The 71,178-nt window shown below is 48.8% G+C and overlaps 1 protein-coding gene across 4 annotated transcripts; it reads left to right on the top strand.

Annotated features, from left to right (window-relative positions):
• Positions 1-45,285: 45,285 nt before the first annotated feature.
• ZBTB21 (zinc finger and BTB domain containing 21) lies at positions 45,286-64,582 on the top strand. Of its 4 annotated transcripts, none has more exons than XM_033087967.1 (3): positions 45,286-45,440; positions 51,271-51,338; positions 57,313-64,582. In XM_033087967.1, the coding sequence occupies exon 3, from the start codon at positions 57,326-57,328 to the stop codon at positions 60,485-60,487; it is 3,162 nt and encodes a 1,053-aa protein (XP_032943858.1). In that variant the 5' UTR covers positions 45,286-45,440; positions 51,271-51,338; positions 57,313-57,325; the 3' UTR covers positions 60,488-64,582. The 4 variants fall into 4 exon arrangements, with proteins under 4 accessions (XP_032943858.1, XP_032943857.1, XP_032943865.1 ...); XM_033087974.1 differs by lacking the exon at positions 51,271-51,338 and having other exon boundaries at positions 45,287-45,440; positions 57,313-58,901; positions 59,496-64,582; XM_033087969.1 differs by lacking the exon at positions 45,286-45,440 and adding an exon at positions 47,421-47,473.
• Positions 64,583-71,178: the final 6,596 nt, after the last annotated feature.

Genomic DNA, 71,178 nt, shown 5'->3' with positions numbered 1-71,178 from the left:
GGGAGCCGCCTTCCCCTCTCAGGGGCGGCCCATGGGGGTGATTTCCAGGGAACACTTGCTGTGATGGAAGGACGCGAGGAAGAGCCAGCAGGAGCTTAATAAAGTGTAAAAATTGGGATCTGGGGGACACTGTAAGTAATCCAGTCCAGCTTCCCACAGTCGACTGGCAAAAACGCTCCAGAAAATCCACCAAAAGAGCGGTTTATTCGGGAAAAGAAAAAAGAAACAAAAATCACCACCGCAGTGGTTCCAACTGGCCACCCACGTGAAGAAGAATAGCCCCAGTTCCGAGATGGCTATTCTATCTATCCGCATCCCTCCCCCGGTAATTACAGGAAGTCCAACAGGAAGCCAGGGCCAGAGAGGCAACAAGGGGCCCGGCTCCACCCATAGTCTCCCAGCTCTATGGTTAAGCATCTTAAGATGCCAGTTCACTTTTATCATTCCCCCCTCTTGGTCAAGGTCTTGTCTCTAAAGATCATTGATCAACAGTCAGGTCTTCTAGTCTGTTTTCCAGTGTCCAGCTTTTTGTCCCTCAAGGTCTGTTCAGCTCTAATCCCTCAGTGTCAGAAAAGACTCTGCTGGGTGTCACCTCTTACATTAAGGGGAGAGTGCATGGATCGGGAAACAGCTGGCGTCCAGTGTCAACTGGCATCAGAAGCAGAGCTTCAATAGATCCAAGTGAAAGGCAGAATTAAAACAACATAGCAACCTAGCTTATGTGGCAGGGGCTAAATGCATAGCATGTCCTGTAATTATCTCAAAAGGTGAGAGCTCATGAGTCCCAAAAGGAGTAGATCTGAGATTTAAAAGGACTGATGGCAATGCTTTTGGCCAAGGTATTTGAAGAGTTTCTGTAAACTTTGCCAATTGAGTCTTAATAATGCCATTAGTGCGTTCAACCAATCCTGAAGACTGGGGATGGTGAGCACAGTGAAAATGTTGTAGGGCCGGCCAAGCACACACTTGCTTCAGCACCTGCCCGCTGAAATGGGGTCCTCGGTCACTGTGGAGTTCAAGAGGAGTTCCCCAAGTAGGAATAATCCTTTCTCACAGGACTTTAGCCACCGCAGACGCATTAGCTTGTCTGCAAGGGAAAGCTTCAGTCCAGTGAGAAAACATACATATCATGACTAAAACATACTTGTTGTATCCATGAGATGGGGGAAGCTGTATGAAGTCTAGCTGCCAGACTTCAAATGGAGGTAAGGAAACCACGTTCCCATAGCATTCCAAAGTCATGGGCCACCCCAAAGGCATATCCGCTGTCAGTATAAACGTTGACAGCTTTATCCCTTGTTAAAATGCAAGCTCGAGTGAGGGCATATCATTCAGCCTGTTGTGCGGAAGTGGCCAGGGGCAACGGTGCTGCCTCGATGACTTCCGACGGAGTTACCACAGCGTAACCAGCACAGTACTCACCATTGTCGTTTTTTAAGCATGAGCGGTCGGTAGACCATGAGAAATCAGCTTTATCCAGAGGAGTCTCCTGCAAATCGTCACGAGGAGTCAGGAGGTGATCTGTTAATGTCAGGCAGTCATGAGGGCTTCCTCAGTCTCAGAGGGAAGAATCCAGCACGCTGCTTCTCTCAGAAGTCTCTGCCTAATAAATGGGTAGGGGCAGAAGAAGTAAGGAGAAGACAATGCTAAAGTTCATCTCTTAAGGGACCTAGACAAAAAGGGACTCGGTTTCAGATACGTAAACCTGTTTCTCCAAGATGATTAGGGGGAAAGACTGGGAACAACCCGTCATTTCTCAGAGCCCCATCACTGGGAATCAGGGAGGCCTGAAAGAAATTTGTTAGTTGGCAGAGAACGTCTTGTACGCTTCAACTTATGGCAGTCCCTTTTCCAATGTATTGCTCCTTGCAGTACTGGCAAAACGTTGTAGTTCTTTGATTTCCCACAGGGTCTCCCATTCGCCATGGCTGAAAGTCAGATGTCTTGGTGAGCTTGTTTTCAGGCGGCTCCTCTAGGGTACTAGCAAGGTCATTAGCAAAATTTACCACGTCTACGGTAGGCATAGTTCCCCTTCCCATCCTGGATCTCCTAACCAGGAGGGAAAGGTTTTATTTAGCCCATTGAGAAACAAAGAATTAAAAGTTACAAATGTGGAGTCAATATTTGTAAAAAAAGACCATAATTTTCTTAAAAATCACCTGAACCCGATTATAATAGTCATGAACAGTTTCGTCAAGCCTTTGTGAGCAAATGTGAATTTTGCTCCAATTGTTAGACCTTGGAAAAGCCTCGGGAATTGTTCAATGTAGCTTTCGAGCAAGTTCTCTGGCTTCCTCCCAATCATTGGAGGTTTGCTTTTCTAAATCTCTTTCTGGATGCTCCCATCCAGCAATCCTCATCCACTGTCTAGCTTGGCCTTCACCAACCAACATGTGAATTAGCTGGTACAAATCAGAAAACCCAGGCTGATATGCCTGAATCGAATATCAAATTCCTTAGCAAACTTATTAGAATCCTTAGTTACCTTAGGAAATTCCTTTACAATGACTCATAGCTCAGCTTCTGTCCAGGGGATGGAGGAAATGTGGGGTTTATTAGGATCTCCAGAGGGTTTAGTCTTAAATGGAAAAGTACTGATAAGTTCTGAGGAAGAACAGAGAGGAGAAGATTGGAGAGAAGGTGTGGCTGGGGGTTGAGTTGAAGTGGGGGTGGAGATGAAGGAGGAGCGGGGGAAGGCAAAGAGCGCGGGGTTTCAGCCGCCGTTCTATCTCTTTTAGAATTTTAACAGTCTTCGTTCATTTTGAGACTTTACTGTGTAAACGACAACTTTAGATTTGCAGTCCTGTTTGGCAGCCTCCATCCACCACTCCAAACAGACATTCCATTCCTCTTTCTCAGTGACAGCGCTGTTACTATCCGAGTTAGTTTTAAGAAAATCAAGTTTGGGAATCTCAAAAGTTCCCCAAAGTGGTCACTGATTTTTAATATTACTGTTAGTCAGATCTGTCCATTTAGTTAAATACATGCACGAAAATTCCCTGCGAGTTTTAAACATATACTTGGCTGGTATCTCTGGAGGAGGGACAGTTTTAGAAGGCTTAGACATCAGAGATTGCATTTTAAACACTGGGCCCAAAACAATTCACAGCTCCATAAACTGCAGGTTCTTCAGCTCCCTCGCCCTGGAACAGCCTGATGGCTGCAAACCAGGCTGAGAGCTGAAAGCCAGGTCCAGGCAAATAACCAGCTCTTAGGGAGTTAAGTTCCAGGCTGAGCTGGATGGTACTCTTCCCATTTCCTCAATGACATGGCGCTGTCTAGTACTGGCCCAGACTGACCAATTTCAGTAGAAATAATCTTTCATCCCCAAAGGGGCATTAGGCGAAGGCCAGTCTTTGTCTCAAAGTACAGCTTGTTTTTCCAGAGAATTCAAGCTGATGCACCACAACGAGTGCCTAGACAACACAGACAATAGGCCTTTAATGCATTCACACACACACACCACACACACACCACACACACCACACACACACACACACACCACACACACCACACACACCACACACACCAACAAACCAACACATACACAAAAATTTTTTAAACAATTCCCGAATAAACCCTGGGGAGCACCAGATGCAAAAACCCGTCGGCTCAGATCCGGGAGAGAACTTACCCTGCAGCCCCTAAGCCGAGGAGCAAAGCATTGGAGCTACAAATGGCTCAGTAGGCGCCCATTTGGTTTGCTCACCAGCTACTAAATGGCCACCAGAGTTCTGTTCTTCTCTGGATCCCGGATGAGCCCCCAAAATGTCGACTGGCAAAAATAACTCTCCAGAAAATTCACCAAAAGAATGGTTTATTCGGGGAAAAAAAAAAGAAACAAAAATCACTACTGCAGTGTGGGAATGTACACCTCCAACCTGGGGCTCCAACTGGCCGCCCAGGTGACGAAGAATAGCCCCCCTTCCAACATGGCTTTTCTATTTATTAGCATCCCTCCCCCAGGAGTTACCACAAAGTCCAACAGGAAGCCAGGGCCAGAGAGCCAACAAGGGGCCCGGCTCCACCCATAGTCTCCCAGCTCCATGGTTAAGCATCATAAGATGCCAGTTCACTTTTATCACCACCCAATCCAGGCTGCTGTCCAGCAGCTATGGGTAATGAAAATAGTGTTTCCCAAGGTGTGAGGACCACTGCAGTGGAATTGTCAAGAGGGCGCTTATTGGAAATGCAGGTACTTTCCCAGGGGCAGCTCTGTGCCTCTCTGTGCCTCAGTTTCCCAATCTATAGCACGGGAATAACTGTACCTTCCCATGTAGTAGAGTGTTAATGCCTCCCAGTTTTGTGAGAACCAAATAAAACAGTGTGGAAAAGCCATCTAGAACTGTAGGGCACTTTTTAGGCATCCATCTTCTATTGCCATTAAATGTAGAAAAGGTATTATTGGGGAAATTTAATTAAAAACAAAGTCTGCTCCCACCTCAGAAAACCTCTCACAAATGTAGCAGAGAAAGCTCTTTTATTATTAAATAACCATCAAACCAGAATGCAATGCCCGCCACAGGCAACCTGCCAAGAGATGACAGAGACAGACTGGAAACTTCACCTTTTCTATAACCAGGCAACACAGCCCGTGACATCCAGGTTCTCAAAACAAATGATAACCAGTCCCCAAGTAAGAGGACTTGCCAGCACCATCTGTCACACTGGGTTCACCCTACACTCACCGCGTAATTGAGGTGACCATCGTGTTAGCTAGTTGGCTTTACCAGAGGAAAAATAAACGTCTCACGTCTTTAGGACAGGAGGTTGTTTTGCAAATTAGAGCAATTTGCCCAGCCAAGCCAGGCTCCCGCTCTCCCAGAGATGGAAGTGGGGCCATCTCCCAACTTTTGCATCAAAAAGAGGTGCTCCCAGGGCCTTGAGAACGACATCTAGGTCATAAAACCACAAAATGCCAATCTGGTCTTCAAAAGGACGTATATACATTTCAAAGAGGAGAAAGTTCTTCACTTACACGTTTCCTAAGGTATATCCTCAAAGAGAAAGGAGAGGAGAGAAATCTATCCCCTTATTTTCCTGAGGAGGATTAGGCCTCTTGTTTTCAATTTGTATTTGTCCTTACAGTGTGAAGGGCAGCAGTCCCACCGTGGCCGGGGGCCTAGGACCCCGTGCCAGGGAAGACCAGGCAGGGTGCCTTCCCACTGCCTGCTTCCCTTCTGAGCACTGCAGATGGGTTTTAGAATCTTTTAATCAGAGCACAAATACTATGAGCAGGAATGACATTGGTCCTAATGCTGCAATGAAGAATTAATGGTTCTTGTAGAAATTAATGCAAATGCAGAAACAAAAATTCACCCAAATAAGGGTCCTGGGACCTGGCAGTGGGGCGCAGGGGTGCTGCTAGGCTGAGACAGGATGTCATGGGCCCCAGACTGGACCCCGGCTGTGTGTGGGAGTTGGGGCCATCCTCCGTCCTCTTCAGGGCTTCAGGCTCTTGACTCCATACAGTGGGAAGATGACAAGCTGGGTCCCTCATCAGCACCAACATATCATGACGGCATCGTCTCTCTCAGGACAGGTAGTAGGAACAGCACTTCTAGAACTATCAGGACTGCTCAATAATGGATACCATCATGTGGGTTGGAAATAATGAACAAGGTCCATATCATGAGAACCAAATCAAGAATAACAAGAGCGAGTCTACAGCATGACATCGTAGAGATCTTCCTGCTGAAGGATTCCACATAAGTTATGCTTAAAGCTGAGGGGGTCACCCCAGGCCTGTCCCCATGCCAGCATCAGTCACATTAACGCAGTGCTCCCGGAAAACACCACTATCCTACAGCAGAGGCCCACCCACTATGTGTCGGGGTTGGAGCTAAAAGCAGATCCTAAAGGTATTTACCACTAATCTGAGTCAGCCTTTCCTTTTTAAGAGAAAAAGAGAAAACATCTGCAGCCTGTCCCCACCAAGGATGTTAGAAATTAAGATTATGAAAGAATTGATTCAATAAATACAATAAATATTTTTTTAAATTCTCAGACACACACTATATTCGTAAGGGTTCCCGAGAGAAACAGAACCAATAAGAGATAGATAGATGATAGATAGATAGATAGATAGATAGATAGATAGATAGATAGAGAAATAGATAGATAGAAAAACAGATTTTTCTACTCCAAAGGCCTGCAGGCTCCAGACCCAGGAAGATTTAGTGCTTCAGTTCAAGTCCAATGACAAGGAAAAGCCGATGTCCCAGCCTACAGGCAGTCAAGCAAGAACAATTCTCTCTCAGGGAGGGTCAGTCAGCCTTTGTTCCTTTCAAGCCTTCACCTGATGGGGTGAGACCCACCCCCCATGGAGGAGGGCAATCTGCTTTAGGTCAGTCTACAGATTCAAATGTTAATCTTATCCGAAACACCTCCCCAGACACACCCGGAATAAGGTTTGACCAACTATGGAGCGCCCCGTGTCCCAGTCAAGTGAGATAAACAATTCACCATCCCAAGTACCCATTTGCATTTCCTAATCTTAGCTCTGAGTGGCCAGTAGACACGTTTCAGAAAGACACGTGCTGACGACTAAATGAAATGAAAGCCTACCTGAGCTTTGCTCATGGTTCTTTTTCCGAACCAAGAATCATCCAAGAATAATTGATAAGCAGAAAGGTCATCCGAAGGACAGTAGAAATAGATGTTGAAAATCTAGAATGCCCTGAGCAGTCTGCTCCTGCATGGAGGAGGGCCAGAGGTCCCACCTCCACTCACGCCCACCAGCTTCTCTCCTTAGCTGGCTCCTCACCCTTGAGCTGCTCACCCTGGTGGAGAGAAGCACGGGATCATAATCCCATCGATAAATCTGGTTCTCCACGTAGAATTAACCTTCTCAGTGACCCAGGCTCTGAAACTAGAGAATGGAGAATAGAAAGTCTCTTTTTGTTGATATGGCCACAAACATGATTTTCAATGGGCTCTATGTGTCAGCAATTTTGTGAGAGTTGTTTCCTCTCCCAGCAGAGATGCTCGGTTTGGAATGTAGTGTCCAATAGGGAAGAAACCGGGAGGAAGATGAGTCATCCAAGGTCTGGCTTGAAGGAGGTCTCTCCCCACTCCCTGCTCCCACACCTGGACATGTGTACAACCCAGGAAAGGCAGGGAGAGGCGGGGAGAGCAGTCACACCCTCTCCGTACAATGGGAAGCAAACGATCCGCAGAACAAGGACCCTGAATCGAGTCAGCGCTCCTCACAGTGCCGCCTTCCCGAGGACCCTCACGCCCCAGGGAGAGGCTGCCTGACGTAGCTATGGTGCCGAGGGTCACCTGGGGGCAGCGGCGCGCACCGCCCCCTGTCACACAGCGGCCCCATCCCGAGCAGCGCCAGGCTTCATTGCCCTGTGACAACCTTCCAGAGGGTTCCTATTCACAGCCTGTCTCTGTGGCAGCCGCTTCCCCTTTCTTTGACCCTCCCCCCAAACCCCGGGGCTCGGCACTGGGGAGAGGGGTCCAGAAACTGCTCTCCAGCCAGCGTGAGTGAGCTCATCACTGTACTCAGCTGGACATGCTGTGGCCGACAGCGCCCCTGGCCGTGCTCTCCAGATGCTCAGTGAGGAGTGGTCTAAGACACCTCAGACCCCACTCAGGGTAGGGAGCGCAGAAGAAGGGGCCCAGGACTCGGGGAGACAGGGCGGCCTGGGGGCAGGTGTTCGTGCCCCGTGGTACGTTCTGCTCCACGCCAGGCTGCATCTGAGACGACATCGGCTGTAATTATAGCACTGGTGGCAGGTTGTGCCCACACCCTCAACTAGGAACAAAGCCACCCCTAGGGGCAGAGGGAATGAGCAAACAAGTAGCAAGTGGGGTGATGTTTCTGGTGGCTCCCTAAGTGTCCCCTTCCCCAGAGTCTCCGAGGCAGAGGAGCGCCCATGGGGTGGGGCGTTATTCCAGTGGCTTTTGCTCCGCCGGCCCTGAGGATAGAGCGGTCAACTGTCCAGCTTTGCCCAGACTAAGGCTTTACTCAGAATGTGGGGGATTTCACTGCAAACACCAGGAAAGTCCCATGAAAACCAAGATGAGTGTAGTGACTACTGGAAGCTCTTTAGAAATACTAGTGTCCACCCCAACCCAGGAAAGGCACTTAGCATCCGTGGGGGAGGAACGAAGTCCCCTTTCTTTCATACATCTGGGGGAATTTCCAGGGCAGCAAGACCAACGTCCCCTGACCCTGTCCAGACCCCTGGCAGTTTGCCAGTGAGGAAATGGAAGTGAGGTGCCCTCCGCCAAGGTCACCCTGTATGTTGGGTTGAATGGTGGCCCCCAGAAAAGATACGCCCACGTCGTAACCCTGTGAATATGACCTTGTTTTAGAAGTCGAGTCTTTGCACATGTGATTAACCTCCATGTCTTTGGATGAGATCTCCCTGGATTGGAGTGGGGTCCTAATTCTGATGACTAGTGTCCTTACAAGAGAAGGGAGAGGAGAACTGGAGACACCCGGGGGGAGGCCATGGGAAGACAAAGGCAGAGACTGGAGTGACGTGTCTACAAGCCGAGGACACTGAGGGCTGGAGGCAATACCCGAAACTGGAAGAGGCAGGAGCGTTCTCCCTGAGCCTCCAGAGGGACCCAGCCCTGCCGACATCTTGGTTTCAGAACTTCCAGCCTCCAGACTGTGAGAGAACAAATTTCAGTTGTTTAAGCTGCCCCAGGACCTTCATACACCCCCATGGCTCAGAGGCAGACACACTCACCTTCCACTGGACCCCAGCTGGCACCCCTCCCATCCCCTCTGCTCTCTGCCCCATGTCCCTGCCTCTCCACCTTCACAAGCTCCCTCCCCAGTTTCAGCAGTTTACTAGGGGTGAACAGTGAAAGCACTCGGCATATGCAGGATCTGTGGGCAGACACGGACCTTAGTCCACTAAGACAGTGTACCATCAACCTGGAACAACATGGGGTGGCCACGCCTTCCAGCCTTGGGGAGTTCCTGCTGCGGGCAGAGTCCCAGGAAAGCCTTCCAGAACCATCTCCCATGGTGATTGATAAGTCAGATCCCTTGGCAGTTCCCTTATTGGCCCCGCCCCCTTCTTTCTCTGCCCACTGCCCTAGGAAGTCCCTCCCTTTGATCTAAGGGTCCATAAGGCTTTCATCCCACTAAAACTGGGCCTTTCCATCCTCCGTGGTCCCCTGGCAGGAGGCAGTTGTGCTGGGGGGGTGGCTACGTCATCTGCGCCTCGACCGGGCGGCCACCCTGTGGCCCACTGGCCAGCCCTGCACAGCCCTGCCTGCATTCCTCGCAAACATCCTCCCACTTTCACCTGGAAATTCTCTCCCATTCTCTGTTTCTTCTACTGTCTACAGTGAGTGGTTTCTAGAGAGCGCTGTTCTTGTCCTGAGTCCTTTGCCATGCCAGAACCGAGGGGAAAGTGCCAGAACACCCAGCACCGGGGCGTCCAGAGCCCCAACCCTCCCTCTGAGCCACATGGCCTCAACTAGTTGTTCACACAGCATTTCTCTTTGCGCTTCATGTAGGAAATGGAGATTTGTCCTGAAAAAGGACTAGTGTGTGTCTTCTGGAGTGAATGTTTGCATCCCCTCAAAATTCATAGGTTGAAGCCCTAAGTCCCAGTGTAGTTATATTAGGGGTAAGGAAATTATGAAGGTGAAATGAGGTCCTGAGGGTGGGCATTGAGCTGATAGGATTAGTGGTCTTATAAGAGGAGACACCAGAGCCCTCCCCTCTCCCTCTCTCTCCCTCTCTGCCTCCCTCAGTCTCTCTCTCCCCCTCTCCATTTCTCTCCCTGTCTCCCTCTCTTCCTCCCTTACTCTCCTTTCCCAACCTCTGCTCCTTCTCTCTCTTCCACATGAAGACTCAGCAAGAAGGTGGCTGTCTGCAACATAAGAGGTGTGTAGGAAAAGGAGCCATGACAAGCTCAGGAGACTGAAAATAACCACATATGATGGCGTGAGCACACACACAAAAATTTTTTTTAACTAAGTGGGCCATGGTGGGAAGTCACATCTTTAGCCAAAGCTTCTTTCATAAGGTTAATCTGTGCCATTAAGTGGGCCCGTCTGATGTCTTTTTGCACCTAAGATAACATCCTTGGAAATGTCAGTATCCTTTTTCCGGACCAAGAGCTGGAAACTGCAAAATCCCTCATTATTATGCTTGTCTCCTGATTACCACCTCTATGTGCTGTAAAAAGCGAACTGTTAACTGTCCTGCACCCACCTATGTAAACGAAGTACCTGTCTCTCCAACTTACTTTTCATCCAATCCCAGAGATTCTCCCTCCCTTTGCTTTCTCTCACCTCCTTATATCCATCACTCATGGATTTCATGTAACCTTCCTCCTTTGATGTTATGTATAAAATAAGCTGCAAACCGCCATTTTGGGGAGCATTTTCTCAATCTGTTGAGACTTTGCTTCCCGGCAATTGCCGACAGCGTGGCTCAAATGAACTCTTATGAGGTTTTTTTAGGCTGAATGATTTTTCGTCGACAGAGGAATCCTCACCAGAACCCGACCATTCCAACAACTTTGATCTTAGACATGCTTGAGCTGTGAGGAATGTGTTTCTACTGTGGCATTTTGCTATGGTGGCCCCAGCTGACTGAGACAGTGTCATTCAAGGAGCTAAAGAGGACGCTGGTGGTAGTACCTCCCAGCACCATCAGTCTTGCCGGCTTTCTGAGATGGTCAGAGGTGAGCTCAGGGCCTCTTGCCTAGAGGAGAAAGCGCCCAAGATCAAAGCCAGAGTGGGCCTCCCAAGGTGCCTGTGTAGGATTTTGCCCTGCAGGCAAATGGAAATAAAACTAGTGCCTGAGAAGAGGGCTGCCTGGCCTCTGAGGACCCAGGCAGATCTGCTTCGCACCCACACAGCTCTCCCTGAGAGCAGTTTTCACGGGCCCATCCAGGATGACACAGGAGGCTGCTGGGGACGAGTGTGGGGTCAGGGCCCAGGAGAAAGCCCTGTCACTGCTTCTTATCTGGGAAGAAGCATGTCTTCGCTCGTGGGGCAGGTCCAGCCCCGATGGTTTCAACTTTTGAAACAGCTCAGATGACAGACAGGAAACAGGAAGTGAGAATGGAGGAGGGTGGGGAAGCGGGGGAGATGGTTATAAAGAGGACTCACATGAGAGAAGAATCACAACAGACAAGAAGAAGAGGAAAAGAGAGGAGAAAGCGTCAGCACAGATCAGACATCTCTGGGATGTTCGCTCTTTTCATTTACAATCTGTTTGCAGGTCCGCTCTCGGCTGCTCGTTCATGTCATTCCACAGACACTCACGCCTGCCTTCAGGGGCCTTTGCAGGTGTAACTTAGTCAAGATGAGGTTATCCTGGCCTAAAATCTGATATAGGCCGGGCCCTTAGAAGAGGGAAATTTGGACACAGACAGAGAGACAGAGACACGGCCACGTGACGGGGTAGAGACTGGAGTGATAATGGCTGCCAGCCCAGGATGCCAAGGAGCCAGGGCCACCAGAAGGGAGAGCCACCCTCCGACACTGGGAACTGAGGTTCCCGGCCTGCAGAGCTGTGAGGGGACGGATTTCTGCTGCTTTAAGGCCCCCAGTGTGGGTACTTTTTCACGGCAGCCCTAGGAAACCCACACAGTGTGCAGTGGATAAGACTGACAGTAAACCCACTTCTCCAGCTGGCTTTGTCATGACAGTAGGGTCCATGGACAAAAGCTGAGACCTGAAGGAAGCGGGCACAGCTTGCAAAGGATCTGGGCCAGGAGCTTGGTTTTTCCGAGGACCTGGTAGAGGGGAGGGTTCCTGCGGCTCAGACGAGGCCCACCCTGTCACATCACTCCATCCTTCCAGCCACACCCCAGCACAGCCTGGCATCCGCAGGCCGTGCCTCTCTTGAAGTGGTCATGGAGGCAGAGTGCCACTGAAAGTGGGTCCCGGTCACCTCTCCTACTTGCGCACAAGGTGCTGACCCCCAGGGGTATGTGACAGGCCCTCACTCAGGACCGGGTCCACAGACGTCGACTTCAATTGCAGCAAGAGGTATCTGGGTCAGATAATGAGGGCTGTTAAGGGCTGGAATGCCTTATCTGAGCGCTGTGACCTGGAGAAGCTGGCATTGGGTGAGCCTGCCGGTGGGGGGTGAGCCTCCCCCACCGGCAGCCCCTCCCCCGCAAGCAGGGTCCCACCCACGGATCCCCACCTCCACCCTCAGCCCTTGTGTCTGAGATTACAGCTTCAGAGCAAGGAGCCCTTCAGGAGAGGGTGGCTTTAGCTGAGGGCGAACGGGCCACTGAGCTCCCAGGAGCAGGATGCAGAGCGGGAGGGACACACTGGCCACCCGGGAGGAAAAGGAGGAAGAACCTTCCACGGGCTCAGGCTCTTGCTCCCTCCCCACCTCACCGCTCACCCTCTGAGCAGCCTTGGAAGGCACTTGCTCTGTGCTCACAGGTGGCCCTAAGGTCTGGCTCACTCAAAGACCATAGCACACGATCAGTGCTTCATCAAGGTCTCTGTCCTTGCTTCCTCCTTATGAAAATCAAGCACAAAAGTGACCGTGAGATGACCCTGTGTGCTGGAAACGGCTGTGCAATGTCAACTACAGTCACTGGCCATGCGCGGGACCCACTGGCCAAACTGACTCCTTGCCGCCAGTCACCTGGGGATAGGCAGGCAAGCAGTGAGGACCTGGCCTAGAAGTGCACCCACATGGGGCCCAAATGAGAGCTGGCCAGGGCTGGGGGAGCTGTCCCCACTAGTGGTCCAGGTAAGGGACACTCAGCCTGGACCAGGTCAGGCCTCCCAAGGGGGTCCAGCAGTAGCCAGTCAGGGTTGAAGCAAGCAGGTGACAATGTGGCAGCCAGGACAGCATAGACATTGAGCACATGAGTGTCACAGGTGGAAACTAGGGCAGAGGTCAGGTGGCCGGCTTCAGGGAGGTCTGCCCGGGGTGGCAGGGCTGGCCCTGGGCCCAGAAACTACAGACCCTAGAAAGGACATGACAAACCATCATATGCAGAGTGGGCCCCTGGGCAGATCGTAGCAGCTAGAACACAAACCGAGGCAGAGGCGAGTGGAGGAGCTAGGTCCAGGGTCCAGGCCGGCCTGGGGTCGGAGGCCAAGGCAGGTATCACAACTGGGCTTAGGAAGGACACGAGGGCCATCTGGTCAGGGCTGGACCAACGGAAGCAAATCCTGGTCTGATCGGCACCAGCTCAAACTCTAATTTCTCCCTGTACCTTCCTGCCCTTGCCAGGCCCACCCCTCAGCCTTCTGACATCTTTGGCCCCTTTGGCCTTTACATCCATGAGCAAAGGGCCCCGCCCCCTGATAGACAGTGGGCAGCACACGGGAGGAATCATGGCGGAGACCACCTTCCCCTGGACCCCAGCCAGGCTCTGGCATACAGTAGGTGCTCAATCAGTGCTTGTTGACCGAATGGCCTGGCAGCAGCCCGCATGCACGTCAGGGGATCACCAAGACAGGCACATGGAGGCGGGGTCCCCGTAGCCAGCCTCCCCTCCCTCTGCCCCAGGAAGGGCACCTTATTTTTGGGTCAACAGCCCAACAGAACCACAGTCCTGCTTCCCAGAATAAACACAAATCATCCGGAAAATGCTTCATTCTGGTGCTGCAGATTCAGGCTGGTTGCGTTGTCCCCTTTCCATGGAGACTGCACCTGGGGAAGGCGACTTTTCTCGGCAGCCTTCTTCACCAACTTCCTGGCGAGAGAATCCAAGAGTGAGAGGAAGTCACCCCAGATGAGAAACTGAGCCCAGGGGCACACTTGGTCTTAGAAATATATTCACGTTTAATATTGTATATTTAAAATTCTCCAAGGGGCCACAGTTCCCTCGAAATTGGACCACTTTCCTAATCACTGACCAAGAAAAGACTTAGCATTGCATCACCAGACAGTGGGGGATGGCTCGGAAGCAGCCTTTCCCCTCCATCACTCTGCCTGGTTTGACTTTCCAGGCGTGCCAATGGGCCTGCATTGAGAGAAACCTGGTGCCGGGCAGGCACTACACAGGGGTTGTTTCTGGGGAGCAAGGGGACCCCTGGAGAATCGTGGCCCGACACTCAGACCTGACAGAAGCACAGTATAATGCAGGGGTCTCTGCTGGCAACCTGCTGCCTTCCTGGGGCTGGAAGGCAAAGCTACCACATCGCCCCAAAGGGGGGTGGTAATGGGTTCTTAAAACTGGGAGCTTCTGCCCAGATGAGTAAGTTCTCTATTTTCCGAAGGTTAGGAGGTTTGTGCTAAGAAATGCATTGGAAGTGATGTTAGGAAAAACATACCCTTTCCAAAACGTTCAAGAGCGTGAGGGAAGTCCACCAGTGTTCCAGCACTTTCCTGAGACTTCTGGGGAAGGGAGGGCCTGCGACTCCCATCCCAGCATTGGCACACTAAATGAATGTGTGTTTACCCAGCGCAGTTCGGTGGTTTGGGGCTTATGTAAATAAAAGATAGACAGATGAGAAAGCACACATGGAAAGACCGGCTTGGAATGTCTCACTGGCCGGTGGAGCCGCTGAGAACATTCTTCCATCCCAGAAGGAAAAAGACAGTGCAGCGTTTCCAGCTCCACTTCGGAGATCTGCTATATGAGTTAGGGAGAAATGTCTGGGCCACTGCCTCGTGTAAGTGTCTCAACAGTGTTAGAAGAGGGAAAGAACCAGTCAGGACCACCCTGAGAAGGAAGAGACACAAGCAAGGACTGTAGTTGTAGTAGGTGGGCTAGTATCTCCCCCAGAACCTCAGTGTGACTTGATTTGGAAATAGGGCCTTTGCAGAAGGCATTAAGGGAAGGTTGGAGATGAGATCCCCCTGGGTCAGCATGGGCCCCGGATGCACAGGAGGAGGCAGACACTGCAGCGAGGTTGCAGCTACAAGCCAAGGATGCCGGCACCACCAAAAGCCCAAGCAGCCAGGAAGGACTCTCCGCTGGAGCCCTTGGAGGGAGCTCGGCCCCGGGACACCGGGATCTCAGACTCTGGCCTCCACAACTGCAAGAGAATACATATCTCTTGTTTTAAGCCACAGAGTTTGTGGTCATTTGTTGTGGCAGCCACGGGACACGATTACAAATGGAACGGGCAGAAAGGGTGACGGGGACTCAGGCAGGGTCCATGCCAAGTCTTTGCTTGTCCTTCGTCTGCAGCCGTCTGAACGCGGATGCTGGTTTAATGCTCCCTCAGAGGCGACCCACAGATGGAATTATTCTCCCGCTGAGAGCCGTTTGCTCGCTACAGGTGCTAGAACTGGTACCAATTCTTAAGTGATTTCCCAAACTATTTGGAGAAACTGCGGTGAGGAAACTGTTGGGCAGAGCAGCGGTGGTCGCCGAGGTGGGGGAGGCATTCTGGAATCGAGCCCTGACTCGTTTTCCACGCTGAGGCGTCTCCTCTTCCCTAGTCTGTGAGCCAAACGGGAGAGCAACACTTGTCAGCAAGTGGCCGGAGAGACACAGTGTGGCCAGCAGACAGGACCAGGCTGGGCCGGGCTGGCTGTGCCACAGCCCGAAAGGGCTTAAACCAGAGACAACCACGCAGCGACCTCCATGTCCACCTGTCCACCGGCGACTCGGCCACACCCTCCAGGGCCTTCCAGAGCCCAAAGCCAGAGATGCGCCATCATTTCAAATTCTCCTTTTCTCAATTTCTATAAAATGGCCTTTGTCTTCCGCGTTATCCTCCTGGAAATACTCTTTCTTAGAAGAATGGAAGGAAAGAAGGGAGGGAGGGAAGGAAAGAGGGCGGAATACCGAGGGATATATTGCCTCAAGGTCAGGGCCACCTCGTCCCGCTGCCCTCCCCACCCCCACCCCCCCATCAGTGAGCCCAGCTCTGGCCTCGGGATGCAGCAGTCTCACAGCGCAGGATGCCTGTGACTTCGCCCTCAGGCCTTATCTCTGTCCATAGGAGGAACCTGAACCCTCCCACCACCTGTGACCTGAGACGCCAGAGACAGAGAGGCAGGAGGGCAAGACCCTCTCTGGGCTGCAGCTGCCCCCTCACCCTGCGTTCCCCATATATGGGAAGTCACGAGTGGTGGGCCTTCCTGCTCCAGTGGCTCTGGGCTGTTCCACCCTGTGTCCATGGGCAGTCCAGGATGGTTCCGGAACACCCCGGGCATGGCTCTAAGGCAGGCACTGGAGTCTCATTGTACCTTTTCTTTGGGGTCCTACCCCCCCCCCGATTCTGAGCCCTCTGGCAACCTCCGGCCAGTCCAGGCTCACAACCCACTTGCCTCTCACCATTCATTCTACCCCCAGGAAGCCAGATCTGCCCTCAAGTGGACGTGATGTGGGATGAGGGGTGCAGCTCTGCTTGTCACACCACCCCCCACTCCACTCTGTGCCCCACTCCACCCTGGACCCAACTCCACTCTGGACCCCACTCCACCCTGGACCCCACTCCACCCTGGACCCCACTCTACCCTGGACCCCACTCCGCCCTGGACCCCACTCCACTCTGGACCCCACTCCACTCTGTGCCCCACTCCACTCTGGACCCCACTCCATTCTGGACCCCACTCCACTCTGGACCCCACTCCACCCTGGACCCCACTCCACTCTGGACCCCACTCCACTCTGGACCCCACTCCACCCTGGACCCCACTCCGCTCTGGACCCCACTCCACTCTGGACCCCAATCCACTCTGGACCCCACTCTATCCTGGACCCCACTCCGCCTTGGACCCCACTCTGCCCTGGACCCCACTCCACCCTGGACTCCACTCTATCCTGGACCCCACTCTGCCTTGGACCCCACTCTGCCCTGGACCCCACTCCGCCCTGGACCCCACTCCGTCCTGGACCCCACTCCACCCTGGACCCCACTCCACTCTGGACCCCACTCTACTCTGTGCCCCACTCCACTCTGGACCCCACTCTATCCTGGACCCCACTCCACTCTGGACCCCACTCCGTCCTTGACCCCAATCCACTCTGGCTAACACCAGCTAGAACTCGCATGCTCCTGGATAGGAGCCTCCCCACTAGTTAATTGACATCTATAAAGGAAGAGGAAATATTAATGGAACGTGGACACATTCGGGAGGGGGCTGGGAGCAGGCAGAGCAAGGCTGGTGCCCCCATTTGGGACGAGCCCCCTTGAGAAAGCTGAAGGCAGGCATGATGGCCGACAGCAAGTGTTTGGAGGTCTGGCACTAAGAAGCACAAACTTATTTGGTAGAAAGGTGAAAATTAGATCAAGGGACAATACCCAGATAGGTTTCAGCTAACTACAGAAAGAGGTTCTTACAGCTGGGCTGCCTCATGTGGTAATGAGCTCCCTGACACTGGGAGGATTCAAGCAGAACTAAGGTCCATGTAAGGTCCTGTGAGCTGGAGCACTGTGAAGTCCTGTGTGGTCGGGACAAGCTGAGGCCTCTCTCGGGCATCAGGGGTGGCCTGGTCCATGGGAAAGTCCCTGAAGAGAAAAGTGAGTTTGTCCACAGAGTGAAAGCTTTGGGGACAGAACAATAATCTGAACTTGGACCACTTCAGAGCATTCAGAGGCCAAAGACGTCCTCCCTCGGCCATTCTTGTTTTCAGAGAGAAAAGGGCCAGGGCCTGGGAAAGAGCTGGCCTGTTGGGCATCACGCACCTCCACTTCTGCTGGATCAGGGGGCCTGCTGGGCTGAGACGTCCCAGATGTCCCCAGAGCTCCGTCAGATCCGGAAGCCTTGAGGGCCAGAATGAGAGAGGGGCCAGGGGGCCAGCGGGGCCCGAGTGAACACAGCATGAGCGCTCCACTCGAGCCCACGTCCTCCACACAGCAGCCATGCGGGCCTTCTGCCTGGCCGTCCACTCACCACGGTCACGAGTGGTTCTGGGCACCTCTCCTCCACACTTCTGAAGGACCCCACCGCTCTGCCGAGAGGTTTTTCTGAGGGCTGAGGGACAGAAAAAGGTGGAGTTCTCTATAAAAGCCCCCGGCTCCCGGCGCTTCAATGCCAAAGTATCAGAAGAGCAGCCAGTGGAAGCCACGTGGTCCCGCAGGAGAAGCCAGGCTCTGGATCATTTGGGCTCAAGCCTGCACTTGGCTGCTGAGCACCTCCGTTTCCTTCCATATCAAGTGGAGAATTAACAGAATTCTGCCCAGCACGCTAGCTTGGTGGGTCTCCTCTGGAAAGAAGTGAGCCAGGGACACTCATTCACACCAAGATGAGAACACCTGGTCCCGGGCCCTTTCCTGGAAACAGTGGGAGAGATGGCAACCATAACCTACAAGCAGAGAAGAAACAGCTAGGGGATCTCGGCCACAGGAAGGATAAAGTTTAGAATCTACACCATTATGCCAAACTGACTCCTGGATTTGCATACATGTTAACAGGCCTTCAGAGAAGGATGGAGACAAAACAGAAGATGACGGTGGGGTTTTGAAATGTATTGAAGTGGCTGACATTTAAAAAGACAACACAGAATGCTGACGAGGACATGCAGCTCACAAACATTGTTGGCGGAAGTGTGAAATTGTGCAGCCACTTAGGAAATCGTCTGGAAGACACTTATAAAAGGGCGCACACACCTTCTGTAGACCCAACAATTCCAATCCTAGACGTTTACCCCGCATAGACGAAAATGTGTGTCCACAAAAAGATGTGTTCTTGAATGTGAGTAGCAGGTGTATTCGTAAGAGCCCCATACTGAAACAACCCAAGAGACCATGAACAGGGGGTGGATAAACAAATCGTACCGTGTTCTTACAATGGGACACCACCCAGTAATAAAAACACATGATTTGTCGCTCAATCACAAACAACACGGATGCATCGCAAAAACAGTTTGCTGAATGGAAGAAGCCAGCACAACTGAGCACACACTCTATGATTCCATTCTTAGAACGTTCTAGAATGGGCTAAGCAAATCTGTGATGGACAAAACTCAGAGCATGGTTGATTCTGAAGGGTGAGCATGGGTTCTGCTTGGGAAGGAGCGTGAGGGAACTTTCTGGAGTTCTGGTGGCCTTCTGTTCCTCGATGGAGGTTTACACATTTCTCAGAACTCAGTGAATGTACACTTAACTTTTGTGCATTTCATTGTATCTAAATTTCACCTCAAACAAAAAAACCCCACAAAGGACTGTAAAGAATGTTGAATTCTGAGTCGCGTTATGTGTGGTGAAGTAGTTAGGGTGAAACCCACCATTGTCTGCAGTTGGCTTCGATACGTACCACAAACCAGAGAGCACGGGTTGAGAGCAAGGGAAACAGATGGGTGCACATGTGATTAAATGAGTCTAAAGAATGTTCATTGTGGACTCCAGGGTGTTCACCTTCACGGAATTTTCAACTTTTCTGTGTGTTGAAAATTTTTCCTAAGAAATGTTTAAGATAAAGAAGTTGGGTCGTGAGGAGCCTTGCTCCCCGGACCCATGACACAGATGCGCTCAGCAGCTTACAAAAAGCCTCCCCTTCCCTCTTATGTGTGACACTCTCGTGTTGGCTGGGTGCCTGTGAAGAGCTGGGCAACGATTGCTCCTTTGATGTCTATGACATCATGTCTCCTTAAAATGACTGCAAGAGTCGAGAGGAAATGGTGTCAGGGTACTCGTGTTCTGACAGGAAAGAAGGACGCAGACCAGCTCATCTGACTCTACCCACCTGTCCTGTCTCAACAGGGAAGCGGGTGTTCTTGCAGAAACACAGAATCACGGGAGTGGCTTTTCAGACCCTGTCAGCTATTCATCAATAAAGGGACCGGGGCAGGACAGTGCCTGGAAGATCGGGGCCGTGCACAGAAGGTCGTGTGGCCACCACCAGCTGCCCAAGAGCTCCCGCTGTAACTGATTTCTGCCACATGGCATCCTGGCATCCATCCCTGACCAGGTCCCACTGCGGGCATCTGTGAGCTGGTGACCTTTGAAGTGGTGATCTCTGAAATATTGGCCTCCAAAATGGTGAGCTCTGAGGTGGCCTCTGAAACAGCCTGGCTCCACAGCTTACCTGCTGAGTCACCCTGGACTACCTTCCCACACACTCGGAACTTCATCTTTGTCGCCTGCAAAGGAGGACAGGTGTTCTAGAAATGCTCCTTTTTATTATCGCTATTGAAGCTCATTTCGGAAGGTGAGACCACATCCAACACCTATGGCGGAAAATCAAATATGTGACCCGAACCAGGTTTAGTTAACTCGTAATGTCTGTTAGTCACCTGTAAAACGCCTGGACATTTTGCTGCCGGGCAAAAAGTGTTATAAACATTAAAAAGGGTTTTTCAGGGGTTTTTTTGTTTTTTTTTTTTGGTAAAAGGCGGGCCAAAAACATACCTTCGTTTTGCTTGTGGTCCTTAGCCAGTCTCACCTGCTGGAGCCTGGGCCACAGCGGTCTCGGCCTGAGACTCTGGTGGGTCAGGAGACTCTGGTCTAAATCCCGTCCTGGCGGGGGACCCAGACAGTGTGGCCAAGAGCATGTCATCATCGCCTCTCCTGACCCTTATCTGCACCACACAGGTCCTCAGAAATAATGCCACCCACAAAGGGCTTTGAGGTTGGGGCGGCCGACATGGCTCAGGACAAAGAATTATTATTCAGTTATGGAGAGACAGGCTGATCCAGTTGAAACCTGGTGACTCACAGCTTTAATTCAGCTGGGAAGCTTTCATTCCTTCATAGCTAGGGCAAAATTTGTCATTAAATTCATGAGCCAAGGGCATGGCCGGAAATCTGACTTTTCACACAAGAACAGCATCTACCACCAGGTTCGAGAGCAGAGCCAGGTGCTGTCATCTAAATAACAGACTCGGGAGAGGCCGGGTCAGGATGACGGCACTTCAAAGCTGAAAACCTGAAGACAGACCTTCGTACGCCCTGCTGCCTGCTCCGTGTCAGCCATGTGATGTGTGACCGCGTCGATTTTTCTTTTTTTAATTTTGTCTGCTGATTGATGGAAAGGGTTTGTGGAATCCAAGTCTTTAAGGGAAAGCAATGTTTATGCCATTGGTTCTGGTTTACACTTTTCTTCCCTGAAGAGAGTGAAAATAACACTTTCCCTCATATCATTATATTCCTGACAAAGAAATGCAATGTGTGACCCTGGAGAGGATTCTGGGCTGGAAAAAAAAGTACCCACGAAGGGCATTAGATACGTTATAAGCTACAAAAATGTTTAGCTTGTTTGTATGACGTCTTTACTTTCACGCTGGACAAAGAACTACATCTCCCCCCTTCCCCACCCAAAAAAGTGTCCCTCTGAGTCCCAAAGAAAGTAATCTCTAGACAAGTCATTATGTGAAAGTTTTCAAACCTTGCAGATGGTTTCAATGGAACAGAAGGCAGCAAAGAGAGCGCGCCTCACTCGTCCTGGGGAAGGAACTTGTGAGGACGACGGCAAGGGGGGGACCCGCAGGGCTGACCCACCAGGAAGAGGTCACAATGACCCTGTCATGTCATCTTGCTCATGGGCATTAGCCACCACCATTTTATTTGCTCAGACGTGCTGATGGGGAAGTAGTGACTGAACAGTGTCAGACGTTCACGCTGAATGTTAACCAGATCGACATGTTTTGAACTTTTTAAAGGGGCGTTGTATTTGAACATGGACAATGGATTGGAGACTAGGAATTAGTAGTAATGTTGTCTCCTGATTTTGATAAATGTACTCTGGTGATGCAAGAGAATGTATTACATGTGTATATGAAAATCTGGATACATAGAGATATTATATATATGAAAAAATGTATACATAGAGATTGTGCTTGTGTGTGTGTGTGTGTGTGTGTGAAGATATATATAGATGGAGAGTCTTAGCCCATTCAGGCTGCTATAACACAATACCATAGAGTGACTTACAAACAAGAGATATTGGTTCCTCACTGTTCTGATAGCTGAGAAGCCCAGATCAAGATTCTGGCAGATTCCACGCCTGCTGAGGGCCCAATGTCTGGTTCACAAATGGCCGTCTTGTCACCGTGTCCTCACATGGTGGAAAGGCTGAGGGGCCCCCGTGAGGTTTCTGTCCCCCTGGACCTTACCTCCTCACAGCCCAGCCCCTTGTACACTAAAAGGTACAAATGTAGGACTAAAACGTGCAGTAACGCAGCCGGGGTGGCGGGTCTGCCCCTAAGTGGTCCTCTGCTTGGCTGTAAATCCGCCCTTGGCAGGAGCCAGCCAGTGAGCTCACACCTGGCTTCCGTCTGGGCTTGTGGTAATGACCTAGGCTGGAGGGAGGCGTCTCCGTGTCCAAGACAGGGCACATTGCTCAGAAAATAAAGTATGGGGGTGCTGACTTCAGAATCCTAAAGTAAATTCCATTTAGCCACAATAAAGTTGCTAAGGTCTAATATTATAGCTTGATATTGTTTAAGTTACCTCCTAATTCTAAGGTGTCTTAGCAACGGGTATCTTTCCGATGGATAAGAAACGGCGAGGTTTTCACCCAAGTGTCCGACCCATCCTGTTGCATGGTCACACCAGACTGGGCACAGTGAGGTCATCCAGTTTCCCCAACAGACGTAGAAACCAGTGTCTCCCAACTGTTTGGACTAGAGATGCTTAAACCCAATTTTCGTTTCCCAGAATTCTTCCTCCCTCTCTTTCAGCACAGCCTCTGGTAAACCAAATATTTCTTTTTCACTGAGACAGGTTTTGAATAAATACTGCCATGAAAGATTCCATCGTGCTTCGAATAAACATCAAGAATCACTTGCTGATTTCTAAATCCTGCCTTATTGTTTCAAAAACAAAGTTTAAAGCCTGTGATTCCCCCACTCAGCCTGGCCCCAGGATCTGCCGAAGGTCCCGTCTTTTCCCTGCGCACTTTGGGACACACAGAGAGGACGAGTCTTCGATGATGATCTTTGTCCCCAAATAATGCTGAGTCAAGGAAGCAGATGTTTCTTCCGGAGCCACCCATCCTGTCTCCGGCGGGGTGAGGGGCTGGATCTGAGCAGAGGTCAGCCTCAGTCCTAAGGGGGTGAACAGGAAACTCATAGGATGAGCTCCCAGACCTGCTGGGCAGCCGGCCTCACTCATGCGGCTTAAGCAAAGGTGGACCTGCAGACTGCAGGTGTGTGGCTCCCCACACCTACCAAAAGTCACCTGCAAGTCCAGGGACCTTGATAACGGAGCCACCTCTGAACCCTTGGGGAAGCTGGGGCATGTTCTACACAGGAGGCAAACACCTCCAGCTCCACACGACATCTTTTGGCTCACTTCTCCCTTATTGTCCTACTTCCCCGTGGGAAGGGCCGCTGCTGAGCCTTACGGAAACCAGAGTGCTGTTCATTCATCCCTAACTCTGTTGAGGAAACTCCCCCCTCCAACCTGCTTCCAAACCAGCTCATGCTGCCCTGAGTCTCCACATCCCACGTTGGGCAGACAGCCTCCCTGCCTCCTGCCCTGTGCATGCCACCCTCTTGGGGGTGTTCCTGGAGGACAAATAAGGTCAGATATACTGTAGTTAGTGGGGTGTGGGTGGGGGCTTGCATTCAAACTGGGGCCTGGGCAGCCACCAGTTCCAATGGTGGAGAAGAGGTGGCTGCATTTGAACTCCATTTTCAGTGCTAACAAAGCTGATTTTGGATTCTCAGTCCTTCCACCTGTTTGGGCCTGCACTCCTAGGAGGCGCCTTAGGGTCATGCCGTGCCCTGGCAGACACCAGCACTGGGCACCAAGTCCAGAGACCATGGGATTCAGCTGTCCAGACACAGATGGCAGGAAAGGGGAATTTCCCAAGGTGAGCACAGGGGGGGGGGGTGGGGAGGGCGGTAAACCCAAGGACGCTTGGGATCCACAGGTTGTGAAAGTCTGAAGGCGGGAAAATTCATAGGTACTTGCAGGCACCTGCACCCCGCTATCTGCAGCTCTCCCTTTGGGAGGGACCCGCTGGATGTGATGGAGGCAAGAGTCCTATTCATGGCAGATCAGAGTTGGGGCAGGCACAGCCCACCCGGCAGGGTCTACACGCTGAGATGCAGAATGCATTAGGAAGGTCACCCCATCCCGGAGCCATCCCTGCAGGTTGTCCCCTCCTTTCCCTCACACTTAACGCCACCAGAAGAGGTAGTGAGGCGACCCCAGTACTGGCAGCACTGTGATCAAGTCCAGTTGTCTGGCCCAAGCTCCAGCCTGGCCAGGGTGGGTAGGACTGACCCCTCTGAAAGAATTGGGAAAGTCCTCGGATAAGCTTTAACCGAAGAGTCAGAGAAGGAGAGCCATGGAAAACAGACCTGGGCATGTGTGTACTGTGGTGGCCAGTGTCCGCTAGAACTAACTCAGGACTTCTTGCAACTCTTTTTTGTTCAGCCTAGGCCAAGATTAAAATCCATCTCTCAGTTTCTTGTCCTTGCCGTAATAATACCACAATCTTAGTGGCTTAAAACAACACAAACGCAATATCTTAAAGTTCTGGAGGTCAGAAGTTTAAAATCAAGGTGTTGGTGGGGCTGTGTCCCTCCCAGAAGCTCTAGGAGCTAATTCAGGTCCTGGCCTTTTCCAGCTTCTAGAGTCTGCCGGCATTCCTTGGCTCGTGGCCCCTCCTCCACCTTCAAGACCAGCAGCTCAGCATCTTCCCTCCCCTCTGACCTGTGCTTCCGTTAGCACGTTCCCTTCTCTGAGCCCCACCCCCACTCCCTCTTTTCCTTGTAAGTACACTTGTGATCACAGTTAGGCCCACCTGGATAATCCAGGATAAGCTTCCCCTCTGAAGAGCCTGAAACTCATCATGTCTGCAAAGTCCCTTTTGCCATGTAAGGGGACAAATTCACGGGTTCTGGGGATCAGGACATGGGCCTCTTTTGGGGGGCCATTATTCTATCTACCACAGCCCTTAAGAATGAAAGGGGGCTTGTTCTCAAGAGAGCAGAATAAACAGTGGGCGCTGTTACCTGGGCCTCTGAGCGGGCCCTTCCCTCTGCAGGCTTCAGTTGGCTTGGGAAGCTTGCACCCATCTCTGAAGAGGTGTGGCAGGTGAGCCCAAGGGGAAGCAAGTCACCACAGCCAGAGCAGAACCTCAAGGAGGGGACAGCCCAGACCACAGGTAAGGAAGGGGACAGCAGTGGGGAGCTGGGCTGAACTGAGAAATAGCTCCATGGTTTAGCCAGCTGGAAGCTTGATGTTTCAACTTGGTTACAGGCAGGAGACACGTCTCAACTCTCCAAATGTCATCGCGAAAGGAGTAATGTCCCCTTTGGGGAGGACTTTAGACTCCTACCAGCATTGAGAGCTATCACGCCTGTTTCCATTCTGTAAGATCCAGAATATGGGTCTCCAGATGGAAAGAATGAGTTCATATCAACGGCCATGATTGTCAAAGTGTAATGTCAGTTCAACATGACACTTGCTGGCACATTGATTGATGTTCCGAACTAGCCTTGATGTTGAAATGTTGCATCTGTTTATATTCCTGTCACTCATTTATTCAGTCGGGCAATACCCAAGTGCCTGGTAGAACCTCTGCTCAAACACCTTGGATCTGCCCCGGGGGTCGGGGCCTCTTTCCCACCACTTCCACTAGGAAGAGCCATTACATCATGGCTGACTTTCTCAAGACGAAATGACAGCACCAGAATTTACCTGGGAGGCCAACGTGCTCTACAATAGAACACAGGTGGGGCCGCGGGCAGTGGTGACAGGTCTGGGAAGACGGACCCACAAGTCAACCTTGGTGACACTTGAACCATCCACCCAAGCCCGCCCACTTTTGTTTTTTTTTTCTTTCTGTCATTACAGCTTTATTGGGATATAACTCACATGCCATACAATTCACCCATTGAACATGTAAGACTCAATCATTTTCAGTGTATTCACAGAGTTGTGCATTCATCACCACAATCCTTTTTAGAACATTTTTATCACTCCAAAAGGAAACCCTTTAGCTATCACCTCCCTAATCTTCCAGCCTCCGCTTCAACCTCCCACCCACAGCCTTGGGCAACCACGAATCTATTTTCTGTCTCTGTGGATTTGCTCTTCTTGGTGTTTCATATAAATGGGATGATACAGTGTGTGGCCTTCTGTGTCTGGCTTATTTCACTTAACAGAATGTTTTGCAGGTTCATCCATGTGGCTGCAGGTATCGGCATTTCATTCCTTTTTAGGGCGGAATGATATTCTATTGTATGGATAGAGCACATTTCGTTATCCCGTTTTCTTTTGATGGGCCTGTGGGTTGTTCCCACCTCTTGGCTCCTGTGAAGAGTGCTGCAGCCCCATTTCTTCAGTTTGACCGTCTCACTCAAGAATGGTGTTTGGTTGCAGCAGACAAAGCACGTCTGCCCTACCTGGAACAAGCTCTAGGGTGGTACTGTAGGGACCCTTTCTGTCTCCCCAGGCAGGAGCTGCAGGGAGCACCCCAGGTGCCCGTGAAACACCCCAAGGAGTTCACCTGGAAATTACGGCCGGCATTGCCCTGCTGAGTGTACGGTCTGAGGGCACGCTGGGCCCAGGTCCTGCCACCAATGGCCTGTGCGTTGATTCAAATCCTATGTAAGGCTTCTCAGCAGGTCCACTCTTCCTGGGGATCTCGCCACGAACTCCATCTCACTGGCCCTGAGGACCCTGGGGTGAGTCCATCTGGCCCACCTCACTGCCAGCCACCAGCCACCAGCCCAGGGGCCTAAAGCAGGTTCTGGGGGAGGATGGCAGCTGCTGCGGGCCTCCACCATGCCATGGCTGTGTAACAAATCACGATGGTAGGCTCCTATGACATCGTGCCATGGAACTTGGCCATTCACGAGGGTGAGCGTCTATAGACCCAAGAATCCATTTTCGTAACCCCTGATCAAAACTCTCCGATGTCCACTGTGGGTGTAATGCTCACACCCAAACACTGTCTTTGTGGAATCCTTGGAGTGAACTCTTTCCCCACAGATTGAAGTAGAATTCTCACTTAGGCTATCTTTACTTGGACCAAATCCCACTGAAATCAGTATATTACTTCTCTGTTCTCTTGCTGGGGATTGGGGGGAAACTTACCTAAAACTGTGCCCTATCCAACCCACGGGGAATGAAACACTGGCCGAAGACACTGGAGAAGCACTCATTGTGTGTAAATTACAGACTATGACGCACACACATGCATACATGTGCACTCACACATGCAGGCACACACATGGCATTGACTTGTCTGTCTGGGCCCCTGAAGGTCCCCTGGGGCTACGAGGAAAGGAAGAGACAATGGGCAGTGGGTCCTGAGGACTATTCAGTGACATGACACAACCAGGGTGTGACCACGTGGAAAATATGCGAGACCCACAGAGGGGGCCATCTGGGGAGAAAACCAAAGTCACCTTAGCCAGAGATTTGGAACTGGGGGATGAAAGGTCCTTTCTGGTGACTAGAGAACACCCTGCAAGGAAACAGTGAAAAAACAGAGGGTAATTAACACGAACAGGCAACTTCACCTGGACAAGAGCACCGATGGGAAAGCCCTAAAAGCAGCAGAGCATCCAAGTTCAGGAAATGTGAAATGCCAGAGCGGGAAACGGCAGAGAAAGGAGAAAGCCAAAGCCGACTGCTATAGTGTCTCCAGTGGGGGAGCTGGACTGGCGGTTAAACTAACAGGACAGGAGACCCCCTTAATAAGCAGTGACCTGGTATGTGTGTATGGGGGGGTGGGGGGTGGAAGAAGATTGAGAATCCTTTGGCAATTAAAAACTTGCTGAAAGGAGCTGGAAGAGCCTATGAAAAGATGAGAAGATAAAAAGGGCGGGGCCTTGGAAGCTTCACTACAGGCCCGCTTAGCCCCTGAAGCAGGGTCAGCAGCGGTGACGTCTGCACTGCCACCCAGCTGCTGTCGCATTTGGTCTTCCCAGGAAGCCTGCGAGGGGCCCCCATCCAGCAGGGTAGCTCAGCACACAGGAGGGAGGAAGAGGATATGTGGGGGGTCCACCCCAGCCCCTGTCTTGGAGATGGAAGGCAGGTTAAGGTGAGCCACTCCCAGGAAGTCATAGCACCTCCCAGTCCCAGGAATGCTTCTCGCCTGGGTCAGCCCTGGGCCAGCTGTGCCATCTAATTTGTTATGGGCTGCATGGGACGGCTGGAGGTGGAGCTAGCCCCTCCCCACCAGTGCTGGGCCTAGACCAGGACAGGGACCCCCCAAAGGAAAGGCTGAGGCCATGGACCACCTCCCAGGACCTTACCTTCTAAATCCTCGCTCCTGGAAGCCTCTAGATTAACTCAGCCTTCAGGTCCTTGCAGCATCTATCAGAATTGTAAGCCCTAGGAGAGGCGGAAGGAGAGCATCTCTGCCTGTGCAAAGCCCAGCTGCGACTACTTTTCAATAGGTCATCCAGTTCACCCACAAACACCTGCAGCCAATCAGCAACACTTACTGCATGCCCACTGCTGACCCTCTGGGCTGGCTTCGGGGTCTCTTCGACACCCCCACCCTACCACCCTGGCTTGCCTCTGCCTGGAGACAGGCAGTCAGCCTGGACCACTCCCAGCCGAGTGTGACCCACTTTTCAGCCTTCCTCCACCCCACTTCTTTTTCCAAGCTCTTACTTCCAAAGTCACTCATTTCATGGGGGAAACACGTGCAAACATGGACTGAGATCCAGCAAAAGCCGAGAAGAGAAGAGGAGAGGAGAGAGGGGAGAGGAGAGGAGAGGAGAGGGGAGGGGAGGGGAGGGGGGGGGGGGGAGGGGAGGGGGGGGAGAGGAGAGGAGAGGAGAGGAGAGGAGAGGAGAGGAGAGAGAGCTCCTGTTCCTCACTGTGTTCCCCACAGCAGCTCCCCTTACTGCGGTCAGTGGTCTCTGGCTGCTGGTGGGGACAAGGGGGCTTCCTTCGCATGGTGCCTGGAAAGTGGGGGGCCAGGGGCGGGCAGGGTGGGGTGCGGCCTGGATGGGGCTTCAGTGTTGCTCATAAAGGAGCTTAGTTATGGCTTTCGTCTCTATCACCAATTGAGAGCAAGTAACGTCGCAAATGTGGGAACAAGAAGGACACCCCGTTTACTTGAGTTCACCAGACCCGTTTAACTCAGCAGTTCTCAGACCCCACATTTCTAGTCACCAGATGTACCCTCATGTACTTTTTTAAACCTCTTTGTACCAAGGTGTCTCCACTTGATCCACGGAAAACATTAGAATTAAGTGCAGCTGAAAATAGCACAGACCTGACTACCGTGGCTTAAACACAGAAAGGTTTGATTCTTATAGACAGAAGCCTGAAAGCAAACATCCCAGGCTGGAGATGGCAGCTTCAGGAAGTCATCAGACCCCCTTGCTTCTTCTATTTTTCTGTTCTGCCACATGTGGCTTCTCATCTCAGAGTCAACTCATGGAACACGATGGCTGCTGGACCTCCAGCCATTGCAGCCACATTCCAGGCAATGGGAAGCAGGGTGGGGGGTCGGGGGTTGGAGCAGGGGTGTGTGTGTGGAGAAGTCCCTCCTTCCTGAAGGACACTTCCCAGAATTCCCACAACACATTTCCATGGACATCTCTGGCAGAACATCACATGAGGACCAAGAAGGCCAAGAGGCAGAAAACAGTCCTTTCGTGGCGTCCTTTGCCAGCCCAAATAAAATTGGAGTTCTATTAGAAGAAAAGGGAGATGGATGTTGGAGTTGGTACCAGCAATCTCTCCCAGCACTTACTATCCTGAAAAGAACACCGATAGGCAATCATCATAGCAGTTCTCCTCTGTCACATTCGTAGTTAACAGTCAGAGGTGTAGGTGGTGATGGAAGCGGTTTCCTAGGTGGGAGGGGTTGACAGCAGCGAGAGGAAATGGGCAGGGGCACTGCGAGGTGTAACGGTTTTTTGTTTGTTTGCTTGCTTGCTTTTCAGCAGTCATGCAGTTTCTGCAGCCATGGCCACCCCTGTTGACCCACCTTCAGTGCCCAGGTGCTGGTCAGCATGCACTCTGCGCCTGTCACCCTGGGCTTGGAGCAGGCAGCGTTTGGAGGACTTGATGCGGCTTCTGACTGCGTTTTGCCCAGGTGAGTCAGCACAGGCCGCCGTGAGAAAACATCACAGTCTGAATGGTTTGAACAACAGACGTTCTCGTCTTCTCACAGTGCTGGAGGCTGGAAGTCCAGAAAGGGCAGGACTTGTTTCTCTGAGGCCTCTCTCCTGGGCTTGTAGACCCTGTGTCCTCACACGGTGGTCCCTCTCTATGTGTGTCTGTGTCCCCATGTCCTCTTCTCAGAAGGACACCAGTCAGATTGGAGCAGGGCCCACCCCAGTGACTTCACTTTACCTTAATCACCTCTTCAAAGACTCCATCTCCAAATCACGTCACACTCTGAGGGTCTGGGGGTCAGGACTTCAACATATGAATTTGTGGGGACATAAATGAGTCCGTAACACCCTGCAAAGCCGGACTACTCTCACCATTCTCTACTTAAGACAGTGCTAATAATTTAGTGGAACTGTGCTTCAATATTTTTGGAAGCTTTTCCTCTATTCATGTCTATTTCACCAGTGTATAGGCACATTAATATCTGTTTCAAATGGTGTGTTCCAGAAGGTGTAATAGAGCTTCAATGCCTCAGAGGTGACTGTGTTCCACTATCAGACTTTTGGTGTTTCTGGCAAAACAAGTAATTGTAGGGACTCTGTCGTTTTCCTAAATGAGTGCAGCAACCTGCATTTTGGACCATGTATCCTGACATAAGTTTACTACTGACCTTGAGTTTCGGCTTCCTCTTAAGACTTTCAGACCAGCCCCAGCCCTGGGTCTGTGCAGTTCGACTGCATTCTATTTTCCTTATGCCAAGCAGCCCAGGCAGGCGGACCTCAGGTGTGCAGGAATAGGCACACGGCTCACCTGTGCAGTCCCTGGAGGCCTGAAATTGAAGGCTGGCAACACAGAATCACGCCACCATTCTGTGAGTTGCAAATACTGGGAAGGAAGTGGAGGGAAGCCAAACTACAGGTCAGGGAGAATGCTCTACGATTTTGGGGCCAAGTGGCACTGGCACTCATGTCTGCAAAAGACATCCAGAGCTGGGGAAGGGAAAGTCAAGTGCTGGACAAGGTCGGCCCACCCCTGGAGACCGGGCGCTGTGGCCCGCACTCCCCGCCTACCTTCCCACGGGAAGGATTTTACCTGTCCCTGACGTTTCACTGCAGCATGGGAAAGGATGTTTCCCCGATGACTGGTACAGGCACAGGGCGCTCCCCAGCCTTTCCGACCCCTGGAGCAAAGAGCCCTGGAGTCCGAGGTCTGAGTTCTCATTCTGACGCAGCCCCAAGCTGTGTGTGCTGGACGTCCCGTCTGTAAAGGGAACCCACTGAACTAGGAGACCTTTCCATCTCCAGAGACACGTGACATTTTCTCGGCAATGAAGAACTGGTTTGCTAACCAGTCCGCGGGGTGCAACTGAGCCCTTTGAATCTGGGAGTCAGGCACCCAGTATGTTCCACCCAGGGCCCTGTCCCCGCCCGGCCCATAGGAAAGTCCAGGACACCCAGCTCTCATCTCCATCTAGCCAGACACAGCTCCTCTTCCATTTTCCTCAGCCATCCACGAACTGTTATTTATGAAACATGAGCTATCGTGGGAGTTTTAAAAGAGGGCATCTTTCTTTCCTCTTCTTAAAAAATATATAAACTTACATATGCTTTTTAAAATATCTTCCTTTATCTGTCTCAGTTTGGAAGACACTAGGAAAAACATGTGTCCTGCACTTTCTGGTTGATTAAAGAACAGCTTGACCCGATAAATGGAAATTTTAAGGCACTTACAGGGCCTGGAAAGAAATGTGGGAGCCAATTTGAGCTCAGACTGCAAATACCATCTGGGTTTTGGTGACAATGAGTAACAACGCTGGCTCTTCTGAGCTCAGACAATTACTATATGAAAGAGGGTGTTTTTTTAAAGCCGGCACAGTTAAAATGGTAAAAGATGTTTAACGATGAATAAAAACACAAAAATAATCCCAGTAGTCATGCCTCACATGCCCTCGGACACAGGGAGTCCATCGCGTCTAGAAACTGAGGCTCAGTATAGAGAACACGCCAAACACATCTCAACCTGTAAAAGTGTAAAATGACATCATCTGTGTGTTCGGAGTTCATGGTCGTCCCCATTACCCAGTAACTGAGAAGGTAGGGGTGGGGAGTGGAGGTGGGAGGAAGTCCATTAGCCAGGACTATGGGTACTCTCTCACAACAGCTGAAGTCTTAGCTCAAACTAGCAGCGCAATGGGGGGGCACCTTGTGTCTTGTACCCCATGGCTTAGTCTTTCTGGGAGACTCTGCCCCGTCCTTCCACCAGCCAGAGACTGTCCACCTCCACCAGTTCTGAGCTCTCTGCCTCCCCTTGGCTGTACCTAGGCCAGCTCTGGAAGCCCAGACTTCTCTCTTCCAAGTGAAAAGCCACATCCCATGGCTGTGAGTCAGAGAAAAGACCTGCCTGCCACCCACTGTGCCACCCGGGCTTAATGAGACAAACAGGAGAGTTGAGGGAGAAATATGCAGGGCTGCTTGTTCTCTGCGGCATGGAAGCAAGAAGGAAGTAGGAACGTTTCTGCCAGTGTGGTGGGAATAACAGCAGCTCACATTAGGGAGGCCTTGCCATGTGCCAAGCACAGTCCTGAGTGCTTTTTCATGTGTTGTTTCATTTAAAAATAACCACCGCACAGTTAGATTCTTTCCCATATGGAAAACCACAGAACGCTTGACCTTCATATACTGTCTGGACACTGCCCTGCTTTCTCTTTCCTAGCCCCGCCCAACACACACACACACACACACACACACAAACACACACACACACACACTCACTCTTGCTGTCTTAATTCCTTCTGCCCATTCTTATACCAACTTTAATCAAGCTGTCACCTCCACCACTCTCCCAAAACAAATCTCAAGGTCACCAAGGACTACCCCGTTGCTCAACACAGGGCTGAATTCTCAGTCGGCTTCTTTCTTGACTCTACAGCATTGGACACTGTGGATCAGTCCCACCTTCCAGACCCTTTGTGTACGGACCACTCCTGGCCTCCATGAAGCCTCTGTGTGGATCAGAAAAAGCCGCAACTCTGGGCAGATGCAGTTTCGTGAGCATCCAGCCCACGAGCACAGCGAAAGTAGACCCTTCACCTGGAGGCTTTACACAGTGCACAGACTGTACAACAGGACAGGGCAGTGTGCAGTTATAGGTTGGGGAGGGGCCATCGGATAGTGGGAAGTCAGAGAGCACAGAACAGGGACCTAGAGCAGACCCCAGAAATGGTAGGTAGCGGTGGGACAAGGTTTCTGGAGGGAAGGATCAGCCTGGAGAAGGACAGATGCATGATCATGAGCCGGGTAGGAACCTTCCACTGAGCTCCACTCAGAATGTGACCCAGTGCTTATGTGACAGCATATTCTGATTTGTGGGAAACACACACTGGAGGCTCGTGATGTGCACAGTTTACTCTCAAACGATCCGATCCGCATATACGAGTATGTACCTAGAGAAAGAGCAAACACTCAAGCAAACGGGGCCACCTTGACCACAGGTGGGCAGGGTCAGAGGTTCGTGGGCATTCTTATATGTTCTCTGTGCTTGCGACTTTCCTGTCAGTTTCAAGGGATTTCCATCTAGAAGTTTTAAAAAATGCTCCTTTTTTTAAAAAAAAGCTAAAGGCAAACCATGGAGACAGTGAAACCATAAGCGGCTGCTGGAGGTTTGAGAGGAGGGAGGGATGAACAGGTAGAGCCTAGAGGATTTTCAGGGCCGTGAAACTGCTCTGTAAGAGACCATGATGGTGAATACCTGTCCCCGTGCAAAGCCACAGCGTGTACAGCATGAAGAGTGACCCGTGTTGTGAACTGTGGACTTGGGTGATGACGCCGTGTCAATGCCGACTCACTGATTGTAATGAAGGTGACATTCTGGCAGGGGATTTGACAAGGGACTGTGCGTGGTCCATATAAAGTCTCACTTAATGGGGCTGCATGTGTGGAGGCAGGATATTTACGGGAAATCTCTGTACTTTCCCCTCAATTTTGCTGTGAACATAAAATCGTTCTAAAAACATAAAGTCTTTAAAAATATTTTTAAAACAACACCATCTGAGACTCTATGACACCAAGTTAACAACCTCTAGAGCCCACCCTCCTGAAACCCCAAATGGACAGCCGTCCTGGACCTTGTTCTCTCCACGATCAGCTTCTCAGAGGCCCGGGGATCCCTGGCAGACCCTTCATCTCAGGCCTCCCCTCAACATGGGGGCCCACAGGGTGGGGCCACGTGGTCAGGAGGGTCTGTGAACAGGAACCCAGGAGTACCCAGCTAGATGGGAGCTGGGGCAAGGAACCAGAGCCAAATGCCGCTGTATTAGCATCCGGGAAAGGTGCTGTTGGCACCTCATCCCCACATGCAGGGTGCTCTGGAGAAAGCTGGTTTGGAAACCATAGCTGAGGTCTGGAGGCCTGACTGGGGCCTCCCACTTCCTCCCCAGACCAAACCTCGGAGGCAGCTTGCTTAAGCACATCTGCAAGAAGGAGCGGACCAGGCTCCAGGACAGCATCTCCTGCCTGACCCAGGAGAATAGCCTGGCTCCACCTGCCAAGGAATGATCCAGAAGGTGGCAGGATCCTTGTCTGAGCTGGTACAAGGGGGCACCCCATGCAACACGAGCACCACCCAGAGCAGGCTCAAGGCTCCAGGCTGAGCTTCAGGGCCTAGCATCCTGCCCTCTGGCAGTGCTGGTGACTCACAGCATGGGCATTCTCCCACAGGGAACTGGGACTGGCACAGCTGGAAAGCGTGTGGGTAAAGGAGAAGCCCACAGGGGGGAAGCAGGAGGCAAAGCATCACCCTGCCCCCCCCCGTGCCATAGGATCACAACCACCTCATTTTTCCCCTACTCTGAGGGCTCAGTATTGCACCTGAGCTCCCAACTTATGTAGTTTTCCAACTAACATTTTATTTCAAGGTGTATGAATGTCATAGCGTTGGTCAAAGTTTTGACTCTTCACTTCAAAAATATTCATCAACACTAAAGCCTTTTTGCTTACGGAAACAGTCCAAAGAAAACAAGTCTCCATAAGCAATGTTTGCCAAAAATACTGTTTCCTAATAGCCTTGTTTATAGAAAAATAAAGCGTGTCCTGCAGCTCAGCAGAGTTAGAGGAATTATCCTTGCGTGTATGAAGCCAGCCGAGTGACAACCAGCTTCATGACCTCTTACTTTTAAAGAGATCATGTGGGTTATGCCTCAAACATAAAACCCAGAAACAAAAAGATTCAGGAGAGATTGCTCTGAAATTCTGTCCTCCTTTGGGCTTCTCAGGGGAGCACAGCAGGATTTCCGAAGACATTAGGACCAAGCGGACTTGAGCTCTCTACCCTTTTGAAGAAGAGCTGGTTTTGCATTCTTTGTGATTTCCTCTGGAAGATGGATTTATTGAGGTGAAAATCATTCTCATTTCACAATTTATACATATATCAAAGCATTACGCTGTGCACCTAAAACAAATACGGTGTTTTGTCAATTACATCTCAATAAATACAATGTATCCTTTTAGGTGTGCAGCTCCCTAAGCGTTCACAAGGCAGCCAGCATCTCGCCAGCACCACCATCAAGGTATAGAACGTCCCATCACCCCAAACAGTTTCCTCGTGTCCCTTTGAAGTCAATCACCTCACCCCACCGTCAGCACCCCTGGTTTACGTCCCTATCGTATTGCCTTTACGTGAATGTCACATAAATAGAGTCACACAGTATACTGCTCTTAGTGTCTGGCTTCTTTCACTCAGGATAACGCTTTTGAAGTCACCTCCATTCTAGTGTCAGCAACCGTTTATTGGTGAGTAGTGTTCCATTGTATGCACATGGCACCATTTCTTTATCCAAGCACCAGCTGAGGGCCATTTGGGTTGTTTCTGGTTTGGGTGATAAAGCTGCTGAACGTTTCTGTTCTCTTGGGGAATGTCACTCTTGAGTGACATTATTGGGTCATGGAGGACAGCATATGATTAACTGTATAAGAAACCGCCAAACTGTCTTCCAAAGTGGCTTTACCATTTCACATCCCTACCAGCTAGATCTGAGAGTTCCCGTGGCCACACACACACACACACACACACACACACACACACACACACACACTTTTAGTTCTGTTTCTCTGGAGAACCCTAATACACTATATTTATAATTTTTCTTATAAAATGGCAGACACTTCATTATTCACATGACACTGGCTATTTTTCCCTTCACAAAACTTTTAAATTTTGTTGATACCTGGGTCACCCAGGGGCATGGGTAGCCTGTGCAAACACCATCAGTGCGTCTGTCCAAAGGACAATGTCGAGAACGCTGTCCTGCCACCCAGAGTGGGGACGGATTTGCATGGACGCTCCATCCGCTCCAGTCACAGCAGGACACAAACTCAAATCATGTGCTTCCCTCCTGGGTACAGGGACAGGATGTAGCAAGGCACCCTGAGTTAGAGTGGAAAACAGGAGGTTTGGATAAGAAAGAAGGCTCAGGATGAGTTCTAGCTAGAGCTGAGGCTGGACTAGAGTTGGATGAAAAGTTGGGGAGGCTCAGGGAAAAATACATCCCATTGTTTGACGTTGACCAACAATTTCAAGAAGATCACGGTAGGGCAAGGACAGGCCCTTATAGCCACTTTATCATTCACAGACGCTAGAGTGCAATAAATATTTCTTGAATGAACAAGTAAATGAGTGAATTCCATAAAGTCAAAATTCGGGAAGTTTCTGTGCACATACAGATGGCTTGAATTCCTCCACTTTCCCAAACTATTAATGGAAACTTACACAGTTGTGGCTGACACTCGGTGCCTTTTTTAACACATGCTTCAATCATTATCCAATGCTTACTTGTGAAATGTTTTTTTTTTTTTAACCTGTTACTTCAAGTGCTTGAAATGAAAATACCTCCCCACAATTTTTAGACATTTTCATAAGAGACACTGCTTTGGGTCGAATGTATTCCCCAAAAAGACACACTGAAGTCCTGATCCCCAGCACCCATGAGTGCGATCTTATGAGGACATAAGGAGTTTGCAGATGTCGTTAAGATGGAGTCACCCAGGAGTAGAATGGTCTCTAACCTCACAAGGAAAGAGAGAGACAGAGACACACAGGGAACACAGGGAGAAGGCCAGGTGATGACAGAGGCAGAGACGGGAGGGATGCAGCCACAAGCCAGGCATTGCTGGCACTCACGGAAGCTGGGAGAGGCAGGGAGGACCCTCCCCTGGAGCCTGCAGAGGGCCCTGCTGACACCTTGGTCTTGGATTCTGGCCTCCAGAACTGGGAGAGGATAAAGTTCTGTTGTTGAAGCCCCCCAGCCTGTGGTGCTATAGAAATAAGTAGAGGCAAACTGGCATAGAAACTGGTGCTGGACGGAACAGGAAACTTAAATTCTGGAACAAGACGCCTTTCACACATGACTAGTACTCTTAGAGTGCTTACATCATGCCGGGCACCCATCCATTGTCTAATATCTCAGATTCATTAACTCAGCCCTTCAACAACCCAGGGGCAGAACAAGGCACAGAAAGGTTAAGTAACTCACTTGAGGTCACACAGCTCATCCCTGGCAGGGTCAGGATGTGACTCACTTTGGACCCAGAGCCTCCCTCTTAAGTGCTGATAATATGCCTGCGTTAGTTTCCTGGGGCTGCTGTAAGAAATGACCACAAAGCCCTGCCCTAACACCTAGGTTAGTTTATAGCTGCTAAAACAATGATGGCTTTTATTATAGCATCATTTTCTGGGTGACCACTTAGATTTTTTTTTTTTTTTTTTTTTTGGTACCTGAGCCCAAGATAGGCCACTCACTCTACTGGCCACTAAAAGATAACGAAAGCACCAGGGCGTCTGGCAGCACTGGGAGAGGGATCTAGTTTTAACGAAGAATTCTAATGAGCTAACTCCAATCCTAGAGAAAAGAGCACAGTGCTTAAGTTTAGAATCATTATTACACTGCTGATAATGTAGTGGTCATATAATCTTCATGAGTCTGCCGTCGTCATGCAATCAACCACGACAGTGCGTTGACTGCAAGGGGAAACTAAATCTGAAATGGAAATCAGACCTCAGAGGGACGCCCAAACTTTTTTTCCCACTCTTAACTGCGTATCACACACTCCAAACAAGCATCTTATTTTTTAAATTTAGTAGATTTTTTACAAGTCAAAAAGTCTTAGAAATAATTCCAATCACTATTTGAAATTTCTAGCCTTACTGTAGCAAGTGCTATGTCGGCTGAATTAAACATGCAGACGTGGTCAAACCTCAGGTGACAGCTCTGTGTTTCTTGGTCCCTGGGCAGGACCACCTATCAATTGCCAAACTGTGGGAACATTGACAAGAATTTCTTACCTTAGGAAAAAAAGAAGGCATGAAAGGAACATGGCATCTATTTTTAGAAGGACTAACTTCACAGCTTTCAGGGAACCAGACAGTGCAGCAAATCAACTGAGCCACATGAGGGGTGGGGGCTGCTCTCTAATGCAGAAAACAGATTAAGTCATTTGACCCAGTTTTTAGGAGAGTGCTTTGTAAGCAAACTTCAAGTTCTAGAATGTTTTACCAAGTCATGTTCTAAAATTGCTATTTTAGTGTACATTTGGGGGAAAATATTAAGATGTTGAAATGTGTCAAATGTATAGACAGCAAGCAACGTGCCAAATGTCTAAATGAATCTTGGAGATGATTAAGTAACAGGAAGTACTTTTTAAATAAAATTTCAATGCACATTCATTTCTTTTTTTTCAATTGGGTGACTCAGGTTCTGGACCAGGACAAGGCGCCTCTTACTAAAAGAGAGGGTAAAGCTCTAACGTCTACAAGATTTAAAAAAAAGAAAAACAAACAAACAAAACACATCTCTGCTCTGGTAAAAATAGTTGCAGGATCAGATACATTTACTCAGCATTTTTAACCATCTATTCATTATGTGCCCAGAACCACATGAAGCTTAAGGTCCAAAAAGGACAAGCGTGCTCAGCTCTTCTGAAATGTCGTGGTAAAAAGCACCACCGTTTCACTTGTAGACACACAGTATAATCTGCAGTTTGGAGCTCACTGCCTAGACTAATGCCCTTTGGTGAGTTCATTGTTTTCTCCTTCAACCTGGTATCTTGGTCTAGAAATCCAGAACAACAACGGTCAGCTCCCTCCTTCCTTTCCAGTAATCAGCACAGCCTGTCAGGGACAAAGCTGGGTCCCCTTGAGGCTGGCCATTGCACTGATTCCAGAGCTCCCTTTATAGCCCTGAGAGGACGGAGGCTGACGTGGCCACCGGGTCCCAGAACTTCCTCCCCTCATGGCTCACAGTCCTGAGCACACATGAGTGTGTCTCGTAGCACTTACCACTTGGACTGATCACGTCTATTTCCCTGAAAGGATGGCAGTCCCCTGAGGGCACAGACCATGAAGTACTCATCTTTCAGTCCCAAAGCCTGGGCCATGCCAGGCACGCAAATTATAATGCTGACGGCGGGGAGAGAGGAAGGAGAAATGGCCAGGAGAAATGGACCTTATGTATCCCCATGCATCTCCCTCTCCATAGAGCAAGTAGCCCCTTGGCTTACTTACTCACCAAACACAGGCTGTGGAGTATGAATCCTCTGCTTCTGATTCCTTCCTGCGTGTCCCCACAGCACGGCCTTCTCCCTTCCCTCGTGTCCCCATCACACACACCTTCTCCCTTCCCAAAGCATCTAATCAGAGCTCTGTGCTCTGGGTCCCTCCTCTCCATTGGGAGAAAACGAAGACAAAGGGCTGACCCGTGAACAAATTCCACCCAATACATCTGACTCCTTCAGAGCAGCTTGTTTGGAAGGTCATGGACTCTGCTGTCAGACCTGGTTCCAACTCCCATTCCTCCACCTGCTAGCCCTAATGGGCCTCACTTTGCTGGGGTGTAAAATGGGATTCGTTACTCCTAAGTAGCAGGGTGGCTGTGTGGATTAGATCACAAGTGAGGGCAGACACTTGTTCAATAGTAACTGTCATTCTTCACGTCAGTCTGCAGCCTTGGGGAAGTGGGGTCCGCCTTTCTTCACACAAGGAATCCCATTGTACAGCTTTTAGAGGAACTATATTCCTCACCTCCTTTCATGATAGCAACTTATGGATCAGCACATAAGAAATCCCATCTAAATCCATTTTCTTATTCTACACAGTTCTTAATCAAATACCCAGAATTACTAATGCTAACACACACACACACACACACACACACACACACACACACACTCCACTCCCGGTCCTGCTTAAGGCAAAAGCGTTGCTAGAAACTGGTGTGAAGGAGTTGATGCAATCCAGTCACTGCCGATGACAACTGTCTGCTGAGGTGTCTTTGGTCTTAAAGGACCAGGGTGGTGAGAAGAGAGCGGAAGAGGCAAGCAGGCCTTTCCAAGAAAGGGCAGCACACGTCTGTCTGGTGCTTTTGGTTGGGGAGGCGCTTCATCTTAGCACCTCCCTCTTTTTTTATGATAATGTTTAAAGACAAAGCTTGTCAATTGTGAGAACCCTGTGGGATTGACACTGAACTCAACCCAATTCCAGCCATGCTGGAGAGAGAGCCCAGGGCCCCTCTAGTCCTGAGCCTGACTGATCCTTTGACCTGGTCACAACGAAGGTGGCTGTCATAAAGCATTCACACAGCATTCACACAGCAACCTAGCATTTCACCACTTCCCAATCCCTTCCCTGTTTCTCTTCTCTCTGTCACATGCATTTCAAAGACCTTCCCCACTGCTAACGTGCAAGGACGAAAACTTTCTCACCTGTAGCAGGTTGAATACTCACCTCCAAAACTGTCAAGTCCTAATGCCTGGAACCTGGAACGTTCCTGGATCTTACGTGGCCAAAGGGTCTTTGCAGATGTTGAAGCTTTTTTGATGGGGAGATTATCCTTGCTTTTCCTTCGTAAGGAACAGGCAGAGGGAGATTTGACACACAGAGAGAAGGCAGTGTGACCACAGAGGCAGAGGTGGCTACAAGCTGAGAAATGCCAGAAGCCTCCAGAAGCTGGAAGAGGCCAGGGATGGATTTCCCCCTAGAGGGTCCAGAGGGAGCACAGTCCTGCCAGCTCCTTGATTTCAGCCCAGGGATCCCGCTGCTGGACTTCTGGTCTCCAGAACCATGAAAGAATATATTTTTGCTGTTTTAAGACACCAAGATTGTAGTAATTTGTTACAGCAGTGACAGGAAACTAATATATCACCTTCTCCCCCAACTTAATTTTTTAAAGGGACAACCTCCCAACTGACAGGTTAGGCAAATGTGGACATCTAGACGCATGTTCAAAATGAAACCGACGGTTAAGAGAATCACAGCTGACTAAAACTTCTTACTTCCAAAAATGTAGAGGCTTATGCTTTTGAACCCATATAGATGTCCCTCCCCCAAATTATGAAAGAGCTGTTGGTTTGGCACAAGTAACTCAAACAAACCAGGTGACAGTGTACCATCAGCACAGAATCAGCACAGGTTCTGAGGGAAAACTAGCCGCCGGCGGTAGCCCTAGCAGCGGACCCAAAGCTTGGGAATATACAGGTTAACACACACGGCGTCTGCTCAGGAGCCCACACGCCGGTGTGGAGGCTGGGCTGCCAGCAACCAGGAATCAATGAACAGATGTTACAGCGCAGCGACTGAGGCCCAGGCTGGGAGGCGTTGGCTGACGCTTGGAAGACCACTGAGACCTGCAGGCAGATTGAGACGAGTCATCCTGTCAGGGCCTGGCCCAGTGTGGTGGCTGACGCTGGTGAAGGGGAGAGCAGAAAACTTGCCTCAACACTTCAGAGGCCACGCCAGCTCTGAGGCTGCAGACATCAGATCTGCCTTTAGGGAGGTAATTTGACTGAAAACGGACAACTGGGAAGGGAAGGAACAAAACTGAAGCAGGAACTTGATTGAGTGGCTGCAGCGATTGGCCCTGGAGCGAGGCCAGAAGCAGCCGGAGGGTTGGTGAGGATAGATTTAAAAGGCAGATTGATAGGCCTTAGTGACAGCTGGAGGCAGAAATTGAGAGACAGGAGTCTAGAATAACCATCACGTTTCTGGCTTGGAGAACAGGGCCCAGGGCAACCGACTGGGGAACAGGGCCCAGGGCAACCGACTGGGACGGAACAAGTGATGGGAAGATAGAAAGGAGACAGGAAGTTCAGCTGTGAGCTTGCTGAGTGCCAACTGTGGGTTATCCAGATGGGGATGTCGAACAAGAAGCTGGCTATATAATGTTGTGAACTGTGTATAAATAAATATACATGCAGATGCATCCATGTACGGACAATACTCAGTAAAAAAAATCTCGCACTCCTCCCAGAGGCCAGGCACCGTGCTAGACTTTGGGCAGGCACAGGAGACAAGAAGCTCACAGGAAGATGACAGGAAGGGTACTGGCAGGCTGGGATGACTAAACAGCCATTTTGAGTTGCTGCCTCAGCATTTTACCGTATGACAACACTGCTCACGTCCAGAGTCTGGACATTTAGATAAGAAGTTGAGCCTTAGGATTCCTGTCCCAAGTTCCCACTTTGTTTTTCCCGGGGTGCCTTTTAAAATAATCGCTTAGAGTTGAGCCCATGAAAATAAGCAGTGGCCTCTGCCCCTAGGACCTTATAAGAGGAGGGCAGGCAATTAAGTTTGTGAACTTGTTGCAACGATGCTGCTAACCTTTTTTGGTATCAGAGGGATTATTCATTATGAGTTTGTACCAACTGGACAAACAGTTAACCAAATTTACTATTTGGAAGTGCTGAAAAGGCTGAGTGAAAAAGTTAGACGACCTGAAGTTTTCGCCAACAATTCATGGCTCTTGCATCACAACAATGCACCAGCTCACAGGGCACTGTCTATGAGGGAGGTTTTAGCCAGTAAACAAATCACTGTATTGGAACACCCTCCTTGATCACTTGATCTGGCCCCCAGTGACTTCTTTCTTTACCCGAAGATAAAGGAAACATTGAAAAGAAGGCATTTTGATGACACTCAGGACATCAATGGTAATACGACAAAAGCTCTAATGACCATTCCAGAAATAGAGCTCCAAAACTGCTTTGAAGGGTGGACTAGGTGCTGGCGTCGGTGCATAGCTTCCCAAGGGGAGTACTTCGAAGGTGACTGTAGTGATATTCAGCAATGAGGTAGGTACTTTTTCTAGGATGAGTTTGCGAACTTAATTGTCAGACCTTGTAGGTGCTTTTACCCTTCACCCAAAACTTAAGTTAGGGAGTGGCATGGTAACTTTCACTTTTTAAAAAGATGACTGAAATATGAGGATGGATTAAAGGAGGGAACCCAGAAGCTGGAAGAGTCATTAGGAAGCTATTGGGATGAAAAGTGGTTACATTATCAGAAACATTCAGGAGGTCCGTGAACCACACCTGGTCATAGGCTGAACACTGGAGATAAAAAGAGGAGCAGAGATGGCAGTGCCCAAGTCCCTGGCTCAGGCAGCTAATGTCCCAGGGATGGTTGAGACTGCACTGGGTGGGTGTAACAAGAGGGCCAGGTCAGGATCTCAGAAAACGCCACGTGTGAGGCCGGGCACAGGCAGAGGAGCTAACACAGGTGGCCCAGAACCAGGTTCAGATAAGAGGCAGAAAATCCAGGGGAATGAGGAGGCGTCCCTGAAGTCAGTGGCTTTGAAAAGGGCATTGGTAAAGAGAGTCGCAAATCAAAGAGGCCAGCTGAAGAGTGAAAGCTTTCTGCTGGATTCAGTCGTCAGGTCCCTTGCAGTGAAATGGTGAGTGCCAAAGCCTGATCCAAGGCTCCAAGTGGAGACCCCACTGTGTATCTTGCTGAGGCCACTAGAGGCGGACTGCTCTTGGCATATGGTATATATAGTACACTGAGAACTCCAAACCTGGCTGGTGCCTCTGGTTCTTGCTACACAGTTCGGTATTCATCTTCTCACCTGGAACATGAGGATAACCATGTGAACTCACCCAGCTAATCGCAGGGGACCCTAAAACCCAAGACCCTTGGAAAGACAATCACTGTTGCATTCTGCTTTAAGTACAAAGTCCCTTTTTGCTACACCACCATTCAGTTCAAAACAGACACCTTTTTTTTTAAGTGTGTTTTTCCAGGACCCACCCGCTCCAAGTCAAGTAGTTGTTTCAATCTAGTTGTGGAGGGCGCAGCTCAGCGGCCCATGTGGGGATCGAACCCACAACCTTTTTAAGAGCACCGTGCTAACCAGCCACCCCCATAGACACTTTTTAAAGTTTTAAAAACTTGTGGGAGAAAATATTTAGGTGCATGATTCTTCCTTTCAGACTAAGAGTACTCTTGAGAATAATGAAACTATCACAATAACAGAGCTATTAATTTTGGAACAAGTATTTAATTTTTATCGACCTAATGCAAGATTATTTCTCACACATTTCACAAATTATTTTACCTAAATTCAACTTTTATAAATTTTTTGGAAATTAATAGACATTTGAAAAATATTAGCACCATGCTCTATTTACGTGTCTGACAGAACCTTTCTTTAAGTGTTTCCAGCTTGGCATTTGTTACACTAATTTTCTGGTTTTGATGGAAAGTGGAGTTTTCTAATTAACGGACTTGCAATATTCAAGGAAAACTAAGAGACAGCAGATGAGAACGGGTACGTATTACAAAAAACCAGTTAACTGCCTAGTGGTGCTTCATCTCAACTCCTACGAAAAGTGAAGGTTCGGTCCGTGAACACGCAGTTGAGCAGCAGCTGTCACGAGGCTGACGATGAGAGCGGCCACCCCATCTTTTCCAGCAGAAACGAGCCTGGAAGCCCTGTGTACTCCAATTCCCTCTCCAGCGGCCCTTCGTGATCAGATCGTTTGGGTGGGAGGAAATGTTAGTGCTCAAGGTCAGTTCTCGGCAAATGCGTATCCCACGCGCTTCCACGCGGGCGGTGAAGCGTCCGTGCTGTGGGCGACCGGACGGAGAGCCACCGCGAGCCGAGCATTACAGGCGACGGGGCACGCGGCCGCGGGTGACGCCCGGCCCGGTCCCCAGCCCCGCTCCTGCGCCCGCGCCTCCGTCGGGGGAACCGACCTCCTAGGGGCGCGTGGAGGCGCCGCCGCACGCGCTGGGTCGGGGGCGGGGCGAACAACCGCTGCGAGCCTCACGCGTCCTCCCCGCGCCGCGGCCCACCGGGCCGAACTGCGCCCCGCGTTCCGGCTCCCCAGGCTGCGCGCCGCTCCCGCGGCCGCCTCCCCTCACAGCCGCCCGGGATCTCCCTCGGGCCGGGGACAGGGCGCGGAGCGGGCGGGAGGCGGGCACCGGGAGACGCTGGCGCGGACCCGGCAGAAGCCCGGCGCGAAGCAGTAGTAAGGCAGGCGCGGGAGGACGCGGGCTACGGCGGCGGCGGCGGCGCTCTCGTCAGGCCCGCCCTTGCCCCGCCCCGCCCCCGGCGCTGCGCACCTCCCTCGCTCCGCCCCCTGGAGCCCGGCGACCAATCACAGCGCCACGCACGTGACGAGCGCTGCCTGCGATGACCTCATCCCTGGTGTGGGATGACGTCAAATTCAAGATGGATGGAATCACAGCGGCAGCGGCGGCTGCGGCGCGCGCGAGCCGAGTGTGAGCGGAAAGGGGCCCGGCGTCTGCCTCCGGGCTGAAGGCCGGTGAGTAACTGTCACGCCCCTCTCCCTAGGAGAAGTGCGGAGCCCCGTGGGAGGCCACAGCCTCCCCACAAAACGCGGCCTTTCCTGACGTAACTCTGAGGTGATTTCTCTCTTTTTTCTCTCCACCAGTGGGTTGCGGGCTCCGAGCGCCTCTGCGCGTGCGCCGGCACCCGGTTCTCACCGAGCATGCCCCAGACTCCCACGTAGCCGATTGTGCCTTCACACTGCGCATGCTTCTTGCCCGCACTTGGCCTCGCCCTCGCCACTGCGCACGCTCGCTCCCTCACTGGGCTTCCCTCACCCGGCCAGGTGCCCCGAGAGGCGGGCGCCCCCGCCCTCGGCACGAGCTCCTGCGCGGAGCGGTTGGGGCGCCTTCCGGTCAAGGGCGCGTGCAGCCGCCCCGTGCAGTCGTGGAGGCGGCCGCTGGCCGTCGCGGGGCGCCGGGCGCGTGAGCGCGCGCGGACGCCGGAGGGTCGGGGGACTCGGCACCTGCCGCGGCCCGCGCCCCGTCCCGCCGGACCCTCGGGCCCCGCCTGGCGGCCGCCACAGAACCAGTAGCCCAAGTTGCCTTTGCTTTCCGCGCCCCGCCTCCTGGCCGGCCCCCCGCCAACGCCTGGACCTCCGAGCGCGCCCCTTAGCTCCAGGCCCCCGGGCGGACCCGTTTCTCTGAGTCCCCGCCGCCCGCCGCGGAGCGCAGCCCCAGGCGGTTCGGCCGCGCTGTGCATGGTTCCCACCGTGGGGAAGCCCCGGTTGGAGGTCTGCGGCCGGAGGCGGTGGGAGCGCGCAGGGGGAGGTGTGGCTCGGGCGGCGGCGCCGGGACCCCCGCCGGGAGACCTCGGCTGGCCCGCGTGTCCGTGCGTGATCTCGTCCTGGGCGCGCTCGGCGCCCGGGCCACTTGTCGGGAGCCGGCTCGTAGCCCACGACCAGAGATCAGTCCGCTGGCGGTGGCAGAGCCCTCTGTCCTGGCCCTGCAGCCCGCCGGCTGCGTGGTTCTGGGGGAGGCCCCCGCAGCGGCTGCTTTTAGGGACGCCTTCTGCAGCGGGAACCGGGGGCGACGTTCCTCTGACGCCGCACGATGAGCAGCCTGCGGTTTCTCGCGCCACAGCCTCGCACGGCGCGCGCCTCCGGCGTCTCAGGGCCTTGGTGTGGCACGGCGGCGTCCAGCGCCCGTTCGGAACGATGGCCCCGAGTCATCGGTACGGAGCCCGCGTTGTGCTCGTCACCCTTGTTGGAGAAGACAGGAGAGTCGGTTAATCCATTTGAGAAAGACTTCTTGTTGACACGTTTTAAACATTTTTTCCCCCTGATGTTTGGAGTAAATCCCTCATTCATCTCTGATGACTAATCGTCATTACCTTGGAATATAAGTACCTCTAAGTATGGATGTTAAAAACAAAATAGGAATTTGGGGCATTGGGTCACTTAAAAGTAACTTTGTTTAATTCAGTCTGCCTTTTAACACGGTTGAATGTATAGTGTGCTTCATTGTGTGAAAATAAAAATCGACAGAGCTATAACCCTGGCCCTTGGGAATTGACAGTGTCTATGGAAGGGGGTATTAGGTGTGGAGCAAGAGGGGCTGAGTTATTGTGGGTGTGTCTAGGTGAGGAGGAGGTGACTGAAGGGACCGTCTTAGTTGGCCCCAAAGCCAGTGGCGATGGGAGAACAGATTGTACGGCTGTTCATGAGTGAGGTCTGACAGGTCATCGTGACTACCTGGAAAGAAAGGAGGAGGTTTCTGGTTGGGGAGACCTGGTGGTTGGCAGCACACCTAACTAAGCGGGGAATGTGTGAGGACAAGCAGGCGGGGGGTGAGAGGGTGTGGATCATCCCTACGGTCCTGGACATGTGGGGTATCCTGTGACGGAAGTCTTTACTGGGCACCTGGGAGGCTGCAGTCCCAAGGGGAAGGCCAAGCAGAGGCACAGATTTGGGAGTCATCGTCCCGTGGTAATTAGCGCCACAAGAGCTCCTACCAAAAGCAAAGAAAGCTGCCACGTGCTGAGCTCTGTAACAGATGCTGGAGCAATAAGGTGAGCACGTCCAGGTCTCGATAAAGCCTTGAGTGTGGTGGTTCCTCTGTCTGCCCAATAGATAGCTGCCTGGCCTTGTTCTAAGCATTAGGGACACCCAGGTGAGAACAAGGGTTCTTCCTTTTAGGGACTCGCATGAAGGAGATAGCTATGAAAGCATGTTACTATAAAGTTGTGTTATTACAGAGAGATGAAGTATGGCAGTTTAGATGAGCTGGCTAGGGACAAATTACGAAAGCTTTATGGAGACAGGGATATTTGAAGTGGATTTTTCGGTAGAAGTTGGCCATGTAAACGGAGGGTATGAAAGACATTTTAGATGGTGGAAATCAAGTGTGCAAGTTTGTAGGGAAGATGGTAAGCAGTGCCCAGTAAGAGTGGAGAGATGACCTGCGACCAGAATATGAAGAGTCTTGTATGCCACTCCAGTGTTTGGAGTTTTATCGCGGAAGTAGTAGGAAAATCAATACAATATTTTAAAGGAGACCGGGGATGGGACCAGCTTTATGTTGGGAGAAAAAAAAAGGCTTGATTTCTACCTCTGCATTTATTTGGAGTGTCAGAGTACAGAAAATCAGTAAATATTTATTGTGCAAGATACTATGTTGGGCATTGTGAAGTGTCAGAGATATTAAATAGAGTCTCAGTCCTTAAAGAGCTAACAGTTGTGTTTGAGAAGACACAAATGACTAACGATACAAGACAGTGAATAAACAACAGTAAATGGTGCCACTCTGCATGATACAGGAGGTGAAAGGTGTTTGCTCCTTATAGATTGAAGTAGTGAAGGAAGGTGTATTCGTTTTTTAGGGCTACCATAACAAAGTACCACAGACCGGGTGTCTGAACAGAAACTTATTTTCTGGCGGCTCTGGAGCCTAGAAGTCACAAATTAAGGTGTCAGTAGGGCTGGTTCCTCCTGAGGCCTCCCTTCTTGGCACATAGATGGCCATCTGTTCTCACGTGGTCATCCCTCTGTGTTTGTCCTAGTCTCCTCCTATAAGGACACTATTCAGATTGGAGTAAGGCCCAAAGACCTCATGTTAACTTAATCACCCCTTTAAAGACCTTATCTCCAAATACACTCACATTCTGAGGTACTGGGGTTCGGACTTCGGCATATGAATTTGGTGGGGGACACGATCCAGCCCATGACAGAATGCTTAATGGAGGAATTGGAGCACGAGCTGAGCTTTGAAAGATGATTCCTGTTGAGCTGAGTGCTGGGGAGGGGTTAGGTGAAGTCTGCAACCCTACAGATGGGGTGATAGAAGGAGCCATGTGTGCAGGTTGTATCTGAAGCAGGAAGTTATCCCAGGGGGTAACGAAGGGAAAGGCACTCTAAAAAGTAGTTTGAAACTACGAGGTTTACAGAGCCTCGTAGCCCATGTTTTTAAAATTTTGCATTTTAGCCTAATGGAGAACCAGTTTTCATTATTTTGTTTTGAAACAGAGTCAAAGCTGGCTCTTCTCACTCAGGTCTTAGATCTCATCTAAAGTGTCACATCAAGGCTTTTCTAACCATCCTCTACGAACCCCTAGTGAGCTCACTCAGTCAGAGCATCCTGTTTATTTCCATTATATCACTTAGCACAATCTGCAGTCATCTTTATATTTGTTTCCTTGTTTACATCTGCTTTACCTCACTAGAATGTGGGGGCCTTGTCTGTTTTGTGCACCCCTGTATTTCAGATATATCTTACCATGCCTTGCACGTCCAATAAATAAGCTGAACTAATACTAGTAATACTTCATGTGCACATCCGATGAACGATCAAAGCTTTGCGTTAGGAAGCTCGGTCGAGCAGTGTGTTATCAAGGATGGACTTGGAAGGCCTGGTAGGAATAGTGAATACCACTTGGAAATATGTAGTTAGGGTCATTTAATAACAAGAACAGAAATTGGTTTGCTTGAATAGAAAAGGAATTTATTGTAAAGATACAGGGTTGTTCTTGAGGTTTAAGGGAAAAACTGAAGAATTGGGCCAGGAAGGACAAAAACCATGGGAGCTGCAGGCATCTGTGTAGTGGGCCCTGGGAGGCGGCTGCCGAGATAAATCAGCCCACTCAGGTACTGCTCAGGTTTGTTGTTGTTCTTGGTCTGTGTTCCAGCGAGTTTCCAGTGGGCTTGGCTTGGGCTGTATGTACCCCTACCCCTGAGCAAGGGAGAGCAGTGCATCAGACTGTATTCCGGCCGAGGGTGGTTCTGCCTCAGGGGCCTCCTCCAGCAGGGGGAGGGGCCGCCAGGGCCAGACAGGCCCAACTGTGTCACAGTGGAGTCATTCAGCTGGATGTGCAGAGAGCACACCTTTAACCAAAATGAGACCTTCTCTAGAGGCTGAAAATGTGGTGAGATGGGATCCAAGGGAGTGGCATTACTATCTTGAAGGATCAGATAAGCCAGGCTAGCTTTGAAATCTGAGGAACTTAAGATAATTTCTGGATATCTGCGTCGTCCCAAACTCAGAGCCGGCTTCCTGTCACCATCTAATAGTAAAATCAAATGGAGAGAGTCGGGCTAAATCCAGAGGTAGGTTTTGGGGCTGAATGGTGTGTGTGTTTATATGCCAACGTCAAATGTAGATGCGTTTTCTAACTAGGTTACACACATCCCTCTATTTCCCAGTGTCATGGTTAGGACTGTAGAAGCATTCCAAAGAATTCTGTAGAACTGGTAGTAAGGCTTTTGTGTCCTAGACTTGGAGCCAGTTTGATTCATAATGTACCTTAGCTCTATATCAGCCTGAGTTTTAGTCTTCAAAACTTGAAACTCAGTGAGGTTATTTTGGTCCCATCCCATCTTCCTTTCTCAGCCCCTCACTCATCTTCACGTGTCTTTTTATCTGAGTGTGGACTGTGCTTTGCTTTTCAGTTTCTATCCCCAGAACACTCCGTATTCCAAAATTACCTGCTTCCCATCCATCTACTTAAAAATCTCAACTCCTTCCAACTGATCTAACATTGGTATAAATAAAGAGGAAATTATTTGCATTGAATTAACTTAAATTATGAATTCCCCGTTCCTTAGCATTTAGTACCTGAGGAATTTGAGGTGATGATATGAATTAATTTTCTGGAATCCAATTGTGAAGAGCTTTGTAGCCATGCTAGGGTATTGGGGCCTTAGGCCAGGCCAGCCTTAGGGGGTCTTGAAGCCCTGGCAAGGTCAGATGAGTGTCTCTGAAAAGTGTCTGTAGCAGAAATGTGAAGAATGGAACCCACAGTGTTCCTGTAATAGTCAAGGGAGCTGTGAGTCCCAAAGCTTCCTGACGCCCTCACTGTTCACTCACCCACCCTCCCACCCCTGCCCAAACGAACCGCTTCCTGAAACCAGGAGTGTCATACACGTTTTCATCCTTCATCGTGCGTCTGCCCTACCACGGGAATGTGCGCTACTGGAGAGCCGGCAGCGGGCCAGCTCACTCGTCTGCTGTCACCAGCACCTCCTGTGACACGTGGTGGCATACAGTGGCCCACACACACATTTGGGAAGGGAAGGAAATTAAATGTGTGCTTGCCATGTAGAAAACACTGTATACACTAGGAGCTTTCAAACATACGAGTGTTGTTTTGTTCATCATGAAAATCCTATGTAATGGGTAGTGTTAGCCCTGCTTAACAGGTTAAGGAGACTAGTTAGTACTTAGAAAGGTTGAATAATCTTTATACGGTTACGTACTTACTAGGAGGCAAAGCCAGGATTTGAGGCAAGTACACTGATTTGAAAGTCTTCCCCCATGGAGCTGTGATTTCCATGACTTGTTAAACATAAAGATTCTCTCGTTTTGAAATTTCAGGAAACAACATGAAATAGAAACCATTCAGGCAGAGTTTGGGAAGATATTTGTGTGCGAGGAGCCAAGTGGTAAGCAAGCCAGCCCTGTGTCAGAATGTGGTTTTCCTGGGGGATTTCCTCCCAGCTTCTTCTGCAGTTCCTAAACAGGCCTTTTCTTCCACGTTTCACCCACTTTTCAGAGCACCAGGGTTTTTCCACCATGACTAAAGTGGTAGCAGGAACACCTGCACTGATGAGTCAGGTAGAAAGAAGTGAGCAAAGGACAAGGAACAAGACATGCACGCAGTGGCAGTATGTGTACGTAAGAGCTTTTACGTTGATGACACACGGTCATCGCTAAGTCAGAGGCTGAGGATCACATAAAACTTACCTGAGAAACTGGAGTTTGATGAACCGGCAGATTTACGAAGAAGAAAATGCATCCAGTAGCAAGGCTGGCTTCACCTGAGGGCAGACAAGCAGAAAGGGCAAAAGGTTTGGAGCATGCAGTCTGCGCATCCACCGGCCTCAGAGGGTTTTGCCGGATTATCACGGCATTGAGCAGGTTGGATCTTTTTCCCCTTTTTGCCTGCATTCTTGATTTTTTAGCATTTTATATTTTTAGTTAAGTTGTTAAACTCAATATATAGATCTACTGTCGTTACAACACAGAATTCCAAAGTGTTAATTGTTTGCAGCTCCACCAGGAAAGGGGCCATTGTTTTTAAGTTTTAATAATTGAACGAAAAGGTAAAAAAGCAGGGCGTCACCCTGAAGGTGAGGAGGCTGCACTGCCCTGTGTGCTCGCTCTGTCCTGTTGTGCCAGACATCAAGCGCCTCTGTCCTGGGCTACTGGACAGGGTGGCGAGGTCACTGTCCTCTTACAAGGTCTCAAGTGTAGTCCCCAGAGCCCTCATGCCTCCACCCCCTCCAGCCTCGTCGCCTGCCATCCCTGCCTGTATCCTTTGCTCCAGCCTGGCACTCTGGCTTGTCTCTGTGCTGTTGGACATGCTGCTCCTGTCCTTGAAATGTCCTTCGCCCTGCCTGACTCTTCCCACATTCTCTCACTGCTTCCTGATCATGAGGCCTCTCGTCTCTCACCTGGTCGGTGCCACCAGTGCCGTCACCTGGACTCCCTCTGTACCTTTGCACATACTTATCTGGTGCTTAGTATACTGAAGTGTGATGACAGACGGACTTTTCCTGTTCCCACGCAAGACTTCAAGCACCGTAAGGCAGGACTGTGCTTGTCAGATCGTCTAGCCAGGTGTAGCACATGCTAGACAGGTGCCTGATATGAGAAGCGTGTGACATGATGTCCAAGTCCAGGCTCTGGGGCCAGACTCCAGCCCCACTGCTGACTGATGGGTGACCTTACACACATTACTTGACCTTTCAATGCCTCCATTTCCTAATTTGTAAACGGAGGATGACAGAACCTAGCTCAGGTGCTTAAGTGAGAATTAAAAAGGGGAAACTAGAGGTGGTGAGGTGTGGGGGTTAAGAGTGTGGCCTCTGAGCCAGTCCCCTGGTGAGTCCTGCTCTGCTGCTACTCTCTGTGTGACCTTGAGCACGTTACTTATCCCTCTGTGCTTCAGTCTCCTCATTTGTAGAATGGGGTACTAATTGCACCGACAGCCTAGGGTTGCTGTAAATACTGAGTTAATGCATGAAAAATGCTTACGGTATTATGTGGCGGGAAATGTACAATTAGTGTTTGAGCAAGTAGAATGGAAAATAAACACTGTAAAGTAGTAATCAGGCATATCAGGAATTTGGACACGCTTAGCCACTTTACAGGCAAACAGTCTCATTGATAACTAAATGGAAGTTACAGTCAAATAAATAGTTTTAATCCCAAATAATTTTCAGGGACAGTGACTATTTCTCTTAAAACTCAACTCTGAGTGACTTACTGTTCCCTAATTCCCAGATGTTTTTGTTCAGAATATAGAAGCCTGTGGCTCAAGGGAATGAAAGGAAGTACTTACTTAGAGCAAAAACAAGGATGATCATTTGAAGAAAGCAAAAGAAGCAAACTCTTTTGAACAGTGAAAAGTGAGAAAATGGTGACTTAGCATATAGGAACGGTACAGGTGGCATGTGGAATAGCATTTGCTTCACATCCAGGGACATAGCAAATCTCACTGGATTTAGTCCTCACACAGTTCCTCAGCCTACACCTATAGTTTCACGTTTCCTTGATGTCTTAGTTGGGGTTCTCCCAAAAGCAGACCGTGAGACAAGGATTCACATGCAGATGTTTACTTGGGAAGTGATCCCAGGAGGCGCAAGAAAACTTGTAGGGAAAGTGAGGCAGGAAAGGGTACCTATAAAGGGTGCATTCATGAAGAGGTTTCTGCTAACATTTAGAATATCAAAACTGAATTCCTGAAATAAATCTGAACTGATTTTTCTGTCAGATTTCATCTCAACTAAGAGCCCCTTAGAGACATTTTTAACCCTCACATTCTTATCCTCTATAGTCAGTCCATTAGCAATCTTAATGACTGCCTTCACTGCTGCCCCCTGATCCGGGGACCATCGTGTCTCACCTGCATCACTGGAGGAGGCTCCTGGGTCTAGGCCATCACCATCATCTCACCTGTATCACTGCAGTAGGCTCCTAGCTGGCCTTCTGGCTTCCACCCTTTCCCCACTTTCCATGGTCCATTCTCAACAACGTAGCCAGCAATCTTTCTGAAACATAATTCAGGTCATTGTCATTCCTCTGCTCAGAGTCTTCCAATGGCTGTCCATTTCAGTCCTGGTAAAGCACTGTTCTTCCATGCTTCCCTCCGGCCCTGCACAGCATCTCCTCCTGCTTCTCCGATGTCATCTTTCATGGCTCCCTCTGCAGCCCTGCTGTTATCTGGCTCTTCCCTCTGCTTGTAACGCTCTTCTCTCAGTGATCCTCATGGCTCATCCTTGGCCTCCTTCAAGCTTTCTCAAATGCCTTTTTGTTGGATGAGTGAATGAATGAATGATGTGAAGTTTCTGGTACAATTTGTAATGTGTTATAGGTACTGTTTTCTCATTTAATTCTCATAATAGCATTGTTTGGTAATTGCTATTATCCTTACGTTACATTGGGGAAAACTGAGGCTCAGAGAGGTTGATTAGCCCAGAGCACTGACTTCAGACTGTCTTGACTCTGACCCACAGGGAGGAACATACGGTTGGGTACATCCCAACCCAGTACTTGTTTACATGTGTGGGGATGTGTGCATGGAAGTGAAACGGAAGTTTCTCCCCCCGCACCAGTTTTTAAGCCATTGTTTCTCAGTCTAGTTGTAGGGTGCAGCTCCCTGGCCCATGCTGGTATTATGAGCCTTGCGCTCCACCTGGCTGACGCAGTGGGTCACTGGTCTCGTTGGTTGGCCGCTCACAGCAGCTCATGGCAGCTTTCGTAGGCTGCCGGCCACTCAAGGTTGCACACATCAGCACACAGCAGTTCACACTGACCTCGGCTGCTCACGGCAGCCCAGCTCCAGGGAGAGCTGTTGTTCACAGTCTTAGCTGTAGAGGGCGCAGCTCACTGGCCCATGTGGGAATTGAACCGGCGACTCCCGCGTTAGGAGCACTGCGCTCCAACTGCCTGAGCCAGTGGGCCACCCATGGGAGTTTCACAAGATCTTAGTAAGCCTTAGTACACTGAGACGTTCTGACATTTTCCACTCTGCCCTAGTCATTGTTCTTTTTTTTTTTTTGCTAGTTTCAAACCACTAAATTGATTTTAAGAAACTCTTTGAAAAGTTCTTGTCCAAGCATTTGATTCTGCATCTGTTGCTTTTACCTGTGGCAACATCTGAACTAACTTTCTCAAGTTATTAGCACTAAAAACAGTGTTCAGTTCACGGCTGAGTTGGTAAGTGTGGCATTATAAGCATATTTCTTTCTCTGCTAACCTCTATAAAAGATGACAAGAGTTACTTTGCACAGAAGTAGATGTGTGATTATAAAGAGAGTATAGTAGGATTAAGGGAGAGATTAAAATGGCTAACAGGAAGGGAAAATACCTCTATCAAGCAATCACAAGTGGAGGACTCACAGTTGACCACTGATATGAAATGATGGTACGCACAAATGAACAGAACTCAGTACAGTCTGCCCAAGGTGGTTGTTTGGGACAGGCTACAGGCATTGTCCCTGGAAGTAGTGTCATGCCTCTGAGTCTGTTAAATTGATCAGCACCGTAACGGAGTCAGAATAATATTAAGGAAGGTTTTTACCTTCCTTACAGTGCTTGGTGTACAGTGCTTGGTCACTCCAGGTAGGTGGCCTACTGAACTCTTCCTTGTAGGCTTCTAAAGAGCCCTGGTGCTGGACCAGCAAAGGCTGATCCTGCGAGGCCAGAGGAGAGCCTGCATGTGTGCTGGGTGTGAATTTGGTGCGTCTGCAACTTGCCTTCTAGAGAGTGATAAAACTGTCACAAGTAGTCTTAGTTATTTTGAATCAAAATCAAACCAGAGATGTGGCATTAGGTAACAAGCGTAAGTGAAGGCTTAGAGATGGAGAGTCAAGTGTCACCTGTGTGAAATGGCTTTCTCTTCATTGACAGCATGATGGGCTTAATCTGGACCATTTTTCATTGATACTGAATGAAATGCCTATAAATCCTGCAATTTCTGAATATTGCACAGCATTTGTCAAGTCCTTACTACGAGTATGTATGAGGTGCTAGCTCATCTAATCTTGGCACCAACCCTAAAGGAGGGCACAGTTGTTGCTTCCATTTCTTCCCTGATAATCAAAGAGGCTTATCGACAGCAGGAAGGAGCCAGCATTTCAACCCCAGCATCTCGGCCAGAGCCTGCACCCACCACCACTAGGTCTTCGTGTCTCACCTTTAGCTTTGAATAGAATTTCAGTGAAATCTCAATTCAAACCCCTTAGTTTAGAATTAGTAATAATTCAGTTTAAACCCAGGCCAAAGTTTCTTTTGTGTCTTGTTGAATGTGATTTGGTAAGAAAATAATATTCAGGAGACTGCAAGGTGTTTAGCATAAGAAAGAAAACAAACTTTTTATTATTTAACATCTCTAACCTTTGTTAAACACTTGGATGCAGTGGTAATTAGCAAATGATTTTTCACTTTCCAAATTCATCCCGGTTTTTAAAGGTCTAGCAAGACCTCTCATTTGCAACCCACTGTTAACAATTCACATTGTGGGGAGAAAGAAACTTTCCTCTGCCCTCCTCGGTTCTTTCAGCTGGTCTAAGGATTAAGTCTACATGAGACAGATTAACAAGAGAAAATACCAAATTTAGTTACATAGCACATACGGGAACCCCACATGCATGAGAGTTTCAGAGATGGGAAATGAGGGGTACATGACATCCTGAGCTAAGGATGAGGTAAGGTGCCTGAGGCTTCAGAGGGTCATTGCAGGACGATAAGAAGAGCAGATGTCCAGTGAGTAGTAGTTTGCCCTGCCCTTTAGAGAGGTCAAAAAAGTTTATCTCTGTTAACCTATTATTATGGGCAAGGCTCCTAATTCATTTCTTCTAGGTTTGTTGGGGGCAGGGGTAGAAGTTTCTCGTGAGCCCGCAGGGTCTCACTTGGCCTTCGCTCAAAATAATTTGCATACCACAGAGGCACATCTTGGGGTGCTCATTCTGAACCCCTACACAGTAATAAAACAGATTGCCTTTTAGAATTAGAGACTTCAGGCATTTCCCTACTTCATACTTATTCTCTGAACTAATAGAACCAAGCATCAAATAGATAAGGACCCTACATAGTAAGCCATTATTTTTAAATATTACATACCTGCCAAGTTCTGGCAGCCTTTTTTGATGGTGTGAAAATTCCTATGTTACAGTCTCTTGTTCCTAAAATTCCTCATTTAATGATTGATGATCTACTTAAGCCATGAGACTGTTTTCTCATATTTTCCGTGTTATTAAATAAGATTGTTCATCCAAAAAGCTTTTGTGTGCCTACAATCCGTTAAATATTGGCACCTATGAAAAGACAGCTATGGTCCCTGCCGCTGGAGCATTTCGTCTGGTGGAACCTTTTCCCCGCATTTCTCACGGTAACGTACACTTTGTTTTTCAGATAAGCCCAAGCAATGGAGGGGTTACTGCATTACATCAACCCGGCACATGCCATTTCTCTCCTGAGTGCGCTCAACGAGGAGCGTCTCAAAGGCCAGCTGTGTGACGTGCTTCTGATCGTTGGAGACCAAAAATTCCGAGCTCATAAAAATGTCCTGGCTGCCAGCAGTGAATACTTCCAGAGCTTATTCACAAATAAGGAAAATGAGTCCCAGTCTGTATTTCAGCTTGACTTTTGTGAACCAGATGCTTTTGATAATGTTTTGAACTACATTTATTCTTCATCTTTGTTTGTCGAGAAAGGCAGCCTTGCGGCTGTGCAAGAACTAGGATACAGCCTGGGGATTTCCTTTTTGACGAACATTGTTTCTAAGACCCCTCAAGCCCCCATTCCAGTGTGTCCCAACAGAAAAAAAATATTCATAGAACATGATGAGAACAGTTCTCAAAAGAGAAGTGTCATCGTCTGTCAAAGTAGAAACGAAGCACAAGGAAAAACCGTCAGTCAGAACCCACCCGATACCAGCCACGCTCCCCGGCCCTCCCCTAGCATTGCGGTCAAGACCAGCACCAGTAAGCCACATGTTCCAAAGGCAGTGGAACCACTGCACAGTCTGTCACTGACCGAAAAGAGTTGGCCCAAAGATGGTCCTGTGGGCTACGTGAAGGCCCTTGAGCATTCTGTAGCTTTGGACGACCCCAGCAGAAGCAGTCAGGTGAAAAGGAATGCCGCGCTGCCTTCCGCACCGCTGCAGGACAGAGAGGCAGCGGATGACAAACCAGGCGCCAGCGCTCAGCTTCCCAAAGGAAAAGCCATAGAGCTGGCTTTGAAGCGGCCGCGGCCACCTGTCTTGTCTCTTCGCAGCTCCTCGGAGACGCCCTATCTGTTGAAAGAAACCAGCCGAGGCAGTGGGCCGGGCGAGGATAGGAACTTGCTGTACTACTCGAAGTTGGGCTTGGTGATCCCGTCCAGCGGGTCTGCTGCTGCGACCCAGAGCATCGACAGAAGCGGCCCGCTCGTGAAGAGCCTCCTCCGGCGGTCACTGTCGATGGACAGCCAGGTCCCTGTCTACTCGTCCTCGCTAGATTTGAAATCTTCCCAGGGGCCCTCCTCAGTGCCGGGGGATGCACCCGGGACTGCGTTTTGTGCTTTGTCTCAAAAGTCATCTTTAAAAGACTGTGGTGAGAAGCCAGTCCTGGACGAGCGGCCTCCAGCCGCGCAGCCGCACCGCCTCAGGTCCTTGAGTGCATCTCAGCCCGTGGAGAGGGAGGGCGCCGAGGTGCGAATCAAGACGGAGCCCCGCAGCCCACTGGCGGACCCCTCCGACATCATCCGCGTCACGGTGGGAGACGCCACGGCCGCGTCCTCCGGCACGAGAGACCTTTCTCTGAAAGCAGAAGACGACCAGAAAGACATGAGCAGACTCCCGGCCAAAAGGCGGTTCCAGGCAGACAGAAGGCTGCCGTTTAAGAAGCTAAAGGTGGACGAGCACGGCTCCCCGGTGTCGGAAGATAACTTTGAGGGCGGCTCGAGCCCTCCTCTCCTCCATGCGGACTTTCCAGACTCTGACTTGAATAAGGAGGAATTTGGTGAGTTGGAGGGCACAAGATCAAACAAAAAGTTTAAATGCAAACATTGCCTTAAGATCTTTAGATCAACAGCGGGTCTTCACCGGCACATTAACATGTACCATAATCCAGAAAAGCCCTATGCCTGTGACATCTGTCACAAACGGTTTCACACAAACTTCAAAGTGTGGACCCACTGTCAGACCCAGCACGGCATCGTGAAGAATCCGTCACCGGCCTCTAGTTCACATGCCGTTTTGGATGAAAAATTCCAGAGAAAGCTGATTGACATAGTGAGAGAGAGAGAGATTAAGAAGGCCCTGATCATTAAATTGAGGCGCAGCAAGCCCGGTTTTCAGGGCCAGAGTAGCTCCCAAGCCCAAGCCATCAAGAGGAACTTGCGATCGCGAGCCAAAGGAGCGTACATTTGTTCGTACTGTGGCAAAGCCTATCGCTTTCTCTCGCAGTTCAAACAGCACATAAAAATGCACCCGGGAGAGAAGCCCCTTGGAGGACACAAGGCCGCGAAGCCGAGAGAGCACGCTGCCCTGGGCCCGGTAGAGAAGGAGGTTTTCCAGTGCCGCCTCTGTAACGCTAAGCTCTCTTCTCTCCTAGAGCAAGGAAGCCACGAGCGACTGTGCCGCAGCGCAACCGTGTGCCCTTACTGCAGCCTCAGGTTTTTCTCGCCCGAGCTCAAGCACGAGCACGAGAGCAGGTGTGAGTACAAGAAGCTGACGTGCCTGGAGTGCATGCGCACGTTCAAGTCGTCCTTCAGCATCTGGCGACACCAGGTCGAGGTCCACAACCAGAACTCCATGGCGCCGGCCGAAAACCTCTCCCTGCCCGGCCTGGACCACAACGGGGAGCTCACGGGCTCCTCCAGGCCCCAGGCCGAGCCCCCGAAGGCCAACCACGTGGGCACGGCCAAAGACGACACGGCGTGCAGCAGCGACTGCTCGGAGCAGGTGAACTTCGACTCGGAAGATTCCTCCTGTCTCCCCGAGGACCTCAGCCTTTCGAAGCCCCTCAAAATCCAAGTGAAAGAGGAGCCTGTGGAGGAGGCCGAGGTGGAGGCGCCTGAGGCCAGCGCCGCCCCCAAAGGAGCCGCGCCCAGCAAGGACCCCGGCCTGTGGCCCTGCGAGAAGTGCGGCAAGACGTTCACGGTGCCCAAGCAGCTGGAGCGGCACCAGGAGCTGCTGTGCTCCGTGAAGCCCTTCATCTGCCACGTTTGCAACAAAGCGTTTCGCACCAACTTTCGGCTCTGGAGTCACTTCCAGTCCCACATGTCTCAGGCTACGGAGGACGCGGCGCCCAAGGATTCGGATGTGCGCCCCGTCCCCACAAACTCGCCGTCCCCGCCGCCTCTGCCCCCGCCACCCCCGCTGCCCAAGATCCAGCCGCTGGAGCCCGACAGCCCCACGGGCCTGTCTGAGAACACGGCCCCCACCACGGAGAGGTTGTTTGTGCCCCAGGAATCGGACACGCTCTTTTACCACGCCCCGCCCCTCTCGGCCATCACATTTAAGAGACAGTTCATGTGTAAACTTTGCCACAGGACCTTCAAGACCGCCTTTAGTCTTTGGAGTCACGAACAGACCCACAATTAGAGGGCCACCCCGTCCCCCCTGTAACCACAGGGGGGGCAGCCTCCAGATTTCAGCCTGCATTGTGAAATGTGTCGTAAGAAAGAACCTATTTTTTACAAAAGAATAATAAAGGTTGGAAATTGTTATGCTTGAATATAAGTTTGAGGTAAACTGATGTTACTTAGTAATGTCCTTACTTAACTGAGGAAAACTGAAAACTGTGCTTCTGGACCTGCAGTCACACGTGACGCGACTTCGTGGGTGTGGAAAGCCGCTCGCTCTGGTGGTCTGCATGACTCCTCATTCCACAGCGTCAGCAGGGTCTGCTACTCGGGCTGCTTTTGTTTCCTTACTGATTTGCCGTTAGTGAAATACTATTATAGGATTTCTTCTTTGGATTATATCAGACACATAAGTTCTAGTTAAATCTCAGCCATGTTTTTAAGTCCAGAATGTATAAGGAAGAAGTGGGGTAGTTTGCAGTATCGATTTAGGTCTTTAGCAATAAAAAAAAAAAAAAATGATAAACCTCAACTTTAATAAGTTATCCTGACACTTGATAAAAATATTTGGCATTTTCTGGTCACGTAGAACTTTTTTTTGTATGAAAATTGTGAAAAATTTAAATCAGCAATAGTAATACTTAGATTTTTATAAAACAAAAACTTGCTCTTGGGTCATTTAATATAATTATTGATGAAAGACTTGGGCAACGAAAATATTAAGACTTCTGACAGGCCTCTAAAGTCAGTTTACAAAAGTGTCAGTGGCGACAGGCGTTGTAATCAAAACTGTGCGTGCTGTGTACACATCACAGTTCTAAGTTCAGACCAGCATTTGAGGACTGTAAATATTTGGTTTTCTCGGATTTATGCTGCCACACATTGAAAATCTGAGTGTATTTGGGACAAAGATAACATGGCACTAATTTTGAATTTAACAACATTAGGATAACAAATAAGAAGGTCGGGACATATATTTACACGGGTCCGTAGCCCCCCGAGTCAGGACAGCTGCTCTGAATCCTGAATTAACCATCTCCCTCCAGAGTCTTGAAGCAGAGGACAAACACCACACTGCATGCAGTCTCTACATGCTTTTCAAGAACAATATTTACAGTATCCAGTTTCCTGCCTTTGTCTTGTGTTGAGTTCCGTTAGAATTTGTTGGAGTTTATCGTGGTGAAACATCCATAGTGAAACCATTCTGCTTTGAGTTGCTGCTTAGTATTTCATAAATCCATATTAAAGTGTACTGTCAAGGGTTCAAAAGTAGTTTTTCTACTTATTTTGGCCCATAGGGTTTAGGCTTCTTCTTTTTTTCCTATTTCACATAAGTTGTAATTAAAAGCCTTTTAGTAAGTGTTATCGAAAGTTCAAGGGGCTGTTTCAGATGGGAAAATTTTTATTTCATTTGTGTGTGGGGGGGGCAGGGGCAGGATTAGATACATAAAAGAAAAATTGTGGAAACTACGAAACCCTTTTTAAGGTAGTGATATGGATTAAGACTCCAGGTTTATTAACTGTTGGCAAGCTATTCTTTCAAATTTAAAAAATCAACTACTGGGACTAAAATAATTTGCTGAGTAGTTAAAATTTGCACCAGCAGGAAAGACGTGCCCTCGTCGGTCTCGACCCACATTTCCATATCAGTGGTAGGAAAGATAGTCTTTTTATTGAAACAAGCATTTTTATAAAATACAAATTGACTTTGAACATTATAGAAATTATATATGTACTTTTGCCTTTTATTCTTTCATTTGAAAGTTACCAAAAGTCCCAAAAATATTTGAGTGGTTACTGCCTATTTCTAGTCTTACTTGAATTTGATGGAGAAAGGGGAATAAAATTAGAGTTAATGATTATTACCATCTTTATATTTTCTTGAAGAAATCTATGCATTTTAAAGACAAAACTAAAGCATGCGATTTTACTTGAAACATTAGGGTGGATTATCATTCATTGAGGCCATTCCCCATATAAGTGGTATTTCTTGCTCTGCGCACCTCGGTAGCTGTCACTTCAGAAGAAGAGTTTCCCTCAGAGTAATCATTACTTACAGCTGTTAGAGTATCTATAAGAATTCCACGATACACAGTATCTTGGCATTGTAAATCAGTATCCCAAGACTTGAACCTTTATGCTACATTTTTGAGGATTTTTTAATGTTAATCAGTAAAAAATATTTTTGATCTAAATACAGGCTCTGCGTATCTGTTGGATTTTAAAAGGTTGCCAGTGTTTTGTCTTGTTCACATTTTTGTCTAGGCAAGGAACATAAGATTTCAAGTAAAATTTTGAACCAAAAACATTTATAATGCAGTTCTGGTTTTTCTATTACTTTTTATACTGTATCTTAAAAGCACTAGGCTGAAAGAGTTTATTTTGGTGGTCAAAAAATAAAATATGCTTCCACTCATGTAATAACTATTTTAAATGTTAAGAAGTAAACTAATGAAAGACATGTTAATTACTTTATTCAATAAACAGGTTTTTTAAGAATGTTTATCTCAGCCAGTGGGCAAATACTTGGTATGAGACAACTTGGTCTTTCATTGTTACAACTCTTTAGCAAAGATATTCTTGAAAAAGTTTTTTCTGATTGTGATTAATTTTTGAAAATGTAAAAAGCTCATTATTCCTTGTAAGTATTCAGGATGCCTGCTTTTTTATGCCGTTGTGGAAAGAATGTAAGATGTTTTAATATATTCTTTGTTAATCTAAGAATCTGTTATTTTCTTCAGGTGGGGGAGGGAGGGAAGAACACCGTAAAACATGTTTTTATCAAGGTAAGCAATGGAGGTAACAAATAGTGTACATTTTTTATAGTAATATTTCAAGATTCATAGAATATTTACCTTTCAAACTGGTTACAGTTAGTATGCATTTATAATTTTATCAAAATATACGACTAACAATTCAACAGTGACGTCATGTGCATTTGTGTGGAGGTGTAAGTGGTCCTTGGTTTTCTGATTTGGAACGGTCATTCTAGCCTTCTCTTTAAAAATATGCCCCAGCACTTCATTGGTGAATATGTAATCCACACACGGCACCCTTGGTGCTGAGAATAGAAACTGAGACAAGAATAAAACATGCCCTTTGGTGGAGGCATGGGGTGCTTTCCTCTGCGGGCAGCTGGACAGTCAGGGTGAGGGAGACACAAGAATTAACTGATCTAAAGTCAGCCTTTGTTCCCTCAAGTTTCTGTGTGTGTGTGAGCACGCGCACCTACAACCCAGGTCCTCTCGGAAGTCTAGGAAGTAAAATTATTTCAATTTTCTTACTACAGAAATAATTAGGTGTCATTCATGACAGGTTCTTTATAATTGCACTAATTAATATTGGAATATTACAAGTTAGTTTTATCAATTTCTCATGTCTCCCTGATGTGTTTTGCAATAATTGTGAAAAGCATTGGTTGAAATAATGCCAACACATACTCTTTAATAAGTTCTGTAACACTGGCTTTTTTAAGTTTTCAAAATAGGTTTTTCTCTTGTGGCTTTAGCACTTTAAGAAGTTTGACGTTTGCATAATTTCCAGTTTGCTCGTTCAGTGCTTCTCTGTTTTCTAGCTATGGCTTTGCCATGTGACAGAAGAATCCCGAATAGTCAGTGTTTAGATTCTGGAGGGGAAAAATGAGTTAATGTCAGGTTTTTTAAAAATTCCTTTTAGAGACAGCCATTTGAGAACCAAAGTATTTTACTGTAAATTTTTAAAAGAATTGAATTCCGTGCTCTTTGGTCATTTTTGAGTGCTGTCCAGGTTTTCCACAAAGTTGTCTTTGGTTAATACTGATATTCAATAGGTGATCATTTCTTATTGACATTCATCCAAGACTTTCAAAATTTTCATTAAGTAAGTGCTTATTGTTAAAAGAAAAACAAATGTGGTTTTATAATTGTGTATATTTTGTTGTCATTTGCCTTAGCAGAATAAAACATGGTTCAGTTTTCTTTAGGAATAAGTTGTTTTGGACTGAAAATTCATAGTAAAATAGGATTTCTATCTAATGTTAATCCATTGCTTATTTGTATCCAATTCTTTTGTCTGTTTACTTTGCTTAAATCTTGACTAAGAATGATTGGAGTCAATAAATTTGTACTGTATTTTGTTTTGAGTCCTGGTCTCATTGCTGTGTTTTGCACTTTGATAATAATTAATGATTAGGAGCGTTTCCACTTTATGAAAGTGAAGAGAAAGCCTCCTATTTTGCTAATATGATCAGCACTGAAGAGTTGGGAGAGAGATTTACTTTTTCCCAACAGTAAAGGTTGCTTGTAGAATTTTAAGTATGCACTAAAGCTTCACTTCATTCGGGCACCAAAAATATAACTAAAACCACGCAAGCAGCAGTCTGCCTCTCCACCTTCTTCTTTACTCATCAAATTAGTATTTTTTAAATGATCATGGAGTAAATGCATAGAAAGGAAGTTTTTAAGCACCCTGAATTGACATTTCAGCACAGCAATTGATAAGCGTGTTTTATTTCATAATTTAAAAGCGTTTGTCCACGTTGCAGCATCTTTTTGCATTCTAAGGAGGCACTTCCGTAACACGGGGCTATGTTAACTTGATCACAGTATATTTATTAGCTTCCCCTGTAAAGAGCGGAGCGGAGCTCGAGGCTTTTCACCAAGCTGGCTGTGGAAAGAGGGAGGGAGAGGAGAGCCGGACCAGGTTGATTAGTACGGACAGTCCACCTTGAACTTGCACTGGACTCTCCCAATGCTTTGGTTTTCCTTGCCTGATACCCTAAATTAGCCTTTCTGGGCCAGCAGTTTCTTGAACACGGTACACCAGGAATAAACAGCATAATCGTTATTTAATCTCTCGCCCTCCAATTTGCCACCACACATTTTGTTTTAAAAACTTAGCTCTGCCCTTTCTCCTCAGTAATGACAGGCTTCGACGTTTGGGATGGCTGCTGTCCTGTCGCGTCCTCCCCGGTCTTGGGCACACTCTCAGGACAGGGATGGCAAAACCATGTGCCCAGCACGTACTCTTTTTCCCCAGCCAGAGGCTGAATCTTGGCTCTGTTCATCAGTTTGTGAGAACTATGGAGCCGAGTGGCAGGTACTTTTTGTACAAGGCGTCTGTCTGGAGAAAGGTAGCCCGTGTTGTCAAGGAAGCACTGTGAGAAGAAAGGGCTGTGCGTGACGTCAGGGATTGTAATTGCCCGTGGGCGCCCAGCCTCTGCAGTGGGGTCTCTTGGTCCCTTCGTTGACCTCATGGGAACGCCAACCTGCATTTTACCCAGCAGCCTTCCTTCCAGGAAGCACTTCCCACCCGTCCCTCCACCCCTCGCCCCAGCCCAGAGAGTGCTGCCTGAGTGTTCCCACAAACCCTGACTTAGCTGTCCCTCCACCTGCTCCCTTCTGTTTCAGGATGTCAGGTCTATCCCACAAGGCCAGGAGGGCAGGGGGGGGGGGGCGAGGGCAGGGCTGTCACTTAGCTTCGTGTTTCCAGGGCCTGGCAAAGGGAAGGGGGCCTGTAAGTGTTTGATAAATAAATACAACAAAGAAATCTTGTCAGAGGCAAGAGATAACCAGCCCATTTATTTTCAACTACTACTGGGAACTTCCTGAATATCTCTGCAGAGATTCCCCAGATTTTGATCCAGCTCCTCAGTAGGAGACCCAGAGTGTGGATCCATTTTAATATGGTTCTCAGTGACTACGAGGGGGCATGGAAACGTTCCGATGGCTGCTCCTAGATTGCTGAGGCCTTTGGAGGACTGTAACCGCCATATGCTCGTGCTTCCATAACCCTGCTGGGTGTGTGCGTGCTATGGGGCTGAAATGCCCACGAGGTCACCCCAGGGTGGCGGGTTGTCTACATAAACTCATCAGTAAACCTAAGAATTACGAGGAGTAACAGCTAAAAAGGAGCGCTTACTGCATCGCGAAGCACTGTGCACGTGTGTGGGGTAAGAGTTGCAAACCAGTCACAGGCGTGCTTTCCTCCCGTGTTATTTTCCACTCCTCTCCCCCACCCCACACACACTTCCCCATTCTCAGATAGTCCAGTCTTCTGTCACCCCCCTCAGTCGGGAATATTCGTCAGTCTTTCTTTGACTTTTTTGGCCTCGATATTTTTGAAGATGGTGGGCCCGTCACAGAGTGCCTGCCCCTTACTTGGAGGTGGAATAACGTTGCCTCGCGAGTACACACAAGTTGTGCATTTTTGTGCCAGAATATCACAGAGGCTGTGTTCGTTTCAGCCTATGGGTGGCATACGACTCCTGTGTGTCCTGTTACTGATGGTACATTTTAATCATTTCTGCCAGACTTCTCCACTGTGCTTTTCCCTCTCTGTGGTTAATATTTTGTGGGGAGATATTTTGAGATTATGTAAAATCTATCCCTCATCTCCATTTTACCCCCTAATTTTAGCATCTGTTGATGTTTCTTGCCTGATGTTATTTTTATAGTTACTGCCAAATGGAGATTTTTCTCATACCTCCATTCTTTCTTCATTTATATGCAGACTTTCTGGGCAAGAAAAAAATGTTCTGTTATTCTCGTTAATTTAGTCATTTATTTGTGTGTTGTGGATTCCTACCCTAGCCAATGAGTTATAATGAGTTGCCATCGTTTGTTTAAGTTTTGATGTTCAAAGTAGCCTAGATTCAGCCAGTGGGAGCGTCCAACTGGCTTCTCTGACCTTTGACATGTCCCCTTTATTCTTTGAGTATTTTTTACTTTCTTGCACAACAAGATGTTCCAGATCCATCTTGTTCTTTCCCTGCCAGAGCCCTGAAAGCAGCCATTTCCCCAAGGAACCAGATTCCTTTTAGAGGAGAATATTGTTTGGAAACCAACCTCTGGGCAGTAAGTGTGCTCTCAGGCCCTTCAGGGGGGCTGAAAGGGAAAGAACACACACATTTCTCAATTGTCTAGATCTTTCTATATCTCTGGAAATCCATGAGTTCATACCAGTAGCTCCAATTCTAATCCACTGGTACCAGTTCATTCCATGGCTCCCCCCTTCATGTTTGTACCTCCCCTGTCTGACGGTGAGAAACTAGGCCGCCATTGCCTCAGTTTCCCTGTATGTAGCCAATCTCCATCCCCCTTGGGCCTGCATTCCATACTCAGCGTGACGGCCCTGACAGGGTGTACCCAATGGCTTTTTGATGAAGAAAGGAAGGAAAGAAGGAGAGTAAGCAGGGAGGGAAGGAGGGAGGGAAGGAGGGAGGGAGGGTTATACTTGTCTGTTTGTCTTTTTTAATTTCTATTTTTGCTTCACCTAGTTTAACACTCTGATATTAGGTGCATAAATGTGCAGGATTGCTTAATTGACTTCTTTATCACTTATAAAATGAACTTCTTTATCTACTGTGAGATCTACTTTGTATTAATATAACCATTCCAGCTTTCTTCTGACAAGTTTTGGCATGGCATATCTTTGCTATCCTTTCACTTGTAACTTATTTGTATTATTATACTTAAAGTGTGCCCCTTGTATATTTGGGTACTGATTTTTAAAATCCAATCTGACACCCTCTGCCTTTTAATCAGGGTATTTAAATCATTTCCATTTAATGTGATTATTGATATGGTTAGATTTAAATCTACCATTTTGTTATCCTATTTCTACTTATCCCACCCATGATGTGTTCCCTATTTTCTCTTTTTCTTCCTTCTTTTGGATTAACTTTTTCTATCATTTTATTTATCGCCTTTGTTGGCTTATTGGCCTTAACTTTGTTTTCTTATTTTAGTGGTTGCTTCAGCGTTCATTATATACACCTTTACCTCATTGTAATCTACCCTCAAGTAATATCGTACTACGGACGTATAGCATAAAAACTGACAGCACGTGGTTCCTTTCCTCCCTTCCCAGTCTTCGTGCTGTGGTTCGCGTACATTTCACTTCTCTGTATGGTATAAGGCCCACGATACATTGGTATTATTTTCACTTTAGTCAATTACATTTTTAAAGAAATTTAATTAATATGAAACAAGTCTTTATATTTACCCACATGAGTTTCCACTTCTGGTGCCTTTCATGTCACCTGCGGATCCAAGTGTCCATATGGTGTCATTGTCACGCCTGAAGGATGTTAATATTTCCTGCAGTGTAGGTCTGCTGGTGCTGGATTCTTTCAGCATTGGTAGGTCCAGAAAAGTCTTTATTTTGCCAATTTTGAAATAGTTTTGCTGGGTATACAGTTTTATGTGGCTAGGGTCTTTTCTTTCAGTGCTTTAAAGATGTTGCTTCACTATTTCTAGCTTGAAGTATTTCCAATGAGAAACCTGCTGTCATTATCTTTGGACATAATATATCTACACATATATTATCATTATATATGTCCTTATGTCCTTATCTGTACATAATATGTCATTTTTACTCTGGCTGCTTCTAAAAGTTTCTCTTTATTACCAGTTTCATGCAATCTGATTATGATGTGTCATGGTGTAGTGTTTATTGTGTGTGTGTGTGTGTGTGTGTGTGTGAACACACATGCACATTCACACTTGGGTTCATTTAATTTCTTGAATGTTTGAGTTTATAGTTTGTATTGGAGTTGGAAATTTTTCATCCATTATTTCTTTAAATATTTCTTTCCTGTCCTCAATTTCCTACCCTTCCAGGACTCCAGTCAACATTTATGAGGCCATTTGAAATTGTCCCTGAGATTACAGTCCCAGAGATCGATTTTTTTCTCTGGGTTTCATTTGGATACTTTCTATTGCTGTTTCTAGTTCACTAACCTTTTTTTTTTCTGTATTGTCTAATAATCATATTTAAATGTAAATGATTTCAGTACCCTGGTTAAAAGGCAGAGGATGTCAGATTAGATTTTAAAAATCAGTACCCAAATATACAAGAGACACACTTTAAATATAGTGACACAAATAAGTTTCAAGCAAAAGGATAGCAAAACTATGCCATGCTACAACTTGTCAAAAGAAAGCTGGAGTACTTATATTAATACAAAGTGATTATTAGTCAGGTCTCAAAATGCCTACATTCGCCCCAATACCCACCATCGTGGAAGAAATTATGGTGGCGGGGATGTCGGAATGGAAAGAGCCAGACCTGCCTCTTGTGTTCAGTGTATACTTTGGTCGCGTTTTTCTACAATTTGCCATAGGAAGATATTTGTGACTCAGAAATGGCCTGTACATGTGAGGGGCCTGGACTCTCAGCTTTGTTGGTTTCACAGTGAATCTACCTCGTCTGTTTCACTCATTTATGGTGAACAATCTCGTCACAACCTGCTATGTGAATCTGTCGTCATAATGAGTCACGCCCTGCCATTAGACGTCCTTTACTTTGCCCAGGTCTCCGATGCCCTGGGCAGCACAAGAATGCACTTTGGAGGAGAGGCTGGGAGGGGCCTCTGACTCGCTGGCTGAACGAGGAGCCATCCTTCCTGACTCAACGTTTTGGGTGGAAAAGATGATATGTAATTAAAATGGCAGACACACTAGACCTGTTTTTCTCTCTCATGTGATAAAAACATTGGGAAATCACAATGAAACCTTAATTTGTACCACGAGAAACAAATTTGGTGTGTGGTCTCAGTGCTGAAAAGGAGATTTTCATGCGCCTTAAAGTTGGGTCTCCAACTTGAGTTCATAGTATCGAGAACCAGTTTCTGTTCACAAAATCAAAGCCCAAAGACGGATTACTGACTAGTGTGTAATGTTTGATGTCATTTTTGTCTGACTTCTCAGTAAAGGAAAAGAGGATAAAGTGCAAAATACCCTACTAGCTCTTTCATTGAAAATAAAACGATTTGCACCGAGTGTTGTTGTGTCTCTAAGAGGGGTGGGCGCTACTGCTAGCCCCTGCACACGCATGGAGTTGTAGAAACATCCGGGGAATGTTCCCTGACTTTTTTGCTCAGAATAGTTGAAAATGACTGTAGCTACTACTAAGGAAAGGCTTTTCACAACTCAGGAGCGAAAGCTGTTTTCTGGGAAACCTGTGTTTGTTGGTCCAAAGTGTACCGGTTGAAAGAGTTCCAGAGCTCAGGAACAGTCTTACAATTTATCCAACTTGGGAAACGTTGTTCTTTGAAATGACCGTATTTCTGAGGCCGATGCTCGGACACAGCACTAGGGACGTATTATGTCCCCAGGAAGTGGTGGTTTTGTTTTTTAACACACAGAAGGCAAGGCCATATTACCACTTTTGTGGGCCCTAGACACTATATATGTATTGATTCTATTTTACAACTGCATTGACATAAAGAAAAATATAACCCAGGCTGGATTTTAAAAATTAGAATACTTTCACCGACCTTAAAAGCTCATTTTCTTCCTCCTGATTTTTCAAGAAAATAAAATATTCCTGTGGTCCCTAAGAAAACATTTTTGTGGTTCCTAAAAGTACCATAGGCCCTAAACACTGTGTTTAATGGATACGTTGGCCCTGATTAAAGGGAGAAATGAGGCAGACAAGTGTGCACGCCAGCCAAGAAAAACAGATCCCCAGAGGGAGAGATGCAAACCGGGGCTTCCCGATCTCTGTTAGAAAGTTACTCAGTGAATGGCAACCTCCCAACATTTATGTTCGTTCTGTAGCCTGATAAGTAAGTTGAGGAATTCCATTGTTTGTTTTTTTTTAATTCTTTAAAAGTAAGTAGAAAGTGCTTTCCTGTGTGATACATGATGAATCAGGTGCTGGGGAGATTTCCTACTTGGATTCTTAACAAGACATGCATTCTGATGAATTACCAGAGCCATAAGAAGG

The sequence above is a fragment of the Rhinolophus ferrumequinum genome, chromosome 2 (genome assembly GCF_004115265.2).
Source record: "Rhinolophus ferrumequinum isolate MPI-CBG mRhiFer1 chromosome 2, mRhiFer1_v1.p, whole genome shotgun sequence".
NCBI classification, from domain to species: domain Eukaryota; kingdom Metazoa; phylum Chordata; class Mammalia; order Chiroptera; family Rhinolophidae; genus Rhinolophus; species Rhinolophus ferrumequinum.
This window is presented reverse-complemented; position numbering and strand designations above follow the sequence as displayed.

Excerpts from the sequence above, each read along its gene's own strand:
- ZBTB21 (XM_033087966.1), top strand. The coding sequence starts at position 57,326 with ATGGAGGGGTTACTGCATTACATCAACCCGGCACATGCCATTTCTCTC.